The sequence below is a fragment of the Mus caroli genome, unplaced genomic scaffold, assembly GCF_978045245.1.
Source record: "Mus caroli unplaced genomic scaffold, Mus_caroli_1 scaffold_6, whole genome shotgun sequence".
Lineage (NCBI taxonomy): Eukaryota > Metazoa > Chordata > Mammalia > Rodentia > Muridae > Mus > Mus caroli.
In genome coordinates this window covers 150,946,106-151,018,194 of record NW_028227261.1, presented here as the reverse complement: position 1 = coordinate 151,018,194, position 72,089 = coordinate 150,946,106, and the positions used below count along the sequence as shown (strand labels likewise).

The following is a 72,089-nucleotide window of genomic DNA, read 5'->3' as shown; positions in this document are numbered from 1 at the left end:
GTCCCTGTGCCCTCTAGTGAGTCTGGCTAAGAATTTATCTATATTGTTGATTTTTTCAAAAAGCCAGCTCCTGGTTTGGTTGGTTCCTTGTATAGTTCTTTTTGTTTCCACTTGGTTGATTTCAGCCCTGAGTTTGATTATTTCCTGCTTTGTACTCCTCGTGGGTGAATTTTCTTCCTTTTGTTCTAGAGCTTTTAGATGTGCTGTCAAGCTGCTAATGCATGTTGTCTCTAGTCTCTTTTTGGAGGCACTCAGAGCTATGAGTTTTCCTCTTAGAACTGCTTTTATTGTGTCCCATAAGTTTGGGTATATTGTGGCTTCATTTTCATTAAACTCTAAAAAGTCTTTAATTTATTTCTTTATTTCTTCCTTGAGTAGAGTGTTGTTCAGCTTCCATGTGTATGTTGGCTTTCTATTATTTATGTTGTTATTGAAGATCAGCCTTAGTCCGTGGTGATCTGATAGGATGCATGGTATAATTTCAATACTTTTGTATCTGTTGAGGCCTGTTTTATTACCAATTATATGGTCAATTTTGGAGAGGGTACCATGAGGTGCTGAGAAGAAAGTGTATTCTTTTGTTTTAGGATAAAATGTTCTGTAGATATCTATTAAATCCATTTGTTTCATAACTCCTGTTTGTTTCAATTTGTCTCTGTTTAGTTTTTGTTTCCAGGATCAGTCCATTGATGAGAGTGGGGTGTTGAAGTCTCCCACTATTATTGTGTGAAGTGCAATGTGTGCTTTGTGCTTTCCTAAAGTTTCCTTAATGAATGTGGTTGCCCTTGCATTTGGAGGATAGATATTCAGAATTCAGAATTCATCTTGGAAGATTTTACCTTTGATGAGATGAAGTGCTCCTCCTTGTCTTTTTTGATAACTTTGGGCTGGAAGTTGATTTTATTTGATATTACAATGGCTACTCCAGCTTGTTTCATTGGACCATTTGCTTAGAAAACTGTTTTCCAGCCTTTCACTCTGAGGTAGTGTCAGTCTTTGTCCCTGAGGTGGGTTTCCTGTATGCAGCAAAATGATGGGTCCTGTTATGTAGCCAGTCTTTTAGTCTATGTCTTCTTATTGGAGAATTGAGTCCATTGATATTAAGAGATATTAAGGAAAAGTAATTGTTGCTTCCTGTTATTTTTGTTGTTAGAGTTGGGATTCTGTTCATGTGGCTATCTTCTTTTAGGTTTGTTGAAGAATTACTTTCTTGTTTTTTCTAGAGGTAATATCCCTCCTTGTGTTGGAGTTTTCCCTTTATTATCCTTTGAAGGGCTGGATTCATGGAAAGATATTGTGTGAATTTGGTTTTGTCATGGAATACTTTGGTTTCTCTGTCTATGGTAATTGAGAGTTTTGCTGGGTATAGTAGCCTGGGCTGGCATTTGTGTTCTCTTAGTGTCTGTATAACATCTGTCCAGGATCTTCTGGCTTTCATAGTCTCTGGTGAGAAGTCTGGTGTAATTCTAATAGGTCTGCCTTTATATGTTACTTGGCCTTTCCCCCTTACTACTTTAAATATTCTATCTTTATTTAGTGCATTTGTTGTTCTGATTATTATGTGTCGGGAGGAATTTCTTTTCTGGTAGAGTCTATTTGGAGTTCTGTAGGCTTCTTGTATGTTCATAGGCATCTCTCTCTTTAGGCTAGGGAAGTTTTCTTTTATAATTTTGTTGAAGTAATTTACTGGCCCTTTATGTTGAAAGTCTTCATTCTCATCTATACCTCTTATCCTTAGGTTTGGTCTTCTCATTGTGTCCTGGGTTTCCTAGATGTTTTGAGGAGGATCTTTTTGCATTTTGCATTTTCTTTGATTGTTGTGTCTATGTTTTCTATGGAATCTTCTGCACCTGAGATTTTCTCTTCCATCTCTTGTATTCTGTTGCTGATGCCTCACATCTATGGATCCAGATTTCTTTCCTAGGTTTTCTATCTTCAGCGTTGTCTCACTTTGGGTTTTCTTTATTGTTTCTACTTCCCTTTTTAGGTCTTGGATGGCTTTGTTCAATTCCTTCACCTGTTTGGTGGTGTTTTCCTGTAATTCTTTAAGGGATTTTTATGCTTCCTCTTTAAGGTCTTCTACCTGTTTAGCAGTGTTCTCCTGTATTTCTTTAAATGAGTTATTAATGCCCTGCTCGATGTCCTCTACCAGCATGATTTTAAATGTGAATCTTGCTGTTCGGTTTTTGGGGTATCCAGGACAAGCTGTGGTGGGAGTACTGGGTTCTGATGATGCCGAGTAGTCTTGGTTTCTGTTAGTAAGATTCTTCCATTTGCCTTTTACCATCTGGTAATCTCTGGTGTTAGATGTTCTAGCTGTCTCTGGGTGGAGCTTGTTCCTCCTGTGATTCTGTTAGCCTCTGTCAGCACTCCTGGGAGTCCAACTCTCTCCTGAATCCCAGTGGTTAGAGCACTCTCTGTAGGCAAGCTCTCCTCTTGCAGGGAAGGTGCACAGAGGTCTGGAGATCAGATCTTCCTCCTGGCTTAAGATGTAGGCCCGAAGGGACCCTGTCCAAGAAGCTCTGTTGTTTCTGCAGCCCGTGTGCTCTCTTGTGAGGACTGGTCTCTGAGAGACCCAGAATACAAGATGGCACTCTCACCTGAGTCCCTGCATCATAGCCCTCTCTGGAGGCTGATTTTCCTCTGGCAGGGTAGGTGTGCAGAGTCAAAAAACAATTTTAAATCAAGATATTACAACTCTAACTAAGCTGCCGTCATTCAACTGCCATGCAACAATTCTTATAATTCCCTCTTCTTGGTTTTCTAAGAAGCTTCCAATTTAACCCAGACCATTGATCCTAGTATCCTGGGCCTGCTAGGGCACCTGCAGTGTGGAGAGTCCTCTGGGGACCATGGGACCATCTGCCCAAGGTGGCCCAGATCTGGTGCCAACCGGAACTGATGTCATTGTTTTTAATAGCTGAGTTATAAGTACTCCATCCATTCTTCAGGTGAGGGACTTCTAGGTTGTTTTCATTTTCTGGCTATTATGAACAGAGCATCTATGAACATAGTAGAGCAAGTCCTTGTCATATGGTGGAGCATCTGTTGGGTTTATGCTCAAGAGTGATATAGTTAGATCTTTAGGTAGAACTACTCCCAATTTTCTGAGAAACTGCCTAATTGATTTCAAAGTTATTGTACTCCACCGGCAAAGGAGGAGTGCTGCCCTTGCTCCATGCTTGTTATTTATTTATTTATTTATTTATTTGTCACTCATTTGTTGCTTTTTGATCGCAGACATTCTGATTGGTGTAAGATGGAATTTCCAAGTCATTTTGGTTTGCATTTCCCCAATGACTAAGGATGTTGAACATTTCTTTAAGGGCACTTGGCCATTAGAGATTCCTCTGGTGAGATTTTTTTTTGTTTAGATCTGTACCCCATTTTTAAATTGGGTTATTTGGTTTGTTGATATCCAGTTTCTTGTGTTCTTTATTCATTTTGGATATCGGATTCTTGTTGGATGTTGGGTTGGTGAAGATATTCTCCACTGTATAGGATGCCATTTGTCTTTTGACAGTGTTCTTTGCCTTTTATAAGCATTTCAGTTTCATAAGGTCACATTTGGTAATTGTTGATATTAGTGCCTGAGCTGTTGTTCTGTTTAGGAAGTTGTGCCAATGCTTTCAAGGCTCTTTCCTACTTTATTTTCTATCAGATTGAGTGTATCTAGTTTTGTACTGAGGTCTCTGGACCACTTGGACTTGAGTTTTGTACAGGTGAAAGATATGGATCTATTTGCATTCTTCTACATGTAGACACTCAAGTTAGTCCAGCACCATTTGTTGAAGATGCTTTCCTTTTTCTATTCTACTTCTTTGTCAAAAATCAAATGTCCATTGTTGTGTGGGTTTACTTTTGGGTCTTTAATTCAATCCCACCAATCAAGTTATCTGTTTTTATACCAATGACATTTACTTTTTAAAAATTTATTGCTTTGTAGAACAACTTGAAATCAGGGATGGTGGTATCTCCAGTTTGTTTTTTATTGTACAGAGTTGTTTTAGCTATTGTTTTTTTCCATATGAAGTTGAACATTGTTTTTTCAAGGTATAAAAAAATTGTGTTGAAATTTTGATGGGAATTGCATTGAATCTGTAGATTGCTTTTGGTAAAATGGCCATTTTCACTGTGTTAATCCTACTGATCTATAAGCATAGGTGATCTTTCCATCTTCTGATATCATCTTCAGTTTCTTTCTTTGAAGATTTGAAGTTCTTGTCATACAGGTCTTTCACTTGCTTAGAGTTACAACAAAATATTTTATATTATTTGTGGCTATTGTGAAAGCTGTTATTTCCCTAATTTCTTTCTCAGACTGTTTATTCTTTGTATATAGGAGGGCTATTGCTTTTTTTTTTTAAAGCTAATTTTGTATTCAGCTACTTTGCTGAAGGTGCTTATCAGCTGTAGGAGTTCTCTGGTAGAACTTTGGGGGTTGCTTATGTATAATATCATATCATCCTTGAATAGTGAAACTTTGACTTTTTCCTTTCCTATTTGGATCTTCTTGATCTCCTTTTGTTGTCTAACTGCTGTAGCTAGAACTTCAAGTACTATATTGAAGAGATACAGAGAGAGTGGGCAGCCTTGTTTTGTCCTTGATTTTAGTAGATTGGTTTAAGTTCCTCTTCATTTAAATTAATGTATGTTATTGGCTTGCTGCATATTGCCTTTATTGTGCTTAGGCATGTGCCTTGTGTCCATAATCTCTCCAAGACTTTTATTATGAGGGGGTGTTGAATTTTTGTCAATGGCCTTTTCAGCATCTAATGAGATGATTATGTGATATCTTTCAGTTTGTTTATATGATAAATTACATTAAGGGATTTTTGTATGTTGAACCATCCTTGTATCTCTGGAATGACCACTACTCGAGTATGGTGGATGATGCCTTTGGTGTGTTTTTGGATTCTGTTTGTGAGTATTTTTTCATCAATGTTCATAAAAGAAAGTGGTCTGAAATTCTCTTTTGTGGTTGATGCTTTGTGTGGTTTAGGTATGAGTGTGACTTTGGCTTCAGAACATGATTTTGGCAATGCTCCTTCTGTTTCTATTTGTATTTGCTATTGTGTTTTTTTCCATATGAAGTTTATGGAACAATTTATGGAGTATTGGTATTTGCTGTTTTTGAATGTCTGCTAGAATTCTGCTTTAAAACCATCTTGCCCTGGGCATTTTTTTTGGATGGGAGACTTTTAATTATTCCTTCTATTTCTTTAAGGGTTATATGTCTATTTAGATTGTTCACATGATCTCAATTTAACTTTGATAAGTAGCATCAATCAAGAAAATTGTCCATTTCATTTTCATTTTTCAACTTTGTGGAAGTAAGACCTAAGGATTCTTTGGATTTTCTCAGTGTCTGTTGTTATGTCCCCCTTTTCTTTTCTGACTTTGTTAATTTAGATATTTTCTCTCTGCCTTTTAGTTCATTTGACTATCTTGTTTGTCTATCTTGATGATTTTCTCAAAGAACCAAGTCTTTATTTCATCGACTCTTTCTATTCACTTTAATTTATTGGTTTCAGCCCTGAGTTTGATTATTTCCTGCCTCTTGGGTTTTTGCTTCTCAGCTGTGCTGTTAAGCCAATAGTATGTGATCTCACTAATTATTTTTATGAACTTTCCTCTTAGCACTGCTTTCACTGTGTTCCACAAATTTGTGTATGTTATGCCTCCATTATTTATTGAATTCTAGAAGGCCTTTAATTTCTTCCTTGACCCAGTGGTCATTGAATAAAGAATTGTTCAGTTTATATGAGTTTGCCTGAGGTGATGTTTATCCTTTATGTTAAGGTGTGTTCTTAGATGTAGGAGGACGGATCCTGTTTTTACATCCATTCTGTTAGTCTGTGTCTTTTTTATTGAGATCTTGAGGCCATTGATGTTGAGAGATATCAATGAGTGGTGTTTGTTGATTCCTGTTATTTTGGTGTGTGTGTGTGTTTTGTTGTTTCTTCTCTTTTGATTTTCTGTTTTTGGATTAGTTATTCCTTGTGTTTTCTTGGGTGTAGTCTGTAGGTATTCTATATGCTTCTTGTAGTCATCTCCTTCTTTGGGTTAAACAATTTTTCTTCTATGATTTTGTTGAAAATATTTTCTATGTCTTTTATCTGGATTTCTTCTTACTCTTTTCTTGCTACTCTTAGATTTTGTCATTGACCCCCAAATGAGAGAAGTCCTCTTGTGGGAGGGTATGTTGGCTTCTTGTGGTCGTGATGGGCACTGCAGCCTGGAAGCAAGAAGTGGATCAGATGAGCTAACAGGCTGGCTCACCAGGACTGAGGTGATTTCTTCTGGGATCCTCCATATATCCAAGCTGCTGTCCCTTCTCAGCAGGGACCCTAGTTGCCTTTACCTGTTCCAGCAGTCATCACGGAATCACCCTGTTATCTTTGTATGTATTTCTATGAAGAATATAGTGTTCTTCAGCATCAGATCAATTTATAGAGGAAATGCATAAATTTTCCCAAAATAGCCAAAGAATATCTTAAAGATAATACTAAAGACATTTCAGTTAACCTCAGGAATGAGAAGACACCAATGCCTGCTGTTATTTTTGTTTAATATACTTTTGTATTTGAATAGATCTATTAAACCAGAAATATAAAATGAATGACATGGATTTCGAAGATATACAAAGGCATCAACTCAATGACAGAAATACTAATTTTAGTATTATGCAAATTTTTTAACTATTCAGCAATTGACTACTTTTTAATGTCCTAGTATTGAAAATGTGATGTAAAATGGAAGAACAAAATTTAAATCACATACAAAAGATTTTAACAAGAAATAGCTAGTAAATATAGAGAATCTATGATATTTATAGACATCAAACAAAATCTTAAAAGAATGGAGGTCTCCCCATCATCTTGGATATTGATTTCCTCATCATGAACTTCTATTAAAACAAGCATCTAAATGATTTCCACAATTTGGGGGAAAACAGAGGGTTTGTTTCAATATTAAACAACATATTCTTAAAGTTTTTAGGTTGAGCAAATGCCCATGACCACAGGTAAAAACAACTACAAAAAGAAGTGCAGATTGCAGATTTGCAACGCTAGCTCTCAGAACCAGGTACAAACTGGATAAGATAAGGACACCTATGTATACACTAATAAATAGAAGGGTAGGGACCCCAGAACTAGACACTGGCTTACTCAAGTCAGTATGACCAGAACTAAAGGTGGAATATATAGAAGCAGGAATCACAAACTGGTCAGCCTTTGATGCCACCACTACAGTCTCTCTTCTGGAAGAAGTTAAACTTCCATCTGGATCTTACACGTGATAAGCAAACAAATAGGTTTAAATAGTAAATGGAAACAAAAGTAATTTTATAACAAAATCTGTGAGAGAAACAGATGATTTTCCAACAGAGGAATTCTTTTTTGGGACTGTGTCCCATATAATAATGGCTGGAAATCTAGAGCATAGGACAACATAAAACCAACTTAAATAGAAACTTAAAGCTTTAAGGGTTGGAGAAATGGTTCAGCAGTTAAGAGGACTGATGTTCTTCCAGAGGACTTGGGTTTAATTTTCAAACATAATGCCATAATGCCACCAACCTTCTGTTATTCCAGTTCCAGGGGATCTGGCACCTTCTTCTGGTCTCGGAACGCACTACATGCATGTGTTGCACAAACATACACAGTGGCAAACATCCATACACATAATATTAAAAAGTAATAAGTTTTAAAGAGAAAAGCAAGTTCAAAGCTTTAAAATGGTTTCTATGGTGTCTCTTCATGCCAAAGACATGGAAAATAATCTTGCGGGAAAATCCAGAAAGCAGATGATAAGATGGTCAATTTCTCTGTTTAAGAAAAATTTTATAAAAAAAAAAAAAAAACAGGAACACACAAGAAAATGAGCAAAGTGTACATAAACAGGTCACAGAAGAGAAATCTGATACCACCAAATAAATATAAAACTGATGTTTAAATCTAATAAAGTTAAGGAAATGAGAATCAGTGTAATAATTGAAATACCTCTCTGCTCCATTAAACTGGCAAAAACAAAAAGGAAAACAGGGGTGGATGTTCCCTCCTGAAGTTATGTAATATTAACTAAAACACAAGCTGGGCAATTCCTGTACAGATTTGTCTTGATCAACATTTGGAGCAGAAAGATCTACCCTAAATGTGGATGATACCTCATGGTGGCAGCTAAGATAAAAAGACACTGAAGAAGGAAACTTGGCTTCTTGACTGCTTATTCTCACTCTTGCTGGAAATTTCATCTATCCTACTGCAGAGGCATTCCTTCATTGATCCTAGAACTCACTTCTTCAGGATCCCAGCATAGACTATAGATCATAGCAATTCAGACTACATTGGGACTGCTGAGACATCCAGCCTCATGGTCTGAGCAACCGCCAGACTCTCAGCCTCTGTCTTGTGAGACAGCCATTGTTGGACTCTATGAACCATATTGTAGAAGTCAATCTAATGAATTCCTCTTTAGTATATACTCATTCTGTTTTGTTCTTCTAGAGAACTCTAATACAAATGGAAACCTACATTCTTATTATCTCCCCAAATTTCTTGTAAAGTTCAATTATCTTTTTTTTTTTTTTTTTGGTTTTTCGAGACAGGGTTTCTCTGTATAGCCCTGGCTGTCCTGGAACTCACTTTGTAGACCAGGCTGGCCTCGAACTCAAAAATCCGCCTGCCTCTGCCTCCCGAGTGCTGGGATTAAAGGCGTGGGCCACCACGCCCGGCTAAGTTCAATTATCTTAATGATGAAGATAGTGACACCCTTCTGGGAAAATAAGCTCATATAAATAGTGACTTAGAGAACAAATGCATGCAGACCACTCATTTTCAACTAAGGAAACTACATAAATGTACATTGGTGTTGCTGTTATGAAAAAAATCTGGCCATGTTTATCACAATGGAAGAGGGTTTGAAGAATTCAAAATTCTTTCATGTTCTTTGAATTACCTTACTTTTGGGGGGGTGAGCTAGTAGGTTTTTGTGACTCAATATGATAATTTTTTTTTGGGCTTTCTATTTTTTTTTTTGATTTTTAATATTTTTATTATTATTACATATTTTCCTCAATTACATTTCCAATGCTATCCCAAATGTCCCCCATAGCGCCCCCCACTTCCCTACCCACCCATTCCCATTCTTTTGGCCCTGGCATTCCCCTATATTGGGGCATATAAAGTTTGCAAGTCCAATGGGCCTCTCTTTCCATTGATGGTCGACTAGGCCATCTTTCGATACATATGCAGCTAGAGACAAGAGCTCCGGGGTTCTGGTTAGTACATCATGTTGTTCCAACAATAGGGTTGCAGATCCCTTTAGCTCCTTGGGTACTTTCTCTAGCTTCTCCATTGGGAGCCCTGTGATACATCCAATAGCTGACTGTGAACATCCACTCCTGTGTTTGCTAGGCCCCGGCATCGTCTCACAAGAGACAGCTATATTTGGGTCCTTTCAGCAAAATCTTGCTAGTGTATGCAATGGTGTCAGCGTTTAGAAGCTGCTTATGGGATGGATCCCTGGATACGGCAGTCTCTAAATGGTCCATCCTTTCATCACAGCTACGAACTTTGTCTCTGTAACTCCTTCCATGGGTGTTTTGTTCCCAATTCTAAGAAGGGGCACAGTGTCCACACTTTGGTCTTCATTCTTCTTGAGTTTCATGCGTTTATCAAATTGTATCTTATATCTTGGGTATCCTAAGTTTTGGGCTAATATCCACTTATCAGTGAATACATATTGTGTGAGTTCTTTTGTGATTGTGTTATTTCACTCAAGATGATGCCCTCCAGGTCCATCCATTTGGCTAGGAATTTCATAAATTCATTCTTTTTAATAGCTGAGTAGTACTCCATTGTGTAAATGTACCATAATTTCTGTATCCATTCCTCTGTTGAGGGACATCTGGGTTCTTTCCAGCTTCTGGCTATTATAAATAGGGCTGCTATGAACATAGTGGAGCATGTGTCCTTTTTACCGGTTGGGACATCTTCTGGATATATGCCCAGGAGAGGTATTACTGGATCCTCCGGTAGTACTATGTCCAATTTTCTGAGGAACCGCCAGACTGATTTCCAGAGTGGTTGTACAAGCTTGCAATCCCACCAACAATGGAGGAGTGTTCTTCTTTCTCCACATCCTCGCCAGCATCTGCTGTCACCTGAATTTTTGATCTTAGCCATTCTGACTGGTGTGAGGTGGAATCTCAGGGTTGTTTTGATTTGCATTTCCCTGATGATTAAGGATGTTGAACATTTTTTCAGGTGCTTCTCTGCCATTCGGTATTCCTCAGGTGAGAATTCTTTGTTCAGTTCTGAGCCCCATTTTTTAATGGGGTTATTTGACTTTCTGGAGTCCACCTTCTTGAGTTCTTTATATATATTGGATATTAGTCCCTTATCTGATTTAGGATAGGTGAAGATCCTTTCCCAATCTGTTGGTGGTTTTTTTGTCTTATTGATGGTGTCTTTAGCCTTGCAGAAGCTTTGTAGTTTCATGAGGTCCCACTTGTCAATTCTCGATCTTACAGCACAAGCCATTACTGTTCTATTCAGGAATTTTTCCCTGTGCCCATATCTTCAAGGCTTTTCCCCACTTTCTCCTCTATAAGTTTCAGTGTCTCTGGTTTTATGTGAAGTTCCTTGATCCACTTAGACTTGACCTTAGTACAAGGAGATAGGAATGGATCGATTCGCATTCTTCTACATGTTAACAACCAGTTGTGCCAGCACCATTTGTTGAAAATGCTGTCTTTCTTCCACTGGATGGTTTTAGCTCCCTTGTCGAAGATCAAGTGACCATAGGTGTGTGGGTTCATTTCTGGGTCTTCAATTCTATTCCATTGGTCTTTTTGTCTGTCACTATACCAGTACCATGCAGTTTTTATCACAATTGCTCTGTAGTAGAGCTTTAGGTCCGGCATGGTGATTCCACCAGAGGTTCTTTTATCCTTGAGAAGAGTTTTTGCTATCCTAGGTTTTTTGTTATTCCAGATGAATTTGCAGATTGCACTTTCTAATTCGTTGAAGAATTGATTTGGAATTTTGATGGGGATTGCATTGAATCTGTAGATTGCTTTTGGCAAGATAGCCATTTTTACAATGTTGATCCTGCCAATCCATGAGCATGGGAGATCTTTCCATCTTCTGAGATCTTCTATAATTTCTTTCTTCAGAGACTTGAAGTTTTTATTATACAGATCTTTCACTTCCTTAGTTAGAGTCACGCCAAGATATTTTATATTATTTGTGACTATTGAGAAGGGTGTTGTTTCCCTAATTTCTTTGTCAGCCTGTTTATTCTTTGTGTAGTGAAAGGCCATTGATTTGTTTGAGTTAATTTTATATCCAGCTACTTCACCGAAGCTGTTTTTCAGGCTTAGGAGTTCTCTGGTGGAATTTTTAGGGTCACTTATATATACTATCATATCATCTGCAAAAAGTGATATTTTGACTTCATCTTTTCCAATTTGTATCCCTTTGATCTCCTTTTGTTGTCGAATTGCTCTGGCTAGGACTTCAAGTACAATGTTGAATAGGTATGGAGAAAGTGGACAGCCTTGTCTAGTCCCTGATTTTAGAGGGATTGCTTCAAGCTTCTGACCATTTACTTTGATGTTGGCTACTGGTTTGCTGTAGATTGCTTTTATCATGTTTAGGTATGGGCCTTGAATTCCTGATCTTTCCAAGACTTTTATCATGAATGGGTGTTGGATCTTGTCAAATGCTTTTTCCGCATCTAACGAGATGACCATGTGGTTTTTGTCTTTGAGTTTGTTTATATACTGGATTACGTTGATGGATTTCCATATATTAAACCATCCCTGCATCCCTGGGATGTGATAATTTTTTATGTTGTGGAATTTTCAGTATTGATCACTACTGAACCACTGAACTCTGTACACATGTGATTCATGGCAATTTCCTTTTCCTTGGGGCCTTGTGACTACCCCCACTTTGATGTGGCCTTATGGGTACTCCTGATATTATGCATATTATGGCCTAAGACATAATATGTCTCTGTGTCTCTGTCTCTGACTCTCTCTTTCTCCCTCCTCCTCCCCTGCCTTCCTTTAACCCTTCCTTCCTCCCTCCCTCCCTCCCTCCCTCCCTTCCTCCCTCCCTCCTCCCTCCCTCCCTCCCTTCCTTCCTTCCTTCCTTTTTAAAAGTAAGACTGAATATAACTGTCTCTTGAAAGGCTCAGGTTTCAGAGCAGCAGAGTTCAGAGGTGAAGATTTTGGGAAACATGAATTATTAATGCTCTGAGTTTATCAATGGACCAACCCATTGATTGTTACAAAATTTTATGGCACTATTGAGAGGTGGTAGAAACTTAAGAACTGGGACCTAGTGGAGAAGAAGATCATTGGCGGTGCACTTCTGGAGGATGTATCTTCTCAGATGCCTCTTCTTATTCTACTTGTAAGCCTCCATGAGCTTACCTGCTAGTTAGTGCTTCTACCACGATGTCATACCACAGCATAACAACAGAACCAAGAGACCATAAACTGAAATCTCTGAAACCATGAGCAAACATAAGTCTTTTCTCCATGATTTTACCTTTGGTATTTTGCCCAAATTAGGATGGTTTTGACTTAATGATATGTAAGTAATATGCATTTCAGAATAGAAAGCACACTGTAGTTTTAAATTTTCACCTTTTCTAGGGCTAGTGGTGTCTTTCAATCTCCTTTTGTAATGCTGGGCTATAGCCACCAACTGCAGATCCCAGTCAGGAGGGAAGCAACAGAGAATCTTCAGTGTTCTGATATGCTGGCTGGGCTTTGTGCACTATGGGCAGTTTCAATTTAATCAACCAGTGGGATGGGAAAGAACCCCATCCTAACCTGGGAGCATCTGTATTTGGAAACATCCAGACTAGGACTCATGCAATGCTTTCAGTCCTCATGAACTTCCTCTACAGATGTGACACAATAGATATTGTTTTGTTCAATGTATTCTCAACACTTGGAGGGATGGGTGCACACTAGGTGATCAACAAATGTTTGTAGAACAGGATGGATCCTGTTTTTGTGTGATTCCTATTGGGGCAGGTGTGCTGAGCCACACTTGCCATCAAATCCAGTTCACTTTGGTTACAGATCTACAGTGTCCTCTAGATATAGGCGTCATTGCCTCCCCCTACCTTTTTCCAAATGTTGGTGTCTTTCTAGATTTGGTTACAAAGATAAGCTTCTCTAATATAATTTTCTGCTTGAATACTTTTTAGGGTCAAAACATCATTTAAAAAGTGTGTCTGAAATCTTTTATTTGCCCTCTATCCAGCAAGAGCTGTCTGCTCTCAACTCTAACTGGATTTTTGAGGTCTTTTTTTTTTTTTTTCATGTTTTATTTTTTTATTTTTTCCCTTTTTTTTGATTTTTAATATTTTTATTACATATTTTCCTCAATTACATTTCCAATGCTATCCCAAAAGTCCCCCATAGCGCCCCCCACTTCCCTACCCACCCATTCCCATTCTTTTGGCCCTGGCATTCCCCTATATTGGGGCATATAAAGTTTGCAAGTCCAATGGGCCTCTCTTTCCATTGATGGCCGACTAGGCCATCTTTCGATACATATGCAGCTAGAGACAAGAGCTCCGGGGTTCTGGTTAGTACATCATGTTGTTCCAACAATAGGGTTGCAGATCCCTTTAGCTCCTTGGGTACTTTCTCTAGCTTCTCCATTGGGAGCCCTGTGATACATCCAATAGCTGACTGTGAACATCCACTCCTGTGTTTGCTAGGCCCCGGCATCGTCTCACAAGAGACAGCTATATTTGGGTCCTTTCAGCAAAATCTTGCTAGTGTATGCAATGGTGTCAGCGTTTAGAAGCTGATTATGGGATGGATCCCTGGATACGGCAGTCTCTAGATGGTCCATCCTTTCATCACAGCTCCAAACTTTGTCTCTGTAACTCCTTCCATGGGTGTTTTGTTCCCAATTCTAAGAAGGGGCACAGTGTCCACACTTTGGTCTTAATTCGTCTTGAGTTTCATTCGTTTATCAAATTGTATCTTATATCTTGGGTATCCTAAGTTTTGGGCTAATATCCACTTATCAGTGAATACATATTGTGTGAGTTCCTTTGTGATTGTGTTGTCTTTTTTTTTTTAAATAGTTTTTTGAGACTTATTTATCTTATGAGTGTTTTGCTACATGTATGTCTGTGTATCATGTGTGTGCCTGGTGCTTGTACAGGTGATATGGGGGCATCAGATCCTCTGGAACTAGGGTTATGGATGGTTGTGAGCCACCATGAGGGTGCTGGGAATTGAACTTGGGTCTTCTGGAAGAAGCACATGTACTCTTAACAGCTGAGCTATCTCTTCAGCCCAATTTTCTAACTCTTAACTTCTTATAGCATTATGTGGGTTCAAGTGTCTCCAAATGGCTTAGAGTGGTCCTTCCTGTTTTTCTGTGTATGGTAAGAATTTAAAGTACAACCTGCAGCTACTTTCATGACTATCAAATGTATTTGAAAACATGCATACTGCTTTTAAAAATATTTTTTTCTAGCAAATTTCCAGTAGTTGGACTAAATCAAGAGTTTTTGGTGTTATTGCTTACTAATTATCTTCTGCTGTTGCCGTTCAAGTCTAAATTGTCCTGGACAGACTGATGTGTTTAGGCACATTGTCCCCAGCCAGTCATATTGTTTGGGAGGCTGTAGAATTATACGATGTCATACCTATCTAGGGGAAATAGGACACTGGGAGTAAGTCCATGGGGTGTATTAGCCCTGGTATGATTTCTGCTTCCCAGTTGACCAACAGAAGTAGCTTCCTTGTGCTTCTAACCATTGAGCTCTTCCTGTTGTGATGTTCTCCCTGCCAAGGTATTTTGAAGTCTCCTAAACTGTCAATCACGACAAACCCTTCTGTCCCTGTTTTTGCCATGTACTTTGTCACAGAAATAGGAAAAGTGGCTAGCACACATGCATTGATTACACTTTTGCTTCTGTAAATTGCTTCTATTTCTCAACTAAAAAGAGCTGAATTTATTTCCAGAATTCTGAGGTGTCTGAGCCCACCTTTTGCTTGAATATCTGTTTTATAGTTGAGTTTGAAATAGCCCCAGTATTTTCAACCCCTTCTGCTTCAGCTATGGTTGACATCACATTCCTTTTCTTTTCTTTTTTCTTATTATGTATACAATGTTCTTCCTGCATGTATGCCTGCATGCTAGAAGAGAGCACCAGACCTCATTATAGATGGTTGTGAGCCACCATGTGGTTGCTGGGAATTGAACTCAGGACTTCTGGAAGAGCAGCCAGTGCTTTTAACCTCTGAGCCATCTCTTCAGCCCCACATTCCTTTTAAAATGACAAATATAACAAATTTATAGATCTTAGCCCTGTATCTTCACAACTCAGAGGTGAGACTTCATGGCTCCTTTGAAGTTACAAGAATAAGATAGTCAAAGATTCTATTTTGCTTAATTCTACAGTGGAAGTGTTTGCTAATTCCTGTCTGAAGAGACTGAGCACAGATGCAGAACTTGCTTACTTTGATCAAGACAGCCAGAACAAAAGACGGTCTTATGAACATAAGATTTCAAGTCTAGAGAACAAATTAGGCCAACAATAATAAAACAAATTTATTATTTTCTAGATTCACATTTGAAAGGATAATTTTTTAAAGAGTGCTAAGCCTTTTTTTTTAGGTGATAACTGTTACTTGCCTTTGATCCAATTGGTATGAGTCAATTATCTGCCATAGGTGTAGACAAGTGCTTGGGCTGTACAGTATCTGAAGATTAGTAAGGTCTGGAGGGAAATCATTGTCCAGTGGGTGAGACCAGATGCATCTTTATAGAAGAACCATTTGGATGTCGGAAGATGAGTCAAGTTTTAGCACATGGAATTCTAGGGTAGGAGGAACGAATGATACATGCCAGGGATGAAGAACAGGCGATTTGAAGGAAAAATGTTGGAAAAACTCTATTATAATGACCAGAGAGTTACTCTATGAAATGATAGTAAAGTTACAGGGACAGCAAGAGGAGAAATGGGCAGATATTGTTAAGAATGAAAGAAAATTTCTGGACTTATGTAAATCACTAACTTAAAACTCACTAGACAAAGCTAGCATTTAGGAAGACACATGGTCATGCTCCACGGAAGGATTTATGGCAGAAAATTCACTTTAGTAATAGGTAGTACTTTACCCTTGCAGAAGGTATTTAGGGTTGTGTTAAAGTCACCTTGAAATGCATATAGAATGGGCTCATTCTGGCGTAGGAAGGCTGCCATGTCTTACAATCTTTCCACAGGGAATCATAGCCAAGAGCTTAGCCTGATCAGAAAGTGAGCATTCCCAGGACATAAACAGCAGACTACAGGAACCTGCTTAGGAAATGCCATCATTACAGAAAATTTATTTTAGTAACAGCAGTTTGCTAATGTGTTCCAGTAAGATGACTGACAGCACAGGCTAGATTTTGAAAGGATCTCCAAGGAAGATTAAAGTTCTATAGGAATAAACAGGATAGATCAAAGTTAGAATCATTTGGAAAATTTAGTATTATAAATGGAAATGGCTTTGCATCTTTTTCTCTCATCCTCACCAAAGCCTGGGGTCTTGATTGTGATGTTCATTATTATTATTTATGTGTGTGAGGTGTCTGTATATTGAACATGCATGCCCATGCTCACTCATGTAGATGCCAGAGTCAAATGTCAGGTGTGCTCTATCAATTTCTGCCTTATACTCTTGAGACAGGGTCTCTGGCTGAAGTCAAATCTCATTTCAGCTGTGCTGACTGGACAGCGAGCTCAGAATCTGCTTGTCTCCACCTACCATTGTTGGGGTTATGGGTACATATAGTTCTCTCTCTCCCTCTCTCTGGTGAGGGTGCTGGGATTCGAACTCATGACCTCATGCTTATACAGCACTTTTACTCACTCTGTTATCTCCTCAGCCCATTTGACTATAGTATTGCAATGAATGTATCGTTTGCTTTCAAAAAAACATCTGATTCACAGACATTTTCACTTACATATTTATAATATGCATTGGTGTTTATTCCAAGCACTGAGGAAAGCAGTATATGAATAGGCTGGGCTATTCATGTTATTTTCTTATTAAGAAAAGATTATTTTCACCTGCAGTAACGGCAACGAAGATCGGTACAAAACGGAATTCTGAGGATTCCTTTGTTAGCACAACCTTCACAAAACACTGTTTATATGTGTTCTCTAAAGTAGACGGAACCTGGTAATTGATGTATTTTGCCACAAGATATCAGAGCAAAGAGGCTCCACTTACTGCATTAAGGTATCCTCTAAAAAATGAGTTAAAGCCAGCTGTAATAGAGCTCTACAGGAAAACCGAACTGGAGTGTGGTTAAAGCACTGGCTCATTTTGGGGGCCGGCAAGGACTAATTTGTAGGGTAGATGAGGATGGAGAGCCGGGGAGGAGCTCACATTCCTGATCCAGGCTGATCACTGTCCAGGGACAGAATTCGCTTGTGAGAATTCACCGCCCTCCTCCCCTCCGCCCCCCCCCACCTTTGTATGATTAGAAGAGAACCACCAAAATCATAAGGAGTAACTAACTCTATAAAATATATGGTCAATGTGACATCTAGATTGGTTGACCAGAGACTACTAAGCCTTGTCAAATAGACTGGTGAGTGACCATGTGATTTCTCTGTGGAAGAGAAAATAGCTGTAATGAAGGTATTTTGATGTTTTTGTTTTAGGCCGAAATTACAAATACTTAATCACTTTGGCTCTAGGAAAAGTCAGCTGAGAATGGCTCAAGTCAACATTTGGATTTTGATTCCAGTGAAGACACTACCACCTGCCTTGGACACTTCACCCAGGAATACATTTCTCCTTTTTAAAGAAACTGATTTCTTTGAAGTTCTAGGATTTAGCTAAGCAGTGAGTGCCTTTTCCTTAGGGCACAGTTAGGAAAATGTTAATAAGAAAACCTGGCAGTTCAGTTGTACAGGTAGACTGGACTTTTCACTCTTCTTAGTGATGAGCTATGGTTCTGAGTTTTTCATTAAGCTCCAAAGACTTGGCACCACTGGGTCTAAGATGCAAGAAAAAACTACACATCTAATGAAGTTTTCATAGCAGAGATCATGCACTAAACAAATTAATCTTAGGTGTCCTTTTTCAGAGTATTCTGCTCTTGGGTATTTAAAAAAAGCCACATTCCCCCACCCCTCTACACCACCCTTGAAGTACTTCACATGATCAGATTTACATAGGAATATATTGTGTTAATTCTAAGGATTAATGTGGGATACTTTCATACTTGCTGAGATTAAATGAAAGGCAGAATTACAAATACTGGAACCCCTATTTTCTTTACCAGATCAAAGTACACAAAAAAGTGGCTATGTATGTCTGGTGCCTGTGGGAGCCCAAAGAGGGCACTGGATCCTCTGAAGCTTGAGTTACGAACAGTGTGAGCCATCATGTATGCTGGGAATGGAGCTTGGTCTTCTGCAAGAATTTGCTGCTGAATAATCTCTTCACCACCTCCCAAAGCCCCAAAGTAGTAAATGTCCTGCAGTTGTCAAATTCATATAAAATGAGTAACTTTCTAGAGTCTACAGTTCCAGCCTTAAGTTGGTGAGTGAAAAAAGATAGTGCTGTAGGTGGATGATGCTCCATCCATGAGCTTTATGGACTGCACAAAGTGGACTCTGTGGGTTATTAAGTAAACAAAAGGGCATGTATTTGGGAGAGAGTAAGGATTGGCTCTGAGAGAAGTGAAGGGTAAATATGATCTATTTGTCTGTTTGTCTCTATGTATGTGTGTGTAAATTCTCAAAATATTAATACTGTTTAAAAATACTGACTACTGAAGAAAAATACTGAAGAAAAATGTTATAGTAAAGTATCATCTATGAAGATTTGGGGTGGATTTCTAGTATCTAAAGTTCTTCTGTATTCAATTCAAATATTCATCCATCTTTTTCCTTACAACAAATCCCACTGCAGGTCATAAGCAGCTGTGGTGGTAAGCGGCAGCAGCAAGTGACTGTGTGCATGCAGCTTGGTGTCTGGACAATAAGCAGCCTCCTTGTTTGGATGTATGTTTCTCAGCTATGGTATCATTGACGTTTCATGGTGTGAAGCAACTGTACAGAGGTTACACACACAGATAATCTTTGTCTATATTTTATACAAATACAACAGTAGTTTGTGAATACATTTTAAGTACATGATATACATGATAAGCCACTTGCTTTCCCAATATCACAGAGTAGCAATTTAAAATGCAATAAAAATATACAAAATTCAGTCTGGAATGCAGATTTTTTCATTTCTATTTGACTCAAAACTTTACCATTAGAACATTTTTAGAGTACTAGTCCAAACACTTTTTCATTAGCTAAAAAAAGAAAAAAAAATCAGCAGTCAGCTTATGTTCAGGCATGATGCAATCCATTTCTCTAATGGATTCCCAGTTTTTGTTAAATTCAAAGGGCGGTTAGTAACTTACAGCATGTTCTTCACTCCACACCCTATGTCAAGCCCACTTTCCATTCTGAGTTACAGTCACTTTGTGGACAAAAGCTGGGTTTGTTCTGGTAACATTTGCACATCCAAGATCTCCTTTTGCAAGCGCACATGAATACACTGCGGTGGTGTAAAAGTTTGCTAATGACAATTTAAAGTCACAGTATAAAAATATATTGTACACCTTTACACCTATATAGTCCTTTTCCTATGAATAAAAAAATACAACTGAATGAGACAGAAGTTTGTAGCACCATGAAGAGTTGTATCCCAAGTGACAGTAGCAGCATGATCCCATATAATGTTGAAGGAGGATTGCTGAGAAGACAAACATTCATTCTGGTTCATCTGTACCACTGAAGCTTACGTAATGAAATGTCTTATCCATCGGCAACAATTCCTCGTCATCTTTAGAGATTGAAACTCATCAAAAGACACTGCCTTCCATCCCCAGGGGCTCCTAACATTGTAGAAAGGCTTACTGGTGATCTGTGTCTGCTACGAAGACATTATCTTGCATAATCTCAAAGGAGTGCTCTGTGAGTACAACACAATTTAGGTATTTATGTAGGCCTACAAAATCGAGCTACATCGTGTTGTAGACCTGGCTGTTGACAGCGTGAATAAAATGAGACAAACTCACCAAGAAACTCATTTGTCAGAAAAAAACAGTCTGCCTTCATTAAGGGTGAATACTCAACATTGAAAAGATCTCCTTCAATGTCACAAGGATCTCAGTAGGCTAGAAGCAACTTGGGTGAACTGGTATTTTTTAACTTACTTATGGACTGGGAAGACAGTGTGCTTTGAGATACGTAAACCTTGTAAAAAAATAACCCATTGTAAAACCTTATGAAAAGACACACACTGATTCTGTGCAATATAGCAAATCGGTAAGAAAACACTGTAAAAATGTACCTGTTTAAAATATCATCTACCTTTTTTTTGTACACAAAGCATTATATATCAAAAGCCTACATATATATCATCTAATGGCACTTGAAATGAATATAATAAGTCTTAAAAATAAAAGGCATAACATAGAGGAAAGTTTCTGTAGAAATTTAGGTTCATTTTGAAAGTGCTATATCTTGTAGTATGTGAAGTATAGAGGTTGGCCAAGCTCTATTTTTTAATTGGCCTATATGTGTACTGCTCACTAGATGAATGATCCTGAAATATGTACTCTATAACATTCATTATTAGCTTAATAAAGCAATCAGCTCTGGCTCATGGTTCAGTCAGTATATGGTTTTAAAAAACCGCCACTGTCCAAATTAACACAATATATCACTATATTCCACAAATGATTAGAAAAAATAAAGCACAAGCAACAAATAGGCAAAAAACCACACAGCTTGAAAGAAATGCTGATTGAAATTAAAAAAAAAAAAAGCTGCACACAGACTGGTGCAAGATCCACCAAGGCAACTTAAATTATAGAAAACTGAACAAGTAATAGGGTTTTAAATGAAAGTTTATGAGACAATAACTACAAAGGTGATATTGGTAAATATCAATGGATTATATTGCTTACAGTGCCAGGCCTTTCTGCACTCATGCTCCTGCAGATGCATGCCATTTGCATGCACATGTGGAAGTCAAACTGAATGGGGCTCAGCATCTCATCTGAGGTCCAAATGCCATAATAAACTGTATCAGTTAATGTTAATCCCTTTTCTTTCAGCCATGCTAAGGCACTATCAGAAATTCCAAGGAACATGGAGAATGAAAAGGGTATTGGCAAGACCTATCGCTAAGCAGTCCTACTTCAAATAAAACAAGTGACAGAATTTTCTACCGGGAGGAGTGGAGCCAATTCTGTGTTACGTCCTTGTTAAAATATTGTGCAATTAAAAAGCTGCCTGATTTTTAATAGAAAATCTATCAAAAAAGGGTTTAGTGACCACTGTAGTCAATAAAACAAAAACAAAAAACAAATTTGCTTCTTTCCCTCTTATTTTGAAGTGTTATTCAAGTCTGCGGGGGCAGCAACAGGCAAAGAGGTGTCCATACAAGAAAATTAAGACTACATTTTAACACTGGTACCCTGGAAGATGTGTACTAGAGTTCCGTGCAGGGTAAGAGTTAGGATAAAAATATATTTGTTTTATATATATATATATACACACACATATATATATATACACACACACACATATATGGCGCCATTCCCATTTCAAAATGCTTTATTTCATATATCCTGGTACTCCCTTTTTTCAATTAGCAGTGAAATACATACAGCCTATGAAGGCCAATGTCTCAGGTCATTAATGTGACTTCTTAAGCAAATTTTAGATAGAATAAACTAGTGCTTTCATATGTGGTGCTTGTGAACTCTACATAAAAATAGGATTTTTATTTACTTGTGCTCTGTCACCAAATGTCCCCTTCTTTTTAAGTGGTGATTAAAGCAATATTGAACACTAACCATCCAACTAGAACATAGGTAAGTGATCTGTTTCATAGAAACTAAGGAAGCGGTCATGAAGCAGAGCTAAGAGCCCACTTTCAGAGTGAGTGCGCTCCCACTCATAGCTTAGGAGCAGCTTGAAGAGTTAAACATGTATTTCCTTATTAACATATATAATTTTAATGCCTTTGGAAAACTTTTTAATAAAATGTATTTTTCACAATAAAATTTAAATACATACGTATAAAAACTACTGCTCTAGGGTTAGAAGCAGGAGACTGAGCCCTCTAGAGAGCAACTCTGATTCTACGAAGTGCACTAGGTGTGTGTATGACATAGAGTGAAAGCCCCATTCACATGACAGTTTACACTTCTCCTCAATTTAGACTATTCCCAGGCATTGTAAATAATGCATTATCGTCAGTAATCTGTAATTACATTTAGGATGAAGGGTAAACAATGCAATATGCAGTGATAACTGGCCCTTACAGAAGGGAAAGAGTTTCCCCATACAGGGCTAACGAGTGCTCAGAAATTAAAATATAGTTTCTTCTTCTTTCTTTCTTTAAAAAAAAAAAGATACATAGCCTTCTATAAACCTCCCTTCACCCCTGCCCCAACAGAAGGGGTCCCAAAATAAGGTGTTAACAAGTGCTTAATAGATACATCTCATAAGTTGATGCCACAAATAACCCTTAGGAAGATATACATGGAGCCATCGATCGCATTCCTGGTGGCTGTCTGACAAGAGGAAGTCCATCGCTACTTCACTCAGTGCATTCCACATCCTAGGTGCACTCATATGCGTTTGGTGTTTGCTTTATTTTCCTCTGTTTCCGCTATAGATTCAACTTATTTCTAACATTCCTTCTGTTTCCCAGAGTAAAAGTAGGGTCTTACAACTTCTGGTTGTGTAAAACTGTGGAACTCCTCAAGTTGCTTTCTGATGGGTCTAATTGTTAAGTTCTCCATCCAAAAACAGCAGGGCAAGATGGATATGCACTGAGCAAGAGCTCACCGGGCAAGACTGCTTTAGAAGTGATGTGATAGGCTTTTACTCTGCACCCAAGGAGTCCAGTTTTCAGCTCTGGCAACAGTGGAATTCTCTGGACAAGTTCTGGGGTTTGGCTGTTTTACATCCATCTTCCTGTTGAGGAGTCTATCACCCCGACGATTGAGGCAGCCCAGCCATTTTAGGTTTCACATATTTACTGTTATTTGTCCCACAATGGCTCTAAGACTCTGGACTAACTGTGGACCACCATGCAAAATAAGAATGCTGGTATACTGAAGCCATCCTGGGGTATGAAAGGTGACAGGCATATAACAAAACCTTTCTACACTGATCCTGACAACTTCGATGCCACACATTGTTTATGGAAAGATGGTTGAAATGCGGCAAACCAGCCTGAGGGCTAGTGCTAACACACAACACCCTGCAACCTCTCTAGGTTTCTTTTAGATAGATACTGAAACTTATAATATTTTAGCCAGACAATAGCAGTCCTCAAAATATATTGATCTGAAATGGTGGTATATTTAAGAAACCACTATACTCTCCCCAAACTGGATTCTTAACTCATTTAAAACACACTTAATTATGAATCCATTTAGTGGCTAGTAAAAAAATGTGAAACACTTCAGTCATTCACACACACTTCATAAGATTTACATTGTACTGAATATTTGCAAAAAAAAAATGTCCAATGCCCATTGCTATTAGACAAAAATGAAAATTTTAAGGTCTAACAGTAATTTGAACATAGGACTTGCAAAATTTAGTGATAATAATGGCGCTCCTCTATGAAATTAAACTCTGAGACTATGACAACTGGCAGGAAATCAGGAGAAGTAGCAAACGTAGTTAAACACGAACGATTTCAAAGCTTATCAAAGAGGCTAGTTCCTATTATTTACTGGCTTCATAAAACCTGATATTATACAAAAGCAGAAGTTTTTGTATTGTGTTAAAAGTAGGCACTAGAATATAAATGGCCATTGCAGGCAGGGCTACACAAGCACCTCTGGGTGAGTCCCTCGGCCCAGACTCTACTGAAAGGCCTGGTGGAAACGGGGCAAGGTAGTGCTTGAGCTTACGCTGCTGGTGAACGCTGCCGACAGTGAGTGCAGAGAACCGAGACCCACAGTGTTTGCGGGATCCTGAAGATCCTGTGTTTGTGTGGGCAGCTGAGAAACAGAAGAATGTGCTTCCTCCTGGGAATAGCTCATCCCAAGGCTCCCCACTGAAAGTGGGTTATAGGGGGGACCATTTAACGGTATGAAATTGAACAACTGAGAGAAATCCAACGCTGCTGTGTTGAGGGGGTCACTGATAGAGATAGAGCTCTTTGACAGGGAGAGGTCCCCAGCACCATCATCTGGGGACCCACTCTGAGGCTCTAACCCTAACTTAGATGACGATGCTTGAGAATCCTGGGATGAAGATGGTGCACCACCTTGTAGCTCCATCAGGTAACTCTCAATTTCCCCCTTTAATGGCTGTTCTTTTTCAGGAATAGAGATTGCGTATGAGGTAGAACTGAATGGGCATTTGAAAGCAAGATGATGAGAGGGGTGAACAGCGTCCATGTCTATGGGGCATGTCATTCCCAAAGGTAAAGTTGTTATCATTTGGTGCGCAGACCCAGAGCTCTGCACGGACTGAAATGGAGTGTTATACAGGTTTAACTGCAAAGTGTTTGTGAATGGCTTTGACAAGAGTTCACTGGAAGGTAAGGACATGACCGGCAGAAGTTCATCTTTTATAGGCACAGACATGTTGCAGGTAAATGGGTCCAGGAAATCTACTGGTTCCGTTTTGACCTTCAGAAGCTCCTGATTGTGACTCTTCTTCATGTGTCGAGTGAGGTGATCCTTTCGTCCAAATCTCTGTGCGCAGTACTGACAGAGGAAGTCTTTTCTTCCTGTGTGCACCACCATGTGTCTCCGGACATCCTTCCGGGTGTAGAACCTGCGTTCGCAGTGCTCACATTGGTGCTTTTTCTCCTTCACGCCCCCAGATGACTTGCCCGCGTGAGATTTCAGGTGCTCTAGGAGCACACCTGTGCTCTCAAAAGTCTGCAAACACACCTTGCAGGTGAGGTCACCACTGGTGGCAGCATGCAAGGCCAAGTGTCGTTTAAAGCCAAGCTTGGTATTGTAGCTCTTGCCACACTCTTCGCATTTAAAGGTCTCTTTGTTGGGGTCATGTGTATGGAGGTGATTCTTCAGATGGTCTTTCCGGTGAAACATTTTCTCACAATAATTACACTTGTGGGTTTTCTCCGGAGAGTGAGTAGCCATGTGCCTTTAAACATAGATATATTCTGTGAGTGAGTGATTATCTTAGCACAAAGGTATGTATTCACTTTTAAAATGGGCAGATAATCTACTAATGCTAAGACACAGCTCTCTCTATTAATAAAGGATCTACCTAACTAACACACACCACAGGATAGTTAACACACTGCAAAACTTGAGCCATCTAATTGCCACTTCAGTGTTGACAAAAGTAAGCAAGCAAGACTGAACAATACTCATGTACTGTCCACATCCTTCTCATGTAGAAACTTCTCTCTATAAATGGAAATTTTACTCATTAAGCATTTTACTTAAAAAAATTCAAAGACACTAATACAAATGTATGTGATTTAAAATACTGCAAGCTAGCCAATATCTAATCTACTTAACATTTCCTCTCTGCAAATCAGCTGAGAAATGTGTATTCAGATATACACACACTTACAATGGCTTCAGAGGGCCAACACAAAAGAAAGTATAATCTGAAAGACAAATAGAGTGTAGTACCTTTGTAATTTGTACTTAGAAACAAAGGCCTTGGTGCAGTCTTGGTGTGTGCACTTGTAGGGCCTCTCTCCCGTGTGAGAGAAGGAGTGAACCTTTAATTTCTCAACACTGTTAAAGGCCTTGTCACACAGTTGGCAAGGAAAGTTTTTTCTTGGTTTGCTTTCACCACGCTTACGTTTCCCTGAAGGGGCTTTCTGGGTATCTCTTACTTCTGACAAATCACCAGGAATGACAGTGGCCATCGCAGCCTAAACCAGGCCTTCTTGTTGGACACCTGGGAACTGCCCAACTCCACTAAGTGATATAGCTTTAGGTGGCTTCTCAAGTTTCATGTGGTCGTAAAAGAAAGCAAAAAGGGACTGGAAAAAAAAATAAGAAACAACTAGTTTGTAACTAAACTCAATTTTTCAAAAAAATTTACTTGCTTTGTGATGCTTTTGAATTAAAAAAAGGAAACCATAAAATGGATTCAGCTGGTCCAATGTAATATCTGTTGGTTTCTTGGTATTTTCCAAAACAGATATAAATGCATTGCTCAGAATGAACAGTTCATACATACCCTGAAATTCCGCCTGACAAACGCTGTACTTAGGCATAACTACTGAATTCAGGAACTCCCAAAGCATTGTTCTAAAGGTGGCACCAGAAACTCCAGTTTTCAGCAGGGATTAGAAAGCACATCTTACAGTTGAACACGCACTTCAACCTGTGCACATCACTCTGCACACGGATCATATGAACTACAGGCACTTTGAGCACTTAGAATTCTGCAAGCACTGAGTCCATGGAAGAAGCTGAAGCCCAGACACTATAGGTTAGAGAGGGTTCACTGCCCTAAGTGAGACATGACCCTTTAAATCAGCATTATGACCCTCCAAGGATCTCTGATCAGGAGCAGAATGACATATCTTCATAACAGATACTCTTGAAATGGTAAAGCCTTTGTACAGCACGAGGTGAAAGATGAGGATCCTTGTCATTTGTGCCGGTTTGCTCAGTTTTCCTCAGCTGCCTTTACATCAGACAGAAGGCTATTCTTACTAGGTGCTCTAAGGTTAATTAACCAGAGCCATTGGGCCTCCCCAAGAGAAGGGATGGGCCTCTGACATACCTGAACCTGAGTGTGGCACAGCTGTGGAGATTTCTCTCTCTTAGTGCACAGCACCTGTTCTTGAATGTAACCTCACAGAGATGTTTCAGGTTAGTTAAAGATGTGTTAGAGTTTTAATTCATGATCAGTTCTGTGAGAAAGAATGAAATGTGCATTTGTGTAACGAAGGGTATTTCATTTGTTAAAATGAAATAAAACTAAACAGAAACCTCCATAGATAAGAAATAGTAAATATAACTCTATTTCCCAGAGTAGGAAAATCAGCTTGAAGATTCTACTGCTGTATAAATGCAATCAGTGGTCCTCAACTTTCCTAACGCTGTGACCCTTTAATGCAGTTCCTTATATTGTGGTGAGCCCCCAACCATAATATTATTTTCCTTGCTACTTAATAACTTCACTTTTGCTATTCTTATGAATCATGGTGTAAATATTTGACATGGTGGAGGTCTTGACCCACAGGTTGAGAACCACTAAGTTATATGTTTCTTAAGGTAATTTAAAGGGGGTTCTTCTGATAAATCACAGAAATGATAGCACCTATAACCTCTTTTTAAAAGGATCTGAATATTAGAGTTAAATGACTTATCAATTAATGAGTCCAAGGAAGTAGCTGAAGCTCAAAGAGGAAAAAAATCCTATAAAGAATAGAACCAACTTCTTTATCTTGCCTGTGTTCTAGTATTAGATTGACACATGTCTTTATACAATTAGGTCTGTTACACTTACTTTCCCAATTTTAACTAAAAGTTTTCAGGAATTCTAAATACCTACATTTTGGTAACACTTTATTGTATGTTACATCTCTCTGTACTTTAGCACAGCAGCTGTTCCTAAGCAAACAAAACAACAGAAAGGTGCTATTTTGATTAAAGCAGTACAGCATTCAGGTAAGGTGAAGACATACAGTTTCTTTTCTGTAAGACAGATGCAGGCCTTCGCTCTGTTCTAAATATCAGGATGTTCCTCTTGCAGTTTACAAATAAAATTATGATGATGCAACCAGTATCACAGCACCGATTTGGGTGTTAGCTCTGATGTCACAGCACTTATGCAGCTGTTAGTCCTGATATAGAACTGATGCAGCTGCTAGCTCTGATGTCACAGTACTGGTGCAGCTGTTAGCTCTGATATCACAGCACAGATGACAATTGTTAGCTATGATGTCACAGCACTGAAGCAGTTATTAGCTATGGTGTCACAACACTAATGCAGTTGTTAGCTATGATGCCACAGCACTGATGCAGTTGTTAGCTATGATGTCATAGCATAGATGCAGTTGTTAGCTATGATGCCACAGCACTGATGCAGTTGTTAGCTATGATTTCATAGCATAGATGCAGTTGTTAGCTATGTCACAGAAGAGATAAAGTTGTTAGCTATGATGTCACAGCACCGATGCAGTTGTTAGCTATGACGTCACAGCACCGATGCAGTTGTTAGCTATGACGTCACAGCACTGATGCAGTTGTTAGCTATGATTTCATAGCACAGATGAAGTTGTTAGCTATGATGCCACAGCACTGATGCAGTTTTTATCTATGATGCCACAGCACTGATGCAGTTAGTTGTTAGCTATGATATCACAGCACTAATGCAGTTTTTATCTATGATGTCACAGCAATGATACAGTTGTTAGCTATGCTGTCACAGCACTGATACGGTTGTTAGCTATGATGTCACAGTACTGATGTAGTTGTTAGCTATGATGTCACAACACTGATGCAGTTGTTAGCTATGATGTCACAGCACTGATGCAGTTGTTATCTTTGATGTCACAGCACTGATGCAGTTGCTAGCTATGATGTCGCAGCATTGATGCAGCTTTTAGCTATGATGCCACAGCACTGATGCAGCTGTTAAGTATGATGTCACAGTACTGACGCAGTTGTTAAGTATGATGTCACAGCACTGATGCTACTGTTAGCTCTGGCTGTAGGCTTTCTGAAGTTCATCTTTTCCTGTTATGAGCTTATTCAAGAGTCAGTTGCTTTGTCTCCCTCCTATTTAGGGGTAAAATAGTCGCTCTTCAGGCAAGTAAGACAGTAAATTAGTAGAGCTTTAATTTTCATTGTGACTTCTTCACTTGATACTTTCATAGAATTATTTAGACTGTGCAGAAATCAATCATTTTCCAATTGCCAAATCAAAGGGAATGCAAGGTGCCTAATAACTAGGTCTGAAAATTGGTTATAATCACCACTGTAACAACACAGTTGTGATGTTGAGAATTCCAGAAGACAAAAGCAACTTTAATGTGACTACTCCCCTCCAAAATATTAAAAGGGCACCATGAAACAACACACAAGCTTTTGATTATATTAACTTGGTGATATTCAATATGATATAAGAAATGAATTGTATCTGGATGTACATACTGAGCAATGAGGAATTGCACTGATACCAAATATTACACTTTTCTAAGACCAGCTGAAAATTTTCATGGCTGATATTTTAATCCATTACAAAATTCAAATTACATATCATAGGTACATTTACAATTTTAGGATCAGTATAATGTTGCAAACTTAATGTCTAATAAAAATTATATTCATAATATGTCTATCAATCAAATACTTGAAAGGCACATGCATAGAATTAGTGATTTTCATTCGATACCTACCTGATTGGTGATGGAAAAGCCTCAGACTTTGATCTTAGCCAGTCCATTAACTCTTCGTGGAAGAGAGCAGAATCCAGTCCTTCGCATTTTGGCCAATCTATGAAGAAGTAAAAAAAAAAAAAAAAAAAAAAAAAAAAAGAAAGAAAGAAAGAAAGAATGGACTATAATATAAATGAAACTAGAGTGTGTATGACAGGAAAAAAGCATGAGCAAGCTGCATTTCATAGCGCATGCTCACATTCTACTTTGCTGATAGTCGTGCATTAATTCCCACCAGTTGCTTGTTTTGATTAGTTGAAAGCACACTTTACATGACCAAATAAAAAAGAAATAGTATTACCTAGAAAAAAATGTCAATTTGTGATGCTGAATGACTCCCCAGTTGTTAATAAAAAGGAAATCTAAACAAGAGTTACTGATGGTAAAGGAAACTGATAAAAATTCATTGAGCTTAATATAATGGAACTCGGTTTCCTCCTGACCACAGCACTGCCACCCACACTGCCACACTTGTGACTGGGGCTTCTTAGAGCCACCCTTCTGCTACTTGCAGACTGCCAATTTAGACTAACGAATGCCGTAAGGATGGCTGGAATGTAGCAGCAACCACTCTGCTGTTCAGATTCGACATCCATGTGAGGGAAGTTAAGTATAGTTTGCTACAGAAGGCAGGTATAATGGAAAAAGCAATATCTGTTGCATGAGACCATTGTTGAGAAATCTTAAAGATAGCTTAAAGATGCCCGTTAGTAGCAAGGTTTTTAGCAGATTGATAGCACACATATAAACTGTGTTAATATTTACAAAGGAAAGAAAAGACAAGAATGAGAATGGCATAAAGTAAAAAACACCTACAATTATTACAAAGAATACAAGGCAAACACTGGTTAGTAACCTGTGATTAATCTTAAGTATTCACAAGTATTAATTAGAAGAACTTGAGAGAGAGAGAGAATACCAATCAAATACTTAAAAATCAGTCATAAAAGGAGATGTCAATGACATATCAGGTTAAAAAGCTCCTAATGCTGTATAACAATCTAACAGTATCTCTTTAAATAAAATCTTTACACACTTTCAGAATTCGATGATATGTAAAGGTGATATGCAACAAAAATATTTAATAGAGGACATTCAAGCATCATTACAAAATTACTCAGTATATATAAGAAACCAGTATTACTCTTATTGTTTAAAAGAAAAATAAAATTTTAGATAAAAAAGATATCTTTAAAAGTTCAAGCAAAAGCCCCCTTTTTTATACAGCACAGGACATGCATAAGTGGAAGAACAACGAAATTGCAAAATAGCAAAATTAGCTTTGTAAATACTTACTTGCCCAGGACATACACTGAATATTTGGTATGGTAATTATGAAGATGAAAGATCATTTTATATACTGTTATCTGAATAATGTAAACACTTCACAAATAGAATATTTCCCTATTTATCTCCTCCCTGCAGTCAATGACCTAAGATTCTGGGCTATGTGATGGCACGTGTGTGGTCACAATGAGATTTCTGTCTTAGATTCCCACTCCACTTAGACTGTATTGTGATCTATGACAAGGGCAGATTAATAAATCAACCTGTGTGTGGATGTTGGCACTACACTTAAAAGAACAGAAGAATGTTCTGGGTTAGTTTTCTATGAGAACTTCCAAATAAAACCTCCAAAAAGAAAGAATTTTAAAAAAGTTTAAAAGACAATTTGCAAGGTAAATTTTAAATACTTTAATTAAGCATTAAAATAATTAGTAACTCTGAGTGGATGATTTAAGCAGAATTAAATCTAAAACTAAAGCTGACAAGCAAATAATAGATTTGTGTATTCATAAAATTCTATCTATGCTTATTTGTACAGTGGCATTTTATAACAGAAATGCTTTAGAAACTAAGTATTTCAAACAATGCATAAATATTGCTGCCTACAAATTACCTCCACTGTTTATCTTATAGTCACATATAAAATATAAATAATATAAATATAAAATATAAATAAAGCCATCACATTTAGTTTATCTTAAAACAGAACTCCCAAGTTACAGTTAATTTCTCTAAATTTTACCTTACTTTGAATTTTTTATTAGTTGCCAATTAATTTCAAAGAACCGCTCATTTTTCCCAAGACACAAGATGTCAAGAGTGGATTTGAATTGTTTGACAGAATAAACATAAAAATTAAATAGTTTATATTCATATATCCTAGCTAACATGTTAGCTAAAGTTGTCTGTGTATTCTCTTTCATGCACCCAAAGGGGCAGTGGAGGAAGACGTCTCTTTACTGCTCTAAAAAGTCTATAACCAAAGGGGAAAAAAACTTAATTCATGTTTTTCATTTCTAGTTAAAATAATTTATCAAAGATTGGTTACATCAGTGATGGAAATTCCACTTTGCCTTTGTCTGACGAATTGTAACAGAAGGCAGAGACTACACATAACCACTCTACACTCCTCTGCAGTGCAATGTTTCAGAATGCTATACCCCAGCTTCTGATGGTACCCAAGGAGACACACCACCTTTACCCTCTACTCCAAAGGTGACTCTGCATCCAATAGAAGCTAGAGAAGAGGGAAGGGTATATGCTTGAGCACAAAAGTTTATCTTCTTATGCTTTAATTTATTCTTGGCAAATAGTGGCTCATGAAGAAAAATAATAAGCAAACACATTGCACATCAGGGGGTCTACTGAAACCAACCTCTATGAGATGTCAGCCAAAGGATGAGTACATACTAAAACAGGGTTTGTTTGTTTGTGTTGTTTTAATTGGATGCCCCACAGTTTTGAGAGTTGTACTGCTAACAGTTGTAAATTTTGAACAATACTTACCGGCATTAATTAATTTTTTTTTTTTTTTACTTTTAAAAGTCAGATTTTGCTAAGAGCAAATGCTATCACTCACCAAGGCTTTGCTCTTCCTTATACTAATGATAGCATAGCATTAGTTCTCAACTCAGAAGAATATCAACGTGTGCTTACACCATTTTCCAACAGGGGGGCTCACAGAAGGAAAAGTAGCAGTGATGATGCTTCTTATGTAAGAAGCACTAATAGAATCTTGAATAATATGAAGGAGATGAGTTAGATTACATAACTAAATATCACTTTGAAGGAGACATACCACCATATTAGGAACATTGCTTTAAAATGTCATTGATCCTAACGTGGACATTCTTATCAGTTAGCTCTCATTCTATAGAGTTCATTGCTAATGAAGAAAAAAATTAACTATCTTGTATTTATAAAAACTTAAGAAAGAGTAATGGGGTATGTTCAAAATTCATTCAATATACATATTAGACTGTCAAAAAATTAAAAACAAATGCAAAAATCAAGCAAACAAAAAACAAAAAAGACCTTCAGAGAATGAGCAGTCAACTGTAGGCAGCTCAGGGCAGGCTCAGGCCAGTTTTATTCACTGCTGTTTCCCATAAATGACAGTAAAGTAACTGTTGAATGAATGAGAAAGATTAAGACAGAGTAAGTGCTTACTGCTAACATAATGACCTATAAGTTTACTCATCATCACAGCAGACAGAAGACAATACATTTCCAAGATAATTACTAGCACTTATAATAACTTAAAAACTATGCAAAATATCCGTTTTGCTAGCATGCCCTGACTGATGGCATTCTTACAAAATTAACTGGCATGAGTACACAGCATCAATTCATCCCCACTCTTAATAAAAATTCCTAGAGTGAAAACATGCCTGCTACCTGGGCTACCTGGGCTGAAGCGGGCAAAAGATGGTGAGACTCTTGGGTAGAGTTAGTGATATCTACAGAGAACAGAGGAGCAGAAAGCTCACTGAGAAGAAGCAGGAGGCACAGCCAAGATGTACACTTAACTCACCTGAATTATGGGTCCTCAAGAACTCAGTCCTGAGACTGGAGCAAGACCACAGTACTTATTTTCCTACATTAGATGTAGTTAAATTAACCAGGAAAATTGGGGATGCCTTTAAAAAAATTTCCACATTTGACTTTTTTTTTGTATTTGTTTTTGAATAATTTGTTAAAATATAGTTCTAGGATAATCTTTTTCAACTTTACCACAAAATTAGCTCTAATTATGTCTAGAAGCATCTTACATTTAATGTAGATAAAAACCTAAAGAAAAGTGAAGGAAATAGCTCATCTTTCTTGTTTCTTAAGGACAGGTAGGGAAATGTCAACAAATTTCAATGTTGGCACTGCAAAGTTCCCAGAAATTCTCTTACTAATCTTCAATGGTCACATTCTGGTCATGCATGATCTGGAGGGCCTGCATAGAATACCAGCCACCCAAGAACACGGACAAAGCAAACAAGTGCGATTTTCCAATTCAAATGCTTCCCTTGGTTAGTTCTATTATGGAGTGAGAAGGTCAGTGAGGTAAAGAGGATTAATGAGGACTCAGGAGTCAGAGTTTATGTCTTATGTGTAGGAGAGACACTCTATGATTGTATGTTGTTAGGAAAATGAAAGTCAAGGCACACCGAGTATACTAGGCAGCTTTCTCTTCATGTCGGGAAATCAGTCCCTGAAAACAGGAAGCAAAAGAGGAATTGTGAAAGTGGAAGTAATGATGGCAGGCAGAACGAGTGGATAACTGCAACCTTAATGGTGAGAGAGTGCCTCGTCTTTACAGAAGTTTCTGGGCTTCTAGAAATGCACAAACCATTTCCACATTTGCTATGAAGCTACATTAGAAAGCAGGAAGACCACAGGTCACATTCTCAACTTGTAATGAGCTCAATGTTACTGCCACTGAGTGAGTTAATAGAGGTAGCACAAGGGCTTCTGACATCACCTACTGTACATACTGAAGTCCTTAAACAGGTAGGGTATGCCTTCTAGAATGAGTAATCACTACACAATTCAGACCACAGAAACACAATCCAAGTTTCATATCTCAACACTCAGGCCCTCACACCAAATCCCTGGATACATAGGGAAAAGGCAGAAAGCATATGGAATGTGAAGTTAAAAACATCCAGTGTTAAGCTACCTTAGAGTAGTGTGCACCATAAATGCAACAACCTGTAGGGTATGAAGAGCTAGAAACACTGCCCAGGCTGCATGCTGACGCTCGAGGAACAGGACATGCAGGGACACAGGGTCCAGTCCACAGGGAAGGCTCTGCACCTGCCACCAGCCTGTCCGCCCTGTGCCACACTGTGTGGCTGTCAAGGATAAAGTCACATTTAGAAACAAGACTTCTTTTTATTACCACATCTCTGAGGTAAACAGAATTCATTTTGGGCAACATCATTAAGAGACATGACAGTTGTACTCCTTGACAACCATCTCTCAGTGACTGCATCTTTTACCCCGAAAACTAACAGTTATCTTTGTTGTCCTGCCATGTTGCAGTAATCTGATAAATTCTGTCTGTCTATCTATCTATCTATCTATCTATCTATCTATCTATCTATCTATCTATCTATCTATCTATCTATCTATCGAGACAGGGTTTCTCTATGTATCATCCCTGGCTGTCCTGGAACTCAATTTGTAGGCCAGGCTGGCCTCGAACTCACAGAGATCTATCTGTCTGCTTCTGCCTTCTGAGTGCTGGGATTAAAGATGTGTGCCACTACACCTGGCTTTAGCTGATAAATACTTGTTGGGAACAACTGTAGTAGGGTTTCAGGAATCAAAGCAACCAGGGGAAATATGTTGTGAGCTCTGGAAATCCCAATGGGCTATAAAGCAAGATCAGAGAAAGCCCAGAACAGATAAATGGTTATTGTGCTTTGGCAGAGGGGTAGGAATTGTCATGCCCAGTATAGCCATTTGACAGCAATGTTGCTTCCACATCCTTTTAAGCAGCTCTGACTAGGCATGGTGAAAGCAGGGGGCTCAGGCACATGCTACTCAGACTAGACAGGCTTGAAAACTAACTTGTGGGCGCTTCAGATGTTCTGTCCTAGTAACCCGATAAGCACAGAAATTCAGTTTGTGGGGAAAAATATCATACAAAGCAAAATTCCAAATCCTTTACAGAGAATATGCTTCATATAAGATTAAGATATGAGGGTGACACTGAAAATATCGGAGTAAAAAGAGTAACTGATTACAATACAGGGGAGTCAAAAAAGGTAATATTTATAGAAACCGTGCAATTCAGAAAAAGTTAGTATTTTTCCTTTTTCTAGCTACTTAAGATAGCTTCACACTAATTGGACTCAGTGGGCTAAAATGACAAGTAATTCTAAAAGGAAGACATAAGATAGGGAGGCAGTCCTGGGGTGAACTGGAAAGGGGGGGTATAAGTGGATATGATACATTATGTACATGTGTAAAATTTTCAAAATTCTAAAAAGCCCCTATAATTTAAAAATACTTCATTAATACAGTTTAAAAGAAAATCCATAAAACTAAAATTATTATTAGCAATTTTATTAAAAATATTTGTAGTATAGAGGTGGCTAAAATTTTATGCTAACTTGATTTTATTCTCCATAGAATGTTGTACTTATTAAGATTAATTTATGCCTCTTTAATTAAATTGTTAAGCTTTCTTCATGTTTCTGAGGCCCTGTTTAGTTCTCAGCCCAAAGCCTAGCTTCCTGAGGGGAGAGGCTGCCTACCAGAGATGACCAGCTTAGGAGTTTGAGCTTGCTGAGTAATCACTTTTGTCATTTCCAGCTTCCTTATCCTGGAGTATGGAGTCCTGGTCTCTAAATTCCAGCCTTGTGCTAGAGATTGCACTGATAGACTTACCTGGCTCAAATCCACGTGTGCTTGGGTTTCCAAATATCACTATACCTTGATTCTATGCCACTGAGTTATAACTACATTGGAAATCTAGATACTTTTGTGTGTCCTCTTCCCAGAAATGATAGGAAGTTGCTCTGATCACAATGGATTCTGTACTCTGGGAGCAGACCTAATCTGCTTCTATACCTGCCCACAGTTAAGATCATCTCAACACATGAACACAGTGGTTCCATGGGGGTAGTTTTCCCTTCTGTGATATTCAGAAGATCAAGAGCTTGTGAGCTCATCTGTGGTCACAGAGAGGAGGAAAAAAACCCACCAAGCTTTACAAAAGCTTTATTTTCTGAAGCAACACCGTTCTTGGCCATTTACAGAGCACAGATTTTACTGAAGTCCCACGGACCAGTGCATACTGTCAAGCCCTAAGATCCTAAGTGGCATGCTTATTATGTGGCGTGCTTTTCAAAGCTTTCACTATTACAGCATACATAATTAAGGATCCGGAATAACTGATCACTTTGAAAATCATGCCATATAATGATAAAAACCACCTACCTGAGGCCCTGTTCCAAACTCTAGTAAGGCCACCTTATTAATAGATCATCACAGACTGAAGCATTCTGGGTGCCCAATACCACCAAGGCAGCACTGACAGGTAACCTAGGAAGAAAAGAAGAATTAGTTTGAAATTCCCAAAGTTCAGGGTCAATCTGGTTAATGATTATTACTATATCAATAATATTATTTTTCATTCATTATCACTTATTGTTTGTACTTTATTGGATTATATAAATAAAGAGTGGACTAATCTTAAATTCTGTTAAAAGCAAATGTAAAACAAAATATTTATAATCTATTAGAAAGTGAAAAGCAAACACGAATATTTATAACTTCTATATTTTCTCTCTGAACTTTAATCTAATTTAATTCAGCTATTTTTATGTTTTCTGGTATTTTTAAAATTGATCATTTACTTCCTTTTTATATTTTCTAAGCACATCCAGTCTTCTCCAGAACATTTTCAAAAGAGTCTTCTGTCATATCTTTCTTGGTCTAAGCAAAGACTAAGGAAAAAGTGTGCCCTGTGCCTGGTCTCAGAAGGTGCAAACTGTAGATGGCCAAAGGTGGAGGCGGAGCAAGGACAGGAACTCCTTCCTCAGCTCATCCCAGGACTATTGTGTGTCTTATGTGAGCTCCTTGGGCCAGATCCACCATCAACAATAGAGGAAGAAAAACAAAATGTGTCCTGAAGTGCACCATATATGCAGTCAGCCTTTGGTATCCCATGACTGCAAATTATGAAGACAGACCTCTAGAAGTACAATCAAGACCGAAAAGGGAGGCCCCAAGTTCTATATGGAAAAATCATCCGCTTTATGTGGAAATGAGAACCAATGTCCAGTTCTATACCACTCTATTAAGATGAGTATCGGACACTGATGTAATAAATATTAGCAGCATCTATTATATACAATGCTGATCTGAATCACCACAGGTACTGACAAATATGATCTCTGCTCTGTAGGAGTGTGCAAACTAGTGCCTGTAGTTGATCCAGTTGGTAAACACTGCCACGAGGTGGTGCTGGTGAGATCAGTGGGACACAATATGAGACAGTACAAGTGCCCCAGTACATCCCAGGAGGAAAGCACTATTCATTTCTCATGACTTGCCTTGAAGAAAGTTACCTTTCGAAACCCCCTAACCCCCAAAAGTGTGTGCACGCAGAGAGCGACAGGGTAGAACCACCAGCACTGCAGTCTAAGGTGCCTGCTGATTTTGTGTAATGTTGGTCACACATTTCCCAAGGGCCGAGACAAGGACAGTGCAGCTCCAATGCTGTGGACAGATCCACATATATACTAACAAAAGGAGCAGGGGCATTGGAAAATAGATACTCAATGAAAGCGCTGAGAACAACACAACTTGGGGAGGCAGGAGAGGACAGCATGTTCTCTTGAGTGAAAGATGTAACTAGAGACTGAAGACAAAGTGACAACCAGCAAAAGGAACATTTCCCAAAGGAAAGACTGCCTCTATCTCAGGATTCTCAAAGCAGTAAGAGGAGGGGAGCCAAGGGTAGTGCAGCTTATTCTTAGACACAACCAATCTACTGGACACCAAAAGCTACCACTAAGAGATAAGACAACAGAATTTCTCAAGGAAGGAAGGAAAAGGTGGCAAACTTAAAAAAAAAAAAAGCTACTAAGCCACGGAACCACTCACAAATACTCCTGAGCAGTAGCTATTTGGGCAGAAATACATTAAATTTAGTGATAAATAATGACAGGAGGGGCAGCAAGGAAGTACAAAGGAGTCTTGGAAGAACAGAAGGGAGAGGAAGAGGGGAGGGGAGAGGAAAGGAGGGGAAGGAAGAAGAGGAGAGAAAACAAGGACTAGAAGGAAAAGGAAGGGAGAGAAGGGCAAGATGGGAGGGGTAAGAGGAAGTGAGAGGAAACAGAAGGGAGGAAAAGGAAGATTTTTAGTTACTTTTCCATTGCTGTGATAAAATACCTTGGCAGTACAACTTAAGGGTGGTTTATTTTGGGTCAGAGTTTGATGGTACAGTCCATCACACAGGGAAACCATGGCAGCAGGACCTGGTTGGTCCATTGCATCCAGTCAGGAGGGAGACAGCTGTGGATGTCTGTAGTCAGCAGTTCTCCTTTTTATAGACTCTAGGATCCAAGCCCGAGAATGGTGTGCCATCCAGTTTGAGGATGTTAACCTAAGCAATGTGATGCCTCACAGGCATGCCAAGAGAGTAAGTAACCCCTCACAGGTGTACCCAGAAGCTTGTGTGCTAGGGTTTTTAGGTCTTCTTAACTAGCACTAACCATCCCAGAAGGATGGAGGAGAGGAGGAAGACAGAGTCTGCAAGAAGATCAGGAGGCTGGATGTGTGTCTTGAGTGGGACCAGATATAGGGAAGGAGTTGTGGAAAGCAGTGAGACCTTCTAAAGTCACAAATCAGAATGGCACCCAGAGAGACCAGTCAGCTGTCAGTCTGAAGTATGAAAACCCACTTCTCTAGCTAACATGGCGGTATGTGTGCTCACCCACTGATCTTTTCTTGTTCCAGAATGAGGAAATTCAGTTTCCTCTCATTGGCCAGAGCAGAACAGAGGGTTTTGTTTGTAGCTTAAGAATAAAGAGCAAGCCGGGCAGTGGTGGCACACACCTTTAATCCCAGCACTTGGGAGGCAGAGGCAGATGGATTTCTGAGTTCGAGGCCAGCCTGATCTACAAAGTGAGTTCCAGGACAGCCAGGACTATACAGAGAAACCCTGTCTTGAAAAAAACCAAAAGAAAAAAAAAAAAAAGAATAAAGAGCAAGATAGCAGACCAAAAAAGACCAGGGGAACCAGGACATCCTCCAGTTTTATAAAACAACAATTTGCTACAAAGAACTTAATCTCAGTTATTGCCTATGGAAAACTAAAGTGTTGAATCTTTAAGTTCTTTAAAATCTAAATACATGGACTTGATAATTTACTTTTGAAAGTTAAAGTGAAAGAGAGAGTAAGGGGAGAGGGGAGGAGAGAAAGAGAGAACTTAAGCATAAAGTCAAAATTTCACATTTTAAGAATAAAGTTGATGTTTCATAAAATGGATGGAAGTCAGTGTGCATGCGACAGAGTACTATACAGCTATTAAAACCTACCAAGATTTGCCTGGCGTTGGTAGCACATGCCTTTAATCCCCAGAACTCACGAGGCATTTTCTATCTCTAGCAGATCTTTATGAGTTTGAGGCTAGCCTGGTCTACAGAGTGGGTTCCAAGGGAGCCAGAGATACACAGAGAAACGCTGTCTCAAAAAACCAAAACCAATCAGCCAATCAAAAAACTTACCAAGTTTAAAATCATGAAATTACACAGAAAAGAGCAATTAAAGAATTGAATATATTAGGCCACATGGGGAAATATACAATGTTAATTTTAATACTTATATTATTTTTAATTGTGTGTGTGCATATGTGCAGGTATCCTCAGAGGCCAGACTCAGGGGATACCTCACCTCTGCACTAAGTCAGCGTTACTACTGGTAGTTGTCAGCTGCCGAATGTGGGTGCTGGGGATTTAATTCAGGTGCTCTGTAAGAGCAACACCAGCAAGGCATCTCTCCAGCCACAATGTGAAAAAATTTAACCACTGGTACATGGAATCAGTATATAATCTATAACTCTAACTTTGTCAACTATGTATTTAAATTCACTTTCATCACAACATATAAATAAATGATTGGTAACAAAAACACTGAACACGCATTCATACTATATGTCTTATTTTTATAATTAGAAAATTTTATTTTTATCAAAAAGAATGTTTTTTTAATAAATGCCCTGGAAATTTTGATGTTCAAATACCAAGAAACGAACCTTGAGTCATACCTTAAAACATATATAGAACTTTACTCTGGGATGGATCAGAGACTAGTCTGTGTAAAACCCAAGTTCTAAAACTTTTAGAAGAAAATATTGGAAAGAAAAGTATCTGTGAACAGTAAAAAAATCTGTTTACAGCAAACAAAGTCATAACCCTTACAAGAGCAAGCTGATAAACTGGATTTCAGCAAAACTTACAAATAATGTTCAAAAGACATCCCCAAGGAAAGGAAAAGCTGGGAGGCTAGAGGATGGACACAACCCTTACAAGAGCTTACCTAGAGAGGAGGCTAGAGGATGGACAGAGCTTTTCTAGGGGCTCAGTATGATAAAGAGCTGACCTAGAAAGGATGGACAGAACCCTTATAGGGCATTGGTATGATCAAGAGCTTACCTAGAAAGAGAACTTCCAAAATCCAATGAGATCATAATAGTTCAATTCAAAATTAATAATAAAAAAAAAGAGACAAAAGCAGGTATTTCATCATGAAAATATATAAATAGGGGCTAGGGAGACTCAGCCATTAGAGTTCTTGCTGCTTTTACAGAGAATCCAAGTCTGGTTCCTAGTACCCCTATCGGGTGGCTCAAAACTGCCTATTACTTCTGGGGATCTGGTGGCCTCTTCTGACCTCTGTGGGCACTCACATGCCCATTCTTACATAGAGATAAACACATATACATATAAAATAGTATTTTTTTTAAATAAAATATACAAATGGCAAAACCCAACTCTACATGAATAGATGTTTGGCATCACTAGGTATTGGGGAAATGCAAACTAATAGCAGTGAGATCATTGCATGGGTCATAAGAGGCTGACTGGATTTGGCAGCTATTGTGCAATGGACCTCTCTGAAACTGTATTACCCAGTGGGCACACCCATCAATGAGAAGAAGGCAACAATGACACAACTCACTTTGAGAACATTTGTAGCTTCTTAAAAAGTCAATCATGAGCCTGCCACGTGACAGTCATTTATTTCATTTCTATCTACTTATGGAAGAGATGAAAACATGTACCTTTACAAAGATTTGTGCATGAGTACCCAGAGCAGCTTTCTTTCTTTCTTTCTTTCTTTCTTTCTTTCTTTCTTTCTTTCTTTCTTTCTTTCTTTCTTTTAATTAGAAAGAATCATTTTACTAGGTGTAAAATTTAAAATTTAACAACTCATCTCATTTGAGTCTAACAGCTTCTGAAGTGTCTCCTGCATCTATTTTTGGATGACGAAGGATTGCTTGAGAATACTTTGTTTTCTTCATTATACATTTAGCTCTAATATGATCATGTACAAAATAATGTTCTCTCATTTTTAGCCCTAATACTTATTTACTAACTTCTGCCATTTTTTAATTAGGTATTTTCCTCATTTACATTTCCAATGCTATCCAAAAAGTCCCCAATACACCCCCCCCACTCCCCTACCCACCCACTCCCACTTTTTGGCCCTGGCGTTCCCCTGTACTGGGGCATATAAAGTTTGCAAGTCCAATGGGCCTCTCTTTCCACTGATGGCCGACTACGCCATCTTCTGATACATATGCAGCTAGAGACACGAGCTCCAGGGGTACTGGTTAGTTCATAATGTTGTTCCACCTATAGGGTTGCAGATCCCTTTAGCTCCTTGGGTACTTTCTCTAGCTCCTCCATTGGGGGCCCTGTGTTCCATCCAATAGCTGACTGTGAGCATCCACTTCTGTGTTTGCTAGGCCCCAGCATAGTCTCACAAGAGACTGCTATATCTGGGTCCTTTCAGCAAAATCTTATTAGTGTATGCAATGGTGTCAGCGTTTGGAAGCTGATTATGGGATGGATCCCTGGATATGGCAGTCTTTAGATGGTCCATCCTTTCGTCACAGCTCCAAACTTTATCTCTGTAACTCTTTCCATGGGTGTTTTGTTCCCAATTCTAAGAAGGGGCACAGTGTCCACACTTTGGTCTTCGTTCTTCTTGAGTTTCATGTGTTTAACAAATTGTATCTTATATCTTGGGTATCCTAAGTTTCTGAGCTAATATCCACTTATCAGTGAGTACATATTGTGTGAGTTCCTTTGTGTTTGTGTTACCTCACTCAGGATGATGCCCTCTAGGTCCATCCATTTGGCTAGGAATTTCATAAATTCATTCTTTTTAATAGCTGAGTAGTACTCCATTGTGTAAATGTACCACATTTTCTGTAACCATTCCTCTGTTGAGGGGCATTTGGGTTCTTTCCAGCTTCTGGCTATTATAAATAAGGCTGCTATGAACATAGTGGAGCATGTGTCCTTCTTACCGGTTGGAACATCTTCTGGATATATGCCCAGGAGAGGTATTGCTGAATCCTCTGGTAGTATTATGTCCAATGAACAGCTTTGTTTTAATAGTCAAAATAAAATATAACCCAAATGCCTATCAATGTGAACACAATTCGCCAGTGAGTAGCAATAAGGACTGAAAGATGGCTATTTGCAGAAACATAAATAAATTCCAAATTAGTTAATTATGCTTGTTGAAACTAGCCAGGCCAAAAAAAGATACACATTGCATGGTTCCATTCACATGAGCAGATGTCTAGGAACAGGAGGTAGACAGGGAGGAGTGATCACAAAGGCTGTTCCTAAGCCAGCAGAAACGGGAGATAGGCTTAGTATCTGATGGCATGATGGCCTCACAGTGCTCCAAATGGCACACTGTATGCTTCACATCTGTCTACCTTATAAACACCAGCCACACCTCAACAAAGCAATGAGAAAACAAATGGCAGTTTTTGTATTGAAAATATCAGTGAACAGAAAAAACAAACAAACAAACAAACAAACAAATCTCCAGATGAATTTACTGAACTCTCAAGAGAAAATACTCTAACAATGGACATTATAAGGACATTATAACCATTATAATAATGATTATATACATACATACATATATATATATATATATATTATAATGCTGTGATCATTATAAGGACAAAGTCTCAAAATGACTAAAATCTCTCCTTCCCATTCAGAGGGGGAGACAATGTAAGAAAATTCAGTGTAGCTTGAGGCCTTTATCCCTGAGAAGGAAGGACACACATCTAAGAGGCTTTGGAGCTACATTCTCAGCTGTTCTACTTGGAGGAGCCAGTGTGGTTCACCTGTTGCTTAGGAACTGGCATATCATACCACATGATTTAAAGACTCCAGGAATATACCCTAACGGAATTGAGACCTGTGGATAATAAATAGTTCTAGGATACATTCCATTTATTAAATACCAAGGAAGTATCTGCTGCAGTGTCTGGGTGTAGCTTCTACACTGCTGTTTTAAATACTGATGCTCTTGGACTTCCAACGACCATTTAATTTGATTTTTTTTTAACGTCACACTTCTACAAAGATCTATGCACCCATACAATCCTTTTGACTTTACTTTCAGTATTTGGCCAATGACACGAGATGTTCAGTATTTCATTATAAAACTGGCTTTGTGTTTGGTGATTTCATTCAATATAGGCTAACGTGATGCTTACTAGACAAGGCATAATAAATATACTTTCTGCCACAATAAAGCGCATTACTTTGTATGCTAATTTAGAAAACAAATTTGAGATTTAAATTTTTAAGCAGCAGCACTGATGAACTCTCAGCTTACAGTAAAAGACTGTGGTCCATTTACAGCAGGACCTAAAGCATTTGTGTGCTCATTAGCAACCACCTTCTAAGCAAAGACATCCATGGTAACTGGTAGACATGTTCCACCAGGAACATCTTCATCTAGTTTTAGAACAAGCAATATGTGACATTTAATGTTTATGAATTATACTTCTGTTATTTTTATTTTAAACACCAGAGCCAAGACAAGTGTGACCCAAAGAACTCGTATGAGCCGCATGCGCAGGTATTCCAGGTAGAAGGAAACAGAACCAGAGCTAGGTAACTGTAGGGGAGATACATCATACTTCAAACACAACGGTGGAGACTGGAGCTATGTGTTTAGATGAGTGAAGGAGTCTTGTTACCAGACAATGAAAAACTGAAAATTATCCTGATCAATTACAAAGTATCCCAAGCGCAGGTGCCTGCCCTGCTTCCTGCTGGAGTTTGTATCCTGGCCCCATTCTCAAGACTGTTGGGGATGAATCGGCCTTTGTGTGCCTCTGCTGCTTTCTAAAACAGAGTGAGTGGCCATTACCTTCTGGTTTATAGCAGCTTAACATTTCAACAAACACAGAGCTTCCTCAACTGTACACCTGTAAACCAGGTGACAACCAACAGGGATAACAGCAACTCCCCAGGAAGTAGCTTAGGGCACAGCAGCCATGCAAGCCCTTCCCACCACGCCAACTCTTCTGTGTGCGCCACACCTCTGGGTCCTTTTCCTACTGTGACATGCTTTAGAGAGTCACTTCATATGTCTAGGCAGTATGACTAGGGCAGCCATCTTCTGGCATTTACCCTTTGCACACTCCCCCTTTAAAAAAGTTTATTTGGAAAACAAAAATTCTCAATCTGACTCAGGCTAAAGCAGTGCAGGAGACAACCACAAAGATGAACTACTTCTGAGAATAAGGGCTGGTCCAAATCCTGCCTAACCAGCATAATTTTGTACAGTTTATTCTCTCTTAAAGATTGTATGTATGCATGTATGTATGTATGTATGTATGTACGTACGTATGGATGTATGCATGCATGCATGCATGTATGTACGTGGCACTTATAGAAGTCAGGGGACAGCTTGTGGGAGTTGGTCCCCCCTTTTACCATGTGGGTCCTGGGGATTGAACTCAGGCCATCAGGACTGGTGGTAGCCATGGAAACCTTATTTTTCTTCAACATTTTCCTTAGAAGAATGGGAGTGAATAGTTAATCTACAATGTTGCGTTAGCTAAACAGAGTAAGACTTATAGTCTTTAGTATAGTCCTGAGGGCTTAGTATACATATCTCTTGCATTCAGTGGGCTACTCAGCAGAGTGCTGCTTTACAATGTCCTGATATGTATAGGACTAGGGCTGGTGAGATGGCTCCGTGGGAAAAGGTGTTTGCTGAGCAAGCCCAGAAACCTGTGCTCAGTCCCCGAAACCTAAGTAAAAGGTAGAAGCAGAGAATCAACTCCACAAAATTGTCCTCTGACCTCCAATGCTATGTGGACTTCAATGTGTACATTTATATATATTTGTATCTGTGCAATGCTGAATGTAATTTTGCATGTTGTGTGTCATGATACATGTATGTCTCTCCCATATCATACACACATTCACACAATAATGATAAATTATAAAAATAAGGACTGACCATTCCTCCTGTTATAGATACCAGTCAACAGAGAAAGAAAAAGAACATTTCATATAAAAGGCTTATGCACTCAAGCAGTGAAGTGACATTTGGTGAAGTACTGTGCTTATGATTCTATGTGTATAGAGGGACAGAGTATATCTTGCAGTCACAGTTAAACCCAAATCACAGCTAAAAGCAAGCATTTTTGAGTGAAATGGAATGTTAATTTGGGCAATAGTTTCTAAACAACACTTTTACAGTCTTGCTTACTCCTTGCAAAAGACATTTCGAAACTAGATGCAATTTTAACTAAACAAATTTACAGTAGGTTCACTTGGTTAAAAAGTTAATACCAACCCAGTATATTTCAAATCTGTAATAACTCCATGTATTGGCTGCATTATTGGTCTTCTTTATCTTTTGAAACAGTTTTACTGGCATTGATCATAAAGAAATGCTAAGTGGACTTCAATGTATACATTTATATGTATTTATATCTGTCTAACGCTGAATGTAACTTTGCATGTTGTAAGAAACACACTGCCAATTCTTGACTAACTGGGTAAATGGGAAGTAGAAAAGCCACAGATAATCATGAATAAATCAAAATTAATCACTGATAGATGCTGATTGGTACTTCTTTTGCATGCTGAACAAAAACTGACTTAGATGATATAAACCTATGGTTGGATTCAGCTTGGGGAAGACAGATAACGATGGCTTCAGAAGTAACAAGGACAGCAGAGAAGCTCTCAGGCACAGGATTCAGACTGCAAGAGCCAGGGCCTTGCTTCTACTGCCCATGTCTTCATCTCAGCATTTAGAATCCGGAACACATAGGAGGAATGTGATCGAGTATTTGCTGAGTGAATAGAAAAGAGGAAGAGGAAGGAAGGGTAAGAGGGCCCTTTCTACTCTTGTTGGCCCAACGGATAATGAAGACAGTTGTCTCTACAAATGACTGAGGATGGACAGATTTGAAAATTCTCTGCATGTTCCATGCATATTTAACATTTAAGGAGATAAGGCGTTTCTCTTGACTTGGCCGATTCTCAATGGATACCAGGAAGCTGTAGTCATTGTGCCACCTTGTGGTCATGACTAGAAAGTTCCTTTTCCTTAATGGACTAGATATTCTCCTCCTCCCCCTCACCTGCACAAAGGTATTAGTAGAAGCTTAGAGACAAACAAATGTCAATCATCCCATGTAAAGTCAAACTTTTGGGGTCTGTATTTTTAGGAAAGACCTAAAACAATATACAAATGACATGAAACAATTTTATATCAAACGATCTCCATGAGACGGCTGTATTTGGGTGGGGGAGTGGTCGAAGCAAGCCTAATTGCTCTGGAGTTGTCAGAACTGGTTATGATACAAGAATTAATTCTACTCCCCTGTCAACTTTTTTGTATCTTGTATTGGCCCACAATGAAGAGTTCAAATGACCTGTAAAGGCAGCATTACCTTAGTGTTGTACAGTGAACCTGTTGTCTATATGCTAAAAACACTGTGGTTCTGTCATGAAAGAGAGTGGATCATGCCAAAGACCAGCAATTGATGCACAATGTACAATGCTCACAGCTTCCAGGAACTAAGAAATAAACAGAACCGGTCTGAGACTTTGACTCTGACCTGTTATTCTAGTATGATATTGATATTACTGAGGCTAAATACTTACTTTCTTAGCATGGGATGGATACACAAGTTAACACTGTAATACACAACTTCAGTAGTCACAGCTTCCTCCAAATGCAGCGTTTGCCGGAGTTGGAGGTCGAGGTGGTGAAATAATTATTCTTCAGGATGCTTTTCAGCCAGATGACTTTTTATCACATAGCTCCTAACTGCTGTACGACGTTTGTTCAGACACGTCACCACAATTGATCCTGTAGGCTGCACCAGACATTTACTATATGCCTAATTCTCAAATAGAGTAAAGAAAAAGCTGGTGGTCTATGGCCTTTGCCCTCCAATGTCAGCTCAGTAGGAAGACTAGATACACACAGGATGGGACTGAGCTCTTAGCAGGTTAACAAGGGGGCTGTATAGGAGGCAGGTTCACTACATCTCAAAGAGCAGGTAGGGATACAGAAGAGAGGGCTCTCTTGTCTCAAGGAGCTGTGCTTTTCAGGGTGTTATGCCTACCAGATGCCCTGACCTCTAGCCACAGAGCAGAAGATGATAAGACACATAAGAGGATAGTAGTCACAGTCACCTTGCAAAGGGCAACAACCTCCACATGGTTCAGGAGTACCACTCACTTTTGGGCTAGTAGTCCCCAAAGACATTTAGGACAGTCCCCAAGGCATTTGTGTCTCAGGCTGGTCTTCAACTTGTTCCCTTTGTGTCTAGTTAGTTCCCCTAACTAGAACAAGACTTCTGTCTAGTTATCTGACCAGGATTTTCCCAGACTGTTCCTCATTGTTACAGCTCCTATACAAATGCTCTTTTGTCTTTGCTGTTGTCTCCAATGGTCCTTGTTCATCCAGCCCCTCAGAACTATTCATCCTTGGATTCCTTCTTACTGCTTTCCTACCACCTGCCAGCCTAAGGAAGCCTTGTTTATAATCTGATAGGTATAGCTTAGAACTTAACTCAAAGCAGGTACTACACAGTCTGGTATGTATAAGACACAGGAGGAAAACTGAGGGAGGTAGGGAGTTGGCTTATATAGAAAGAAGCACGGAGGCCCACAAAGGAAGTAGAGATAGTGGCTTCATTAGTGTGAAGCATCATATAAAGGGTACCATGGGAGGGAGCTGGTGCTCAGGGATAGCACGCACAGAGTCAGGTGGTCAAGGAGCTTGGCAAGTTCCAGGAAATGCCAACATGCTAGTGAGCTAGGACAGGGGGAAGAATGTGCCACCAAAGGAAAGTACAAAGGAGGTGACAGAAGAAGATAGGAAAGCAAGAGACTAGAATGTGTAGAGTGATGGTACTATAGAACAGACCCATGGGGATAATAAAGATGTCCCTGCATTTGATTCCGGGGGAAGGGGGCGTTTACTGTTTTCTTTCATGGTAGGCTGGATGGCAAGAATGGAGAGATAAAGAAAAGGGACCATACACAAAACACAAACTTTTCTCATGAGATTGGCTTTGTTGAGGAAAAAAGATACTGGGGATGGGATGTAGGGAGAGAGGGAAAGAGACCATACACAAAACACAAACTTTTCTCATGAGATTGGCTTTGTTGAGGAAAAAAAGATACTGGGGATAGGATGTAGGGAGAGAGGAAGAGTGGGAAATTCCAGCCCAGGGAGAGCAGCCTAAGTTGGGCTGGCATAACAGGTTGTTTGCCACAGCCCCCTACATGCCATGCATAGCATATGGTATAGCCACCTCAGCTAGACAGCTAGACAGCTAGATATACTCTCCCTGGGGCTCTGAATAAGTGTTAGGCAATCCAGAAATCCAGAAGCAAGGAAATGCCAAGTAGAGACTATGCAGAAGGCGGTCTGCTTTGGAGTGGAGGCAGGACACCTGGTGAAGGGCTCAGTAGAAATTAAGGGTGGAGGCTGCAGGGAGAGGACTGGCCATAGTACTGAGTACCACTGACTTAATCAGAGGCCCAGCTTCTCTCCCAATCAGGATAATCACCACAAGGTGCTGCTGAAGACCTGACAGAGCACAGCCCTTGTCTCATCGGCTAGCCTCCCTTGCTAAGTGTCTGCTCACTGGCATCCTGATTCTTAGCCAAGGGACAGAGTTCCATGGAGCTGTGTACCTTTGTTCCCAGGCTACTCTTCTGTGAGACTGGCTCTCTTGGTCTTCCTCCACCTGCCCACCGTGATTATGCCCCTACAACAGAAGTGCAACTCCAGTTCCAAGTGAGTGATCATGGGTAGTTTTATGGTGAGAAGCATGAGTCCTGGGGTCATTACTGATGTCTAAGCTGCAAGCTGTAGGTGTGCTGAGAGCCAGGCATTATTGAAAAGAAATAAGTGTTCAGATCGTTCTGGTGAGCATGGACCTAACGGGGAATACCAGAGCAGAGGCTCCTATGTCAAAGTGGGAGTATATCTCATATCTTCCTGCTCAAGTTATTCTGAGTTAAGAGGCACCTTAAGTTTCCTAACCCAAAATCCTCTGCTTGCACAGCTAAAAACTTTCTACCACACATGGAGCAAATTCTGAGGCTGGCTATGAGGTCTTGCTCTGGTCAGACCTCAGCACACCCATCTCCTCAGAAACACCCTCTTCAGTACTACTACCTCAGCATACCAGACAAGCAGCACATTTCTGCCTCCTCCCTGTAGAAACAATTTCTTTCACCTAGATGTCGTGTGTGTGTGTCTCTCTCTCCTTGCCTATTTTTAACTTGTGCCTTTCCCAAGGTCCATCTCAAGTTTCCCTTCTCCCTTCCAAGAATACTATAGTGTTTGATATCTATATTATTCACTGGACATTTAAACATGCACTGACTTTGTGTTCTTTTGGTATGTCTACCCACCATCTAAACAGCAATTTTAAAAGCAAGTAAAAAAAAATAGTGTGCAGTAAATATAGGTACCCCAACAGAGTGGCCTAAGGTACCCTTCCTATTTTGTCTCCCACTTAGCACAAGAATAAATTATAGAGTGGCATGGTGCTCTGCAGCTGAGTGAAGACAAGAAAGTTACACTCGAATTTAAAACACTATAAAAGCTTGTGATTTTAGATAAATCTGTACAACTGTTTATACTGCTTTGTTAAAATAAGTTCAGCTGATCCAGTCTTATCTGAGGTTACTATGAAGAGGAACAAGATGAAGCAAATAATCTTTTTTAAAGTTTCTTTTAAAGTGCTAACACTTTAGTACTGATTCAAAATTTAATCACATTTTCATGGCATTATTTTTTTAAAAATATAAACCGGTATTTACAGAGATGAAAGAAATTCCCAACCCTCAAATACGAGAGGAACAGTACAAACTGAAGCACTTGAACTTGGTCTTTTAATCAGGGGACAGCACATATACTATAGTGATTCCTCACATTTTGGTCTTAGAAGCTCAATATCTAAAACTAACCAACCTAAGCAATACTTTCTACAGCTACCATATACAATTACATTGTTTACTAGAGCAAAACCATTCAAAACGTCTGAAAGAAACAGTAACCATTCAGAAATCGGGTGGCTTGGCCATAAATCTGTCTAAAAGAAACTGTGTCTGAGCTCCATCCTGTAAAACAAAGCTTAGGTTTAGAATATTTTAAAATCTCCTTTAACTTACAGAGCAGACACATTTTCCACCAATGCCTTACTTCTTAATAATTCTTACAACACTTTCTAACTTGAGCTACTCTGCAAACTTTAAGACAAAATTTAAATTTTTGGAACAAATTTGTAACTATAAATATGCTAATCTTTGTACTGACACAACTTAGGTTTACACTAAGAAATTAATTTATAATTAGCTTTTATAGTCTGTCTATAATGAGGCTTACTTAGTGCTTGTTGTACACACCCTTCCTTACTCACAGACTGCTTTGAAAATGAAATGAGATAAGGCAGGGAAAAGCAAGGGACTAATCCTGTGATCCAGCCCAAGTGCTTTATGGCCGAGGCGCAGCATCACTCCTTAAATATGATGCTGATACAATGCAAGTCGTGTTGGTCAGTGATTCAGAGAAGAATGTAACCAATCAAGTTAGGTTTCCTTTCCTTTGAAGCAGAAACAGTCCCTGACTCCCCCACCCGTGTGTGTGTGTGTGTGTGTGTGTGTGTGTGTGTGTGTGTGTGAGAGAGAGAGAGAGAGAGAGAGAGAGTTAGTTTTTTGGTTTTGCTTTTACTAAGGAAGAACTTGCAATTATAACTTGGCTAACATTAAAAATCTCATGACGTTTCTCTTCTTTACACACTCTGAACCTCTGTGTTCTCACTTGACTACTTGTAAGCCACATTTGAAGCACTAGTCTAACTCTGCTTTATTTTAGTGAAACGGCAGATTAGACAAACAACAGCATTTACCTTTAAAGGTTTTCCAAATTTTCATGTTTTTGGCAGCTGAGTACCGTACTTCTGCGCTGCATAACTTTTACAAACCTAGCTGGAGTACAGCAGCACACACAGCGGCAAAGCAACACAACAGGCTCTGCGCTCAGCTCAGCTTCTTTTCCACCAGTACTCCAGAACAGTACCACTTGATAACACAGCAAATGTGTGCCTGCCGCAGCGGCACTGCCATCCACAGGGTGGCAGCACTGAGAAGAGAGCAGAGCCAAGCAGCAAGCACACTTGGATGCCAATGGAAGGAAGCACAGCAGTGTGTCTGAATCCTGATTAGGAAAAGAGTTCGTAGACACACGGGCATTTTGGTTCTAATTAACAAGCTCCTTTTAATTCTGGCAAAGAAATCATGGTCTGCAGAAAGGCTATCATGAGTCAGCCTCGGAACGGGATCCTTTCTTCTCTTCCCAGCTGTTTTCTTCTCCTATTCATGCAGTGACCAATAATGGGTGAACTGAGTATAATTTCATTCAAGTATGACGCAGGGCCAATGTCGAACAGAATAGCTATACCTGCAGTGCCTATGTTGAGCTAATCTGAGCTATGAAATAAAAGTAATACGAAAAGCTTCAATAAAACTGAATTAAGTTTTAATATCCACAAAGAGGACTTCTGAAGAAAACACTGATAACAGTACTTTTAAAAAACACTGAAGTAGCACTGTCCTAGTAAACACGTAATAATGAAAGCTCCCAAACACAACAGATGTGCAGTTCGGTACTAGGCTGTTACTACTTTTCTTAGAAAAATAACCAAAATGATTGAAGATGTTAAGTTCTTTGATGTCATTTTGGTCATTTAAAATATGTTTACTAAACATCAAAGGACAAATGCTTAAGACTTTTGCAGAGCTCCACACTTTTTGATTTTATATCATTACTATTATTTTTAACATTATTTTACTTACAAACTTCTGGGGCTGAAAAACAGATTCTGAAACAAAAACCAATTCTTTTGATTAAAATTCTGTCATTTCACCAGCAAATCAATTTATTCAGATAAATATTTAAATTTCATTTTTGTCCAGTTAAGTTTACTATTTGATGGTTTGTTTTTATCCCGATTTGGGTAAACAACTATGGTAGCACATCTTCACACACAGCACTGTGATGCATGAGAAAATATTTTCTTTTCAAGGAATGCCTTAATACTATTTTTTTTTTTTTTTTTTTTTTTTTTTTAGAACTGAGAAAGAAATCCCTGGGAAGGCTGACCATGCACTCTCCATAGAGCAAAATGGAGTCAGCTCTGCACAGCATCAGTTCTGAGGATGCACAGGAGGCAGAGCACACACTGTCACTGGGTCCTACAGATGCACACTGTACTCACCAGGACTTCCAAGTGAGAACCAGCAGGGTTGTTTCCACCACTCTTGGGATAACCTATTTTATTGTATGTCCAATTCTATCTTAATGCTGAAATCACATGCATTTACCAACAATTTTCAAATAAAAGACTAATATTTGAAGAGAAAGACAACCAAGATAGAAATTTACTCAATTAAATTATCTCAGACAATAACAAATTACGGAAACACTGGAAGAACATTTTCTAACATTTACCTAAGCAAATTTAAAGGCACGAGGAGAGCAAATTTATATTTGAGGCTGAGCATGCAATTGGGCACACTGGACACACCAGTGCTGATTTAAAGAATATGATATGTTTTACTCAAATAGGTAAAGTAACATTTTTTCAATGAACTTAAAAAAAATGACAAATTTCATGTCAACGTAATAGAGCTAATTTCTCTTCTTCAGAGTGGTACACTCTCAGAAATTATACCTAGAGAATGCGGAAGACAACCTAAGGAAGGGAATGCACTCTTCTACAAATCCTGTTCTACCTCACTGCCTGAAGACAAGACACTAGAACATTTTAATTATAACTTTTTTGGGCATGATGAGAATTAATTTGGGCTCTGAAATTATAGCATTAAAACAATACAAGAAAATAAAACTGATTTATTGAGAAAACGTAGTAGAGTAAAATCAATTGGTGATGTTTTGAACCTGCAAAGTTAAACAACCTTAAGCTTCCAGCTTTGGTTTCTTAAAATTCTCTTTCTCAAGAACAATGGACTGATATGTCTTCAGAGAAACAACTGATTGGAACACTTTCTGATTCTGCCTTTTACACAAAAGATTTATAGTCCTCATTTAAAAACTGATTTTAATTTTCCAAAAATGTATATTAAAGATTCTAATGCCCACTGATCAGACATTAGATATTTTTAAAGTCATATGTCAGCTTTTTAATTGTGACATATACTCTGAGAATTAGTATTTTCATCCTCAGAAACTATAACATAGGAGACTGTAAACAGCTTACATGCAATACACCAACACTAATATGAGACAATAATTTAAGTATTAACAACTAAAAAGCGTAAAATGAGACTCTCCTGCTCAAAGATAGATTTCAAGACTCTGCAATGCTCTCTCACCCACCACTGCAAAGAGCTCCATGCATTCTCTGAGCAGTTTCCAGAGCTAGAGGTAAATTCTACTTCAGATATCAGGAAAGTTTCAATTCTCCTTTAGAAAACCAACTGCTAACTAATGAATGAGAAAGAGACATACCTTTAATCAGCAGGTTACACCTTAAAACACTCTAGAAATTAACAATCTTATTGGTGAAATACTCTTATCTTTATCTTGTCAAAGTTTTTAAAGGGCTATTAAGACTGTAAGAAATTATTCACATTGCCCTTAAAAAATCCACAGAGAGCAAAATTATTCTTAGACTGCAGCTTTAAAATTTATTTTATTATCCTAAACAAGTTTTAAGGTTTCTGATAATTAACAAGGGAAGTATTTTTCGATGATTTCTAAGGCTCTCAGACCATTTCACATTGCTACACATTTAATACCTCTTTAAAATCTCTTTTAAAAAACAGCAGCAAATGACTTTCTCCTTTTCCTTTTGTTAAAAATGAAATTCAAAGAAATCATCACTAGAAATCATAATTAGGATTTAGTTTAATCCACATCTACAGAAGAAGGGGCAAAGGCTTCAGAACTCTTGTTTCAAAAGGTGCTTACAGGTCCTGCAATCTGCACTAAAAATATTCTCTCATAAAATTCCCCAAAATACCACTCTGATTCTTTTCTTTCCGTTTCTTTCTTTCTCTCTTTCTTTTGTAAACTTGTGGGTTTGCTTTGTAGTTGGTTATTCTTTATTCACATAAGTTGAATTTTAAATTTACCATAATTCCTATTTTATTCTGAAATTCTTAGTTTTCCAGTTTCTCATTATTATTTTTGAATATTTTAGTTTACACTGATGTTGTATAATATTCTCATTGTTCAAAAGTATTAATATTTAAAAGGCATCAAAATCATATTTTTGTTCTCTGGTATCTTCACATTTCTAGGTTTTCTATGATTTTAAATTAAGAAAGGGCTGCACGTTCTTTTTAGCAGCCTGCTTTCCCTATGAGCCTAGGATGTAAGTGCAGAAGTTCTCTCACATGCACCCTCCACAAGGAGTAACTCCAAGCTCCCAGCACAAACTGTGGTTAGATTTAATACCAAGATGCTGCAGTAACTCTGTTTACAAGACATTCAGGGACTTTTATATACTAACAATTTTAGTGTAATATCATACTACTTCACTTTTTAAAAATGAGATATTATTTGTTTTGTAACATTTTTTGTACTTGATATGCATTTTAGAAAAGCAAAATCCTTAAGAATGACAAACACCAATATATATATACAAAATCAGAATACAAAAACATTCCAATGTCTTTGATATGTGAACATCATGCTATCCTGGTCAACTCTCCCCTGTAAGGAGTAGACAGACAGGAGGGCACACTAGGTAGAATGCAAACCTTAGGGAGATAGGCCAATGAATTTAAAAGTAAAAATCAAACTATGACTCTGTAATAATTTCTTTTAAGCTTTTATACAGATATATTTCTTATAATGTCAAATTTTAATAATTACACACCAATTTTTCATAAAAATTTATAACCTAGAAATATTCATTTACTTTCTCAAATTAAACCTGGAATTAAATTTACACATGAGATAAAAAAGTTGCCTTGGTGTGAAGGAAAAGCAGTAACCCGGTAGATTTCAGATTTGAGAGTTTCTAAAAAGGTTAGCAGTGAAATGATTACAAAAAAGCAACAATACATCACTTCTACTGTGTCCTTGTGTTAGAATGGAAAAGAGCTCTTCTTCATAAGCTCTGAAAGCACAGTGAACCTTACAGTTCATCAATCCGATGTAGCCTGCCCTCGAACTGAACTTATTTGTAAATACTGTTCTAAGGGTACCTAAACACGTACTAATTGGTTAAATATGCTGCTACATTAATTCCTGTTATAACTAAAGAAATAAAAATCCACCTTTGTTTTCAAGCAATGACTGACATGCTTTCAACATAGTCTGTGTTTCAGAAAAAAACATTTACCAGGTTCTTAAAACCCTTTAAATGATGGCTTAAGGGGCAGTTTTCCCCTTTCACCCTGAACAGATCTACTTGCTTAGCTTTTGCTTGATAAGACACTCTTCTCCTTCTGAAACTCTCATCTCATGTGTTAACAGGTTAATTTTTTACATGTTAAATTCTCAAAGAACAAAATTACAAATAAATAATATTAAAGCATTCCTAGAAGGATGGCTAGTTTGATTATACAGCTTGAGTAAAATGATTACTGAAGTAACCTTCAAAGGCAGGCATGGCATAGGTTTCAGTTGTATGTCTTTTAAAATCCCAGTTGTGATAGGAACATGACATTTAATTTAGAAAACAATAGTTTAATCCTTAGGTAAATTTCTAGAATATCATATGAAAATGTACATAATAACAACCAGGACTATTATAATAATGAAGGAAAAATTCTCAATTTTGAATTGATACTAAAGCAAAAAAATTCTTAAAATTTCAAATTATATTGATAAAGGAAAATTCAACTACTTTAACTATAAAATGTCTGCTTATTGAACCATTTTGATTATCATAAATAAATACACAGATAAGGGGTTTTATCAGTATTAGCCCACACTCACTATGTCATCCACCACTGCAGGAAATATTCATTTCAGAATTTTCAGTAGTGACCCTGGGCATCTAAGTCTCAGAGAAGAATCCTCCTCTGTGGGGTTTCTCTAACTGTAAGTGAAGCTGTATGGAGCATGAGATATCCTTATATTATTTCTGTGTATTGGTATAATTTAATAGAACTTCCAGCAAAGGAAGTTCAACAGGCAGGGTTTCTAAGCATCAAAAAGCCTTAATACAATCAACTCAACTCAGCTCTTGTGGCACTCCCTATGTAAGCAAGACTCTAAGAGTTACAGGTTTTCATCTGGACATTATAAGTGTATTTTTTTAATTTCAAAAAGAGCTGGTTTTACTAAACCCCAACAAAGTGTATGTTACTCTAAATGAGAAAGAATAACCTCTATTTTAACAGGTGAACTTGTGTTGAGGTTGACAATAAAGAACGAGATCCTATTTTTAAGTGCCCAAACACCTTAAATAGCTCAAGGAGCTAACAGAACCAAAAGCAAAACTTGCCTTGACTTTTACTGACACTGAATTTATTGGTAATTGTATTTGGTCTGTCAAAGCGGCAACTGCTCAGGATCCGAAAGTCTCATGCATTTTAAGCACAAAGTATAATCCTGACTACTTATAGTCAGAGTAACTATCTTGAGCCAGCAACATCATGAACATGCAAAATAAACTTCAGAGGGTTTTTTTTTTTTTTGTAAGTAGTGATGGAATTCTGAAATCTTTGGACACAAGGATCTGGTGGGGAGGGGTTACCTTCTTCACTGATACTTTACTCTCTTTCCAAGCATCAGGATTTCACAGTGATTGTGCCCCTGTGCTTTCCTTAGGGACTTCTTAGAAAGCTGTAGTTGTCCCCAAAGTGGGAAACCACAAGATGATGTGCTCACAGGTCACTGACACTGTTTTCATGTAGGTATGGACAGAAAGTGCTGAGAAAAGTCAGTTAGAAACAGGAACTAACACACAATGGATTGTCACAAAATCATTTTTATGCAGTATGGCAAAAGAGAACACTACCTAAGAAGTCTAAAAACTCAGTTCTTACTTTGGTCCATATCTATAAATTGTAAAAAGAAAGCAAAATAGAGATTTATTTCCCAAACTCCATATGGCCGTGGAAACTGAATATAAGTAGTTTCCATCCCCGATTAGTCATAATCTTAAATACTGTCCAGTTAGCAATGTACACATTTTACCTTTTGAAAATACTGCAGACATCTAAGACACAAGAGCAGATAGGAGCTAACGATTAATAAACATTTCCTGAGAAACACAAATCATTTCAGCGGAAAAGATACAAATCCATAGGTTTCAGGATATCCAAGCATTCTCATTTTCAAAGTGCAGAGTTATAACATATGCATAGGATGGACTATAATATTGAAATGTATATATAAACTTTTCCATGGTCTTCCTGAGAGCCACTCCCGCCTCCCTAGAAATGTCTACTGTTTACAATGTTAAGGAGTCTCCACCACTTTGCCTGTAATTTTCAACCAGAAGTCCTCAGTGTACCTGAAGCCAAGCTGAACTTTAGGTATTTCACAAAATGGCTGTAAACCCCCATTATGGGCATACATGGCTCTTTGATCTCACTGCACAGAATTCATAAGTGTTCAATAATGCTATACCATTACACCACACACCTTCAACTTTTTCCATTTTTCCACAATTCTTTCCAAAATCAGCTTCCAGAGCAAAGCAATGTAACATGAAAAGTTTCTGGGAGGGCTTGTTACATAAAAGAACAGCGTGGATGAAAACTAAGCCCCACACACATCCATCTTCTGCTGGGCTTGTTTATCCCTCCTCTCCCTCCATCACTCCTAAACTGGGGGGTGCACTTGAGTAATGGAAAGAGAAGGCTCTTCCATCACCACAGACTTCCAGCACCTCTGACTTTGGTCCTCTGTAAGTCTGCATAGGTGATGAAAACCCGAAGAAAAGAGAAGCTGTCCCTTTAAAATGCCCTGCTCTGTCCCAGATCCCACGTGGAACCAACATCAGCAGCACTTTCCCACTAACATCAATGTGATGCAAGAGGCACCATCCTTTTATATACATAAAACCAGAAAACTTCAGTCCAACATTCCTTAGTGAGGGCGAACAGGTGAAGCAAACGAGTCAGGAAGGGAGAAACCAAACAACTCCCACCCCTCCCCAGAAGGTTCGCCAGTCTTGCCCTCCAGTCTCTCTGGGCAACAGCACCTTTCCACCCCTCCTCTGGAGAGCCCAGCTTAAAGAAAGGAGGGAGCCACTAACAAAACCCGAGGCATAAATGCGACGAAAATGCAATCTAAAGCCGGAAAGGTTTATTCTTCCAATCACACATATTAACTCTATTAAGAAAATGGCATCACTTTTTTTCCTACCCCAAAAAGCAACCTCCTCACAGATCATTAAAAGGGAGTTATAAAATAGCAAACATAGTGTTTATCTTATCTCAGATCAGTCCACATTACCAATAAGTTTAGTAGTTTCTGCACTACCACCTCCCCCTCCCTCCCCCTGCTTCTCTTGCATTGGATTTTCACGTTTTCTCATTGTCGGTGGAGTTATAAAAGGCTTTTGCCCTTCGAAAGTTTAAAAAATAAATAAATATTAACTCCTTGGTCCCTGCAAAGTCCAAATGGACTTCAGGGGAAAGGCGGTTCACACTTTTACCTTTGGCGAGGAAGGGGGGCGCATCCCGGATTTTTAGGGATTTTTTGCGATTTTTTAACAATTTTTATTTGGTTATATGCCTGAGTTCTCCCTCCATTTTGGTTGTTTATGATACTGACAACAAGCTGTCCCTGCTCCGTCCCGATCTCCTGCTTTCATTTAGCACCCCCTCCCCCTACGCCCCCGCCGCCACCCGGCTGGGTCCGGTGCCCCGCGGACCCCGCACCCCGACTCGGCTCTCCCACCTGGGCAGGAGGGCAAAAACAAATGCATTTCTCCAGAAAAGAAAAACCTCTTCGGAAAAGGGGGCAAAGTTACCCCAAGTCACTCCCAGTGCCCCCCAAATATTGCCGACCGCGGGTCTCCGCCAGGCCCTTTGGGAAGCGACCTTCCCCCGGGATGTTTTGGTGGAAAACGCGGAGAGTTTCCTCTCAAAACCGAATTTATATTAATTTTTCCCTTATTTTTCGGGTCTCTAATGTCTTCCGCTCTCTCTGCTGCCGCTGCCGCTGTCACAATATTCACAGCACCAGAGAGGAGGAGGAGGAGGAGGAGGAAAACTTTTCAAACTTTCCAGACCCTGAATAAAAGGTTTTTTTTTTTCTCACCGACCTCACCTTCGGGTCCCCAGTCGCGTCGCCCCCTGCCCTGTCAGCAGCGACCTCGGGAGTCCTTGCAGCCCCGCCGCACGATTTTATTTGATTTTTTTATTATTATTTTTCTCTCTGGGGTCCTGAGCAGGGGCTGGGAGTAGCACAAACTTTTCCTCCTCCTGCCGCCGCCGCGGCTCCTCTGCCCCCTCGGCTAGTCCCATAATTTAAATAACCCTGATATTCCTCCCGCTAAACGCCTCCCCGCCGCCCCGGACCCCCGGAGAACTCACCGCGGGGCTTTAACATCCTCCCTCCGGCCCGTCCGCCGCCTTTACACCGCCCGCGGAATTTCTAATAATTTTTTTCTCATATTTCGGGCTGGACGCGGCGGGCCTGGAAATTGTTTCCTTACGCCTCTTTCCAGCAGCCATTGTAGTGTATGCGCTGCCCCTGCAGCTCAACTTGCAGCTGCCGCCGCCGCCGCCGCCGCCGCTGCCGCAGCCGCCGACGTCGCGCCCACCGCCGCCTCCTCCCCCCCACCCCCCGCCCGCTCGGCCGCCGCCCCCGCCCCGCGCCCGCCCGCCGGCCCGCCCTGGCCCCAGCCCGCCGAGGTGCCCGCCCTCCTCACGCTCCGCCCAGGGCCTGGCCAGTCCGAGCGGCCGCCGCCGGGTCCAGATGAGCTCATTGGTTGAGGTGGCTGCCCGTCAGGCCGAAGTGGTAAGAGCGATACTGAAGGGCGGGGGGCGCGGTGGGGCGGGGAGAGGGCGGGGTCTCACGCCGTCCCACCCGCTCCTCTTGCTTGAGCCCTCCTCCCGCTGCCCGGGGGCGGAGCGAACTGAGCCCGCCCCAACCTCACAGAGTTCCGCGCGCCTGTCAATCTGGCAGGGGCGCGCGTGGATTGGACAAACTGAAACGGGGGGCGCGGGGGCAGCATGTTGGGGTGCGCGCTACTTAAGGTCCTGCTGCGTGAGCCACTGACGTGTTTGGAACTGCAGCCGGCCCGGGTGCTGGCTGAGTGCTGGCCTGTGGTGAGTGGTCTCCGGCCCCTCCCTCCCTGGACGGCAGACCCGGGACAGCACTGCGCGGAGGGCTGACCCTAGTTCGTGGCTCCAAACCCTCCGCGGCGCGGCATGCCCCTGCCGCTGCTCACGCCACGCGATTCGTCCGGCCGGGGCAGCGGAAGGTGACCCCATGCAGGTCTGGGCACCCCGGATTGTGTCACTCCCCTCCTTGCTCTCCCCAGGTTCCCGCTCTACGCCGCCCCCTTCCTTCCCAGCCCCTTTTGTGGTGTTTACCTGTGTCCGCCCTCCACCGTCCGATGCTGCGGCGCGGCACCTCGGAAGGCGGTGCGGTCCCGGAGTCACTTTCTTGGAGATTCGTCTCCGACCTCTCAGATCCCTGTGATGTGTACTTTGACATTTTGTCCCTGGTCCTCTGTACCCAGGTTTATGGCGTGGTGTATTTCTGTTTCCGGATTTAACACTCACAGACCAGACTCTGAGAAGCCTGGGGGCCTGGACTTGTTCAGTAACGTGCCCTTCCCCCACTGCGGATCAAAGCTGCGAAGAGTGGGAAATCGGGAACTTTTTTGGTAAGCAGTTTTCCCTTTAGAGTAGATTTTAGCACTATTTCTCAGATGTGCTGTAGGTTTGTAGTCTTCCCTCAGACTGGTTTTCTTTCTGAATGTCATCTTGGAAGTAGTAGTGTTGTAACAGTTGTTCACTCCTGCACCTTCAAAAAGTAAGCAGATAAGGCCTCTTTAGCAGGGCACTCCATCTTGCCCTTCAGCCACACTCCTCCATGTAAATTGACATTTCCTCTTCCTGTACTGTTAACACAGGAATTCATACGAAGGAGGTGACATTCGGAAAACCATGCTTAGAGTGTATTTAGGATCCAGAATAAAAAGCAGTAAAACGGGAATAGCCTGAAGCAGCAAATTTGATGCCTGTTTTGTGTGGATACTTTTTAAAAGAATTTCTGGCTGATGATAATGAAACAACAGAATCTCATGATTAGGACGCAGTGTGAATTGTGTTTGTATCAGATTGTTGAGATTATTATATGCATGGCGTATGAACGATCAAGCGGAGCTCTGTGGAGACAGGACAGGACCGATATGAAAGAGAAGACTGTAGATTTTCTTAGTTCTGGTATTCTCTCAGGAAGAGGCAAGGCAGTCTTGTAAACTATCTTCCGAGGAGGAAAGGCTTCTAGATATAGTTGGACTTTGTACTGAGTGCCCTTCCTGTGAAGATGCTTCTGCTGGCTGGATATTTTCAACGAAGTTCATGAAATAAATGATTATCTGGTGATTACTGAAAGTTAAAGGACTCAGAGTAATCAGATTCTTTCTGTCTCCGGGAAAAGTTGGGCTCCTTTAGCTTAGACATCCTGATCTTTACCAGAATAGAAGAAGCTGGACTGGATGGCCATTGATTCAGAATATGTTCACTTATTAAGAGCTTACCGGCTTGAATTGCTTTTCTGGAATATACATTATTTTGTTTAACATTGTTTTTTTGTGACACTTCATACAAAACGTTGGACTTCTTTGAAAAGGCCCATGCATGTTTGTTTTGCTCTGTTTTTTAATTCAGTAGAGTTGTGTACTTCATACTGTCCTATTTCTCTGGAATCTGCTTTGATTTTTCGGTAGAAAAGTGATTACACTAGAGTAGCATTTGGGTGTGTAAGCCAGATCAGCCCCTTAAGCTTAGTAGAGGAAGTTTTTCAAAGATGGTGGGTGGCTCATCAATACCTTATCAATATATTGAGATAAATGAACCCCTTTCTCAAATAATTGTGACTGGTTTTTTACCTCTTCCCCTGCAAGAGAATTGTACAGTTTCATTTGAACTGGAATTTGAAGAGCAGTTGTACTTAATTGGCTGACTTCATAAAGTGTATGACTTGACTTCGAATAGCTAACTGGCTCTTAGGGTAATGTGATGTCTTTAATGGATAAAACCTTTGCAAAGCTGTATTTTTAAGACTCAAATTGGAAAATTACTGAGCCACAGTAGCATTCTCTGACTTCCTTCAACCCATGGAAAGTATTAATCTAAATAGAAGGTAGTACGGGAATTGAAAATTTCATTCATTGGTTTTTTAACTATGGCTTTCTAGAATGTTAAGTAAGCAGTAACTTGACTTTTGTTTGTGTGTGTTTCATTGTTTCCTATAGAGTACCTTCTACTTTGAGAACTAAATTTTGTGGGTAAATTAAATTAAAAGTGCTTGTGGGGCTGATGACATTTTCTGGTCATTTCCTTCTGACCTGTTTTTCTCCCGCCTACCTTCAGTAAGAAGACAAGATGCCCATGGTCACACGGCGGCTGAGAGATCCTGACATAAATCCTTGCTTGTCGGTAGGGTGGTTTGCTTTTCATTGCCATGAGTGTTAACTTGGAAAAACCAATATTAATTGTGTGGGTATCTGTCCTAAGCAGTTATTGAATAAAATATTTTTCTGTGAAAAAGATATTCCTGGCCAGTGTATTTTATTTCACTATAACACTTAAAAATGACCAAAATGTGGCTAAAGACTCTGTTCTTCAATTTTGCTTAATTGTGAAATAAACAGTGTTTGGTTGTCACTGTAAAACTTGTATATGTAGCACTAAGGAAAGTTTTTAGTCTAAACATGGGACAGTACAGCAAATTTACAACCAATGGTTTTAATCACAGCAATTATTTAATCTGCCTTTGAGACAACCTGGCTTGAGTCATGGGTTCACAGTAGGATTAGTTTATGTTAAGCTTAATGGTTTTCACAAAAGTATCTTATAAACAGCATTGTGTTGCAAAAATAAGTTTTTGTTGACATTAATTGGGTATAGCTTGCAACACTTTGTTGTGGCTTTGCCATTCCTGAGAAATACAATGTAAATACTATATTGTTGCTATGAGGAATATGAATCCACCATCCTTTACGGGGTTTTCAAAAATATACATTACACAGTACACATCCATTGGTCTATATCATCTGTTTCCAGCATTAAGTGTTGTTTAGGCAAGGTAGATTTTTCTTTAGGCCGTGAAGCAGATTCCCTGCGGATTTGAAACTTTATTTTAGATAACTTCTCATAGTCTTACCTTTCACTTTGAAGCTTGTTGTTCAATCTGCTTCTAGTTCAGGCAGCTTAAGTTTAATTACCAGTACTACCTACTTCATTTTAAACGCATGGCCTTGTGTTGCTTTCTTTTTGAAGTCACATTAATGATAACTATTAAAGCTGCGTATGTAATAGTATGCTTGCATAACGGAGTGAATGAATGATAGCCAAAAGTGCACCAAGATGGGTGCTGTTAATTTAGGTTGCCTTGATGTAGATCATTTACTTGTGTAATTTACTTGGAATCTCAAACCAAGCCTTAAGATCAAAACATCTAGTCAAACTGAGATCTAGGGAAAGCCAGGGAGCTGCACTGAGTTGTGGGAGGCTGGTTTCTGCTGCTTGCTGTGTAGCCATGCTCAGAGCACCTGATACCTTACTTCAGCTCCTGGAACAAATGACCATGATCAGTGCTTTGGCTCAAACTCATGTGATCAGATGCTTAGAAAACTGGCCCAGACTGGGCAAAAAAGATGTCTTTTCAAGTTGAGTGATTTCTGGAGTAGGTGCCTAGTATTTGGATTTTATGAGTCTACCCACCACAATGCACAAAAATAAGCCATTTGATATCTGTTCAGGGGAAAATAGCTTCAGAAGTTTTTGTGTTTGGGTCTTTCATAGATCACATTCTACATTTTAAATGATGATCTCTTACATATTTAAGGAATCTGATGCTTCTACCAGATGCATGGATGAAAATAACTATGACAGGGAAAGGTGTTCCAGTTACTTCTTGAAGTACAAAAACTGCCGGCGATTCTGGGTAAGCCCAACTTCTCAAGCTTGTTGTAAAACTTGTAAAGCTTCTTAGGCTTGTGACTAGCTGAGAATAATCAGTAATCCATAGTTTTCCCAGTGATGGCTGTAGGTACACTTACTCTTTGACCTTATCTTCTAAGTGGGATTTTAGTTCTACGGCATCCTTGAGAGCTTGTTTCATTCTTTTCCAAGGTTTAAGACTCAAGCTTTAATATAAATACATCTTCCTAGGTTAGTATCTTTAGTCATAAAATAGCCCTGAGTACTGCACCCAGGTCCTTCCTTTTCTGATAGACTTAGTTTCACTTCATAATTATGCATAGCTTTTGTAAGTGGACTGTATATACTCCTGTATATATACTTAATGGCATAGTCCTAACCCAACTCCTGCTAACAATGCTTTCTGGGTGGATAATCACTTCAGCGTAAATGTTAATAGATTGAAACATCTGGAGTTTTAGAAGTAGGTTTTGGAGTTTTAAATTTAGATTTTAGTATTTTCTTTTTAAAGAAACAACTGAAAATTACTGTCAGATTACTACCATTTAATATGTAACTGATTTTGGTGTTTTCTTTCATGCCTATGTATAGAATTCTGTCATGATCCAGAGAAGACAAAATGGAGTTCAGCCATCTATGCCTACAGCAGCAGAAAGAGACGAAATTTTGGGAGCAATGCAAAAGATGCCCTACTGAGTATTTGCATTAAAATTGTTTCTATAACTTGAAACATGTTTTGGGTTTTTTTTTTTTTTTTTTAAATCAATGATTGCTGAAATCTTAAGTCTTTACTGGTTCCATCCCAGGCAATTTTGAGTTGTATGTGGTGAGACAATTCAGCTAGCTTTAAGTCTTTTGTGTTTGCTTTCAGTGCTGTGACAAGAATGTTATTGCCACACTGTCACTCATAGAAGGACAGGACTATTAGGAAGGTCTGTAGAATTTGGGCTCTTTTAGGCCTGGAAAGAGATTTAGGTGAGAACAGGCTCCTGTGGCTGTTAGAAAGGTGGTGGTCCTCAGGAAAGGAACTGATTGCAAGCAACACAGTGATGGAGGAAATAATGCCCTGTGTTTAAAATGAGTAATGAGGTGGAGAGGGGATTGGCAGGTAGGTAGATGCATGGTGGGCCATAGACCTGGGGATCATCCTGGAAGTTCTTGCCCTGCTATATCCACCATCTTTAAGGTTAGTCCGTTGACTAGGAGGTAAATGGGCACAGGAAGACTACGGAGTGAATAGAGTACACAAGAGCCTTACTTCTTTAAGGACAGGCTTGATTCCAGGATTCTGGCTAAAACTCCATGAATTTTTGGATCACCTAAGGCCATAGCAGCAGTTCATGGACTGCAGTTATAGGCACAAATAAATAATGAAAAAAAAAAAAGAAACGATTCCTAGAAGTAGGATTTCTAGTTTCAGAACGAGAGCACAGGAGGCATGGAGTTTATTGGATGAATCAGTGTGGGTGAGATTAGAGTTTACCTTCACTTAATGATAGCAAACAATAAGTGTGCACTATGCTGATTGCATAGCACAGGAGCTCTCCTTATTCCCACTGCTTTTTCATAGATTCCTGTGTACTTAATGACATTCTATTCTAGGAAGTCAAAGCAAATTATTGTGTCCCTTTCCATCATTTGGGCTTGAATCAGGACATCATTTTAATGGGTGTTAACAATCAACTGTCTAGTCTGAAACTTAGCCTCAGAGGTTTTAAAACCAGATGATATCTTTATATTATTTTTCATGGCCTGGAACTTAGTGGTCCTCACAACTCAGCCTCCTGAACACTGGGATAACATGTGGCTTGACCTTGATTGTTAGATATTGTCCTGAGTAAAAAATGGATTGAGAATATTGTTTTGTTCAGAACTTGTGGGAGTGGCCAAGTTTTGTTTAATTGAGGCCCACGCCTGGAAAGGAAGCCCAGACCATTGCCTGGATGACCAAGAACCAGAGACTGGATAGATCAGAGACCTAGAATTGGTGCCTTGTCCAGTTGCCATCAGAGAGGCTTCCTGGGATGAAAGCAGATGGGAGCAGGTGCAGAGACCCACAGCCAGATGTGTGGAGAGAGTCTAAATTGATTTCTTCATTGGGTTCCTTCCGTTGGAGATGGGGGATCTGCGAAACCAGACTTTACATGTTTATTAGGTCTCAAAACAGGGACAAAGTAGGCCAGGGTGCCTATGTAACATATCAAAGCAGACCTGGCTGCCAGTTTCTCCCAGCATCCCTCAGTCCTTACCCTGCCCACTACCTAAAATTTCTCCAGCCTTGATCTGGGCTTTCCTTACCCCAGCACCCTAACCTACATAATGCAACCATTTTGGTTGCCCTACCCACTTGGTCTGGCTCCTCCCCCACCCCCACTCTTCTCACAGGGCCTGGCTCAGTCTAGTCATGTTCACTCTGTACTCTCCCAGATGTCTTTGCTATGGCTATTTGGTTATGCTCTCCCTTTTACCTACAATGAACTTTCTCCTGCACTGTACCTACAGGCCCTCTTGTCTTTCCTTTTTCTTTCTTTCTTTTTTTTTTTTTTAATTTAATACTAGTGTAATCATTTTGTAGCTATTTGTTGATATAACCCTTTAAAGTTTTTCATTTATTTATGTTTATAATTTCTGCCTTATAACTACCTTTATTACCTCTTAACCACCAGTGCTCTCATCTGAGTATTTCTCCCTGGTACCAAGCTGAGCTATGCTGTAGCTGCTAACTTTTAAGTCTCTGATGGGCTTTTCAGTCTGAACACCAGTCAGAATGCTAGTTTCCACATCTTTAGCACCTTTAACCTTGATGGTAGTCATCCTAATGGCTGTGAGTGGTTTGCATTTCTTTGGTGGTAAACATTTTTTACATGCCTTCTCATACAGAAACTGACTATACAAAAAGACTTTGGAGGAGCTCCGGTTTGACTACGAGACTGTCTGGTGTCTGATGGGAGCGAGAGTCTCAGTGGAGGGTCCTGATGCAGACCAACTGCGAGGCTCTGGGGCCTCTCGTTGTGCTTAAGGATGACGAGCTCTGGCTGGAAGAGATATGTGCCCCATATAGCCCAGGAGTTCACCAGCCTGTGAGGTCAAGTGATAACACATCTTGATGAGCTTCACCTCATCTGGAAAGTAGTTCTTTAGGCCTGCACAGAGATGCAAGGCTGCAAGCAGAACCAACACAAGATAAGAAAGGATCTGGTCCAGGTGTTCAGTTTTCCAGATCCTCGATAGTTCTTATGGCCTCCAGGGTTTTATCTTATTTTGACTTGGGAGAGGGAGTAACTTCTCTCTTCTCTCTCTCTCTCTCTCTCTCTCTCTCTCTCTCTCTCTCTCTCTCTCTCTCTCTCTCTCTCTCTCTCTCTCAGCTAGGTTAGCCTTGAACTGATGATGATCTTGAGCTTCTCATTCTCTTGCCTCTGCTTCCCAAATGGTATTACAGCCATGAGCCATGACCATGACAGCTGCAATGGCATCTTCTTGAGCATGCCACTCTGGCATCACCACTCAATCAACTCATAGATGTTGTCCACACCTTATTGATCCACATTGTGCAGCCCTTCTTGAAATAGTCCAGGGAAAAGTGGTAGGAGGCTTTTAGGTACAAATTGACCAGAGAGCTCTACGGTGGTGATATAATTTTGACAAATTATGGCTGATTAGTCATATGGACCTAACTGCCAAACAAAAGGCAAAAAACCAAAATGCAACCCAACCCAGCAACAACAAACCTGGAAATCAAAGCTACTAAGAAAAGGTCCCAGACGTTACTGCTGGAAGGGAGATTAGAAGTCAGAATAAGGAGTCTTAAAGTTTGTCTCAGAGAAGCCGGGTGTGGTGGCGCACACCTTTAATTCCAGCACTTGGCAGGCAGAGGCAGGCGGATTTCTGAGTTCGAGGTCAGCCTGGTCTAGAAAGTGAGTTCCAGGACAGCCAGGGCTACACAGAGAAACCCTGCCTCGAAAAACCAAAAAAAAAAAGTTTGTCTCAGAGAAATGTTATCAAGGCAAGATACAGTTCCATGAGACCCCAGGACACTCTTGTCAGAGTGCTTTACATACGTTAGATACTAGATAAAAGGGTTATAGTTAGATACTAGATAAAAGGGTTTGAATAGTTTCCTCATCTGTGGGTTGATTTCCACTTAAGGTATCTTTATGAATCATATTTTTTCAGTTTTATTTTTTGTGAATGTAAGTTAATCAACATTATATTAGAATATTAATCTATGAAGTGCCTTTTCCCCTCTTTTGGTACCTAATCTAAGAAAGCATTGACAAATGTAAGGTCATGAAGGCTTACATGTAATATACACCTATTTTCTTCTAAGAGGTCTATGGTCATAACATTAAAGCATCTTTATGCTTTGAGTTACTTTTGATGTAAAGTCTCAGGTGAATGTCTACTTTCATCTTTTACCCATGGCTATCTGGTTTTCTCAACAGCTATTAAAAAAGACTATTCTTTGTCTCATTGAATTAGCATCTTAGTTGCAAATCATTGATTATACATGGTAAGTAGTTATAGTCTGCAATCTATTCTGGGGAAGCCATATACATCTATCCTTGGGCTAACACATTTATCTTGATTATTTTAGTTTTGTATCAGTGTCATTATTCTGTGATGACCTATGTCTGTTAAGTATATTTTCTATGCAGCACTCTGACGACAAACTTACATGGGAGTTGTGAATATATGTGTACACTTGTGTCTGTATGTGGAGGCCAGAGGTCTATGATGGTATCTTCTTCAGTTGCTCTCCACCTTACTGAGATAGAATATTTCACTCAGATCTGGGATTTCTCATTTAGGCTAAGCTGGCTGCACAGTGGGCTCTAGGAATCCCAGTTTCTGTGTCTCCAGTGCTGGTGTTACAAGCATGTGCCAGCACAGCCTGCTGTGGCGGTTTGAGTGAGAAATGTATCAAGAAAAGTTCATGTATACGAGCACTTGGTCCCTGACGGATGGGGCAGTTTGGGAGGTTATGGAACTTTAAATGGCAGAGGCTTGATGAAGAAGTACATCGCTGGTGAAGGGCTTTGAGAATATACAACTTCACCCCACTTCCAGCTTTTTTGTTTGTTTGTTTCATTTTGAATAAGTGATCTCTCAGTTTCTTGTTCCAACTGCCTGCAGCCATGTCTTCCCTCATCATTGTGCACTCTCCTGGAACCATAAGCTCAAATCAACTTTTCCATAAGTCACTTAAGGTCATGGTATTTCATGACAGCCACAGAAAAGCAAGAGCAACACCTGATTTTCTTAAACAGGGGTCCTGGAGGGTTGAACTTACATAAGAAGCATTTTACCAATTCAAACATCTCCTTAGACCTCTTACTTGTATATTTGGAGCACCAAACCCTGAAATTGTGTGTGTGTGTGTGTGTGTGTGTGTGTGTGTGTATGTGTGTGTGTGTATGTGTGTGTGTGTGTGTATTTGAACCTAGTGGTTACACCCAGACAAAACTGTTCAATTCAACATTTGTTTTCAGTAATTCCCTACTTCTTTTCTGTTTTATAAATAAACTGATAATTTCAGTAGAGTTGTTCAAGTTCATATTGCACTGCTTATTTATTAATCTTACACAGAGACAGGCTGTAATAGTTCCAGCTGGCTTTGATCTATTCTCCTACCTCAGCATCTTGAGTGCTGGGATTACAGACATGTAACACCATATCAAGCTTCCCAGAACCAACTGAGTATTGTAGACTTTCTAGGATATTTTGTCACCGCTGTTTGTAATAGTTTTATCTTATTGTAACTGGGAAATATTTTTTGGAAGTTAATTTTGTAATTATATATATGTATAAAAACTTAGTGTACATTAACCCCAGTTTAGTGGTGAGTTCTTTAGCCTTTGCTTTTGTAACTGGGAAATATTTTATGTATTTATTATATTATTGCCCCCCCACCTCTTTCCTATTTGCCCTTCTTTTCTCTATTTTTGGTAGTATGTTAACTTTGTATTATTTTCTTTTAAGTCTCATGTTTCCATTCTTAAAATACTTTGTCTTAATCCTTTGAGGATTTCATACCATGTATTTTGAACCCATTCTCTCTGCCCTTAACTGCTTCTCTTACCACCCTTTCAGCCCTCCCATCTCTTCTTATGCAACTTTGAGATCTATTGAACTCTTCTTTCCCAGTAGTCTAGTTTTTGTTGCACAGTCTTGGCCTGCTCTGGATGGTGATCAGTCCACTAGGCAACATTTAAAGAAGTGAACCATCATTGCTAATCTGCTTCTCAGTTAGTGATGGGATTACATAGCCACCTTTCCCTTTAATACTGGGTCTTTATCTGGCTGAGCTTTTGCAGGCCTTGTCCCAATTGCTCTGAGTTCATACGTGTATCTGCCATTTGTGTCTGGAAAACATGTTTCCTTGTCACTATCTATTATCTCTAATTCTTAGTCTTTTTTTCTTCTCTTCTAGAAAGATTCCTGAACCTAGGGATGAGGTATTCATGTCTACTTGGGGGCTGACCACTCAACTATTATTGACCAGGTTAGGGATTCTGTGTTAATTGACATCTACTGCAAAGGAAGCTGTGCTCGATAATGGTTAAGAGATGATCTGACCTATGGGGATAGCAATAGTGAAAAATTAGGAGTTGTTTTAATACGTCCATTTTTATTCCCCCTTTATTTAAATCTGCATTTTAAACTTTCTTGTTACTAGGGATTTTCACTGTTGCTTTTCTTTTGCCTTTTCTAATTTCTTGGTCTTTTCTGTTCTCCTATCCTTTTATTTTTCCTTTCTCTTACTCAGCCTTACTTCCTTTGATTTATTCCCTTCCTTTTACTTCATTTTATTAATTTATTAGTTCTACATTAATTCTATATAACTTTAAAATTTATTCTGCATTAGTTTTACCATTTCTAGTTTCATGATCATTGCCTATATATTGGAGGGTTTTAATTGATTAAGCGTTTCTATATCTTGCAAAATTTCATCTTGCAGCTATTACAGCTTTTTCCTTCTTTGTAAGTGGGACTAAGAACTAACCTCGAAAGAGATTGACCTGTCAATTAGAAGATCCCCAAATAAAATTTGAAGGGATATCAAAGCCAACAGACCAATGAGTTGTTGAACAAATCAGGAAGGAAAATGTAAAATTCCTAGACAAATGATGATCAAAACAAAACG

The 72,089-nt window shown here is 39.3% G+C and overlaps 2 protein-coding genes across 5 annotated transcripts; one reads left to right on the top strand and one right to left on the bottom strand.

Moving 5' to 3' along the window:
• Positions 1-23,593: 23,593 nt before the first annotated feature.
• Plag1 (PLAG1 zinc finger) lies at positions 23,594-60,537 on the bottom strand. Of its 3 annotated transcripts, XM_029476607.2 has the most exons (5): positions 60,359-60,537; positions 36,716-36,820; positions 32,810-32,901; positions 29,450-29,546; positions 23,594-25,215 (listed from the first exon to the last, which is right to left on the bottom strand). In XM_029476607.2, exons 4-5 carry the CDS (start codon positions 29,494-29,496, stop codon positions 23,958-23,960), a joined length of 1,305 nt encoding a protein of 434 aa, XP_029332467.1. In that variant the 5' UTR covers positions 29,497-29,546; positions 32,810-32,901; positions 36,716-36,820; positions 60,359-60,537; the 3' UTR covers positions 23,594-23,957. The 3 variants fall into 3 exon arrangements, with proteins under 3 accessions (XP_029332467.1, XP_029332468.1, XP_085695635.1); XM_029476608.2 differs by lacking the exon at positions 32,810-32,901; XM_085839509.1 differs by lacking the exons at positions 32,810-32,901; positions 36,716-36,820; positions 60,359-60,537 and adding an exon at positions 25,716-26,074 and having other exon boundaries at positions 29,450-29,538.
• Positions 60,538-60,990: 453 nt separating this feature from the next.
• Chchd7 (coiled-coil-helix-coiled-coil-helix domain containing 7) lies at positions 60,991-65,675 on the top strand. 2 transcript variants are annotated; one of them, XM_021160662.3, is made up of 5 exons: positions 60,991-61,096; positions 61,513-61,659; positions 63,374-63,439; positions 64,851-64,949; positions 65,537-65,675. In XM_021160662.3, exons 3-5 carry the CDS (start codon positions 63,386-63,388, stop codon positions 65,639-65,641), a joined length of 258 nt encoding a protein of 85 aa, XP_021016321.1. In that variant the 5' UTR covers positions 60,991-61,096; positions 61,513-61,659; positions 63,374-63,385; the 3' UTR covers positions 65,642-65,675. The 2 variants fall into 2 exon arrangements, with proteins under 2 accessions (XP_021016321.1, XP_021016319.1); XM_021160660.3 differs by having other exon boundaries at positions 61,016-61,265.
• Positions 65,676-72,089: the final 6,414 nt, after the last annotated feature.

Bases quoted from the DNA above. Each gene is read 5' to 3' on its own strand.
- Plag1 (XM_085839509.1), bottom strand. From the start codon at position 25,957: ATGGCCACTGTCATTCCTGGTGATTTGTCAGAAGTAAGAGATACCCAG. The intron at 25,216-25,715 runs GTACTACACTCT...CTATGTTTAAAG, and splicing joins TCTAAGTACAAATTACAAAG to GCACATGGCTACTCACTCTC.
- Chchd7 (XM_021160662.3), top strand. From the start codon at position 63,386: ATGCCCATGGTCACACGGCGGCTGAGAGATCCTGACATAAATCCTTGC. The intron at 63,440-64,850 runs GTAGGGTGGTTT...TACATATTTAAG, and splicing joins ACATAAATCCTTGCTTGTCG to GAATCTGATGCTTCTACCAG. The intron at 64,950-65,536 runs GTAAGCCCAACT...GCCTATGTATAG, and splicing joins AAAACTGCCGGCGATTCTGG to AATTCTGTCATGATCCAGAG.